Consider the following 72089-nt stretch of genomic DNA (forward strand, 5'->3'; position numbering starts at 1 on the left):
GTGATCAAAAATTATTTCTGTGAGGATAAAAATATTAATATTTGAATCAGTAGACTGAGTAAGGCAGATGGCCCTTCCCAAATGTGGGTGGGCCTCCATCCAATCAGCTGAAGGCCTGAGTAGAGCAGAAAGCTAACAAAAACAAAGAAACCCCCCCACTTTTTTAGCTGATAGCTTTACACTGGGCCATTGGTGTTTTTTCCTGACTTTGGATTTCCTGGGTCTCAATCCTGCTAACGTGCAGACTAGCGTTCACACCACTGGCTTCTGTGGGTCTTTAGGTCACATATGTTATCCTGTCTCCAGGTTTCCAGCTTACCAACTCATCCTGGAGACCTTGGGGCTTGCAGGTTCCCAAGAATTCCAAGAAGAACCAGAGATGCACTTGTTCCCATCAGGAGGCAAGAACAAGTCACGAGAAAACAGGTAGCACCTAAGGTAGGTAGAGATATGTGGAGGTCCTGGGGTGATAACAGAAGGCACAGAGCAAGACCCCTGTTCTTAGGGAGCTTACATTCTGCTCGGAAGACCCCTGGAAGCTGAGCTAATGATGTACATAGAGGCAACTTGTCAGTGGTTAGGCAATGCAGTAACTGGCCAAAGGCAGGTTCCCTGGGGCAGGCTCTGAGAAGCACCCAAGGGATTCTGGGCAGCTGGATTCCTTATGGGAGGGTCAGTGTTGTGAGCTGGAGGGGTGACTGAGTTTGCTCAGACCTCCCAGGACAGTGGCCTGTCCACAGGACTGTGGGAAACGCAGGCTGCTGATGTCCCTGGAGGGCCTGTCAACAGTAGGGAAGGGTTAGATTCCTCCAGGAGGATTCTGGGAGGCTTTTTGGGGACAGCCATGGCCGTGACCCAAATTGCACATTTTCATGGGCTTCTCATTTCTTGAACATACTTCCTGGTTCCAAGAAAACAAGGGGATGTTTCCAGAGGCTTTGATTCTGTTCTCCCATCTGGACCATGTGGTGTCTCTGTTTCCTGGTGGAGGACATCACTGCCATGTTTTAATTTTGTATGTCTTCAGCCAGCACATGTGTGAGATTTGCAGACTCCATCTCCCACCATGGCTCCTGCCACTACTCCTTAGGGTGACCACTATTCTTGCAAGCCTGCTGGGTACTGAAAGCTTCATTCACACTGTTACTAATCCTCGAGGGGCAAGAACACAGCATGTGTCTGCCAGGTGATTCCTAGTATTCATGCCTCCTATCCTCAGAAGTCTCTCCGTCCTGTGTAATCTGCTGGCTGTCACGGGGGTTTTCCTCCTAACAAGTGCCATCAAGGAGAGCAGAACTATGATGTGGAATGAGTGGGTCCCTTCAAGTATCTTTAGGAGTTGGGCAGGAAGTGTGCAAGGCAGATGGTGGGTCTGAGAGAAGTTATCGACCAACCTCCTGCACCAGGGCAAGGCACAGAGCACTGGAAGCTGAGGGTGCTGAGCGGAGCTGGTGGGATAGTGTGGAAAGCAGCCACCTCTGGGGATCAGTCCCATCCAAGGGCTGTTTCTGGGGCTGTGGCCCTCATGGTCAGCAGGAAGACTGGGTGCAGAGGGAGATCCAGCATTTGTGTTTGCTTGTTGCACAATGACACTCTGCTTTGCAAATCTCAGGCAGAATCCCTTTCAGCTAGCTGTACACATGGAAGGGGGTTCTGGAAAGATAATTCCAGCTCGCTCATACTGAATTCAGATCAATGACTTGAGACACTGTGCCATAGTTGGATCTTGGATTTCTTTGTATGCCTTATAGTATCTCCCCCCAGATAGACACAAATTAGACAGTTTTTGAGTGGTAAGGAGCAAATAGGCTAAGAGGGCCAACTAATGCTTTTGTAGACCCTTGTTTTCATTGTGGACCCAATTGTTGATTGCAGTAACTGGAAATGAATAACCTTCTCCAAGGTCATGAAGAGGAACAGTTAAGAACAGCCCACATCCATCCTGAAATCCTGTCATTTCAAGAATGGTAAAGAAATGCAATTGACAGTGTGCCAGTTTTGGGGATGACTTTATTTCACTCAGAAAAAAAATCCCTTGAGATTCATCCAAGTTGTTTTATGTAATTAGTTCATTCATTTTGATTGCTGAGTAGTGTTTCATGGGCTGGGCTGGACACAGTTTACTCCATAACGCAGCCACCAAAGGACTTGTGGGTTGTTTTTGACAATTGCAAACAAAGTCTCTATGAATACCCATGTGCAAGGTTTTGTATGAATACAGGATTTCAGCTCTGAGGAAAACATTCAGGAATATCAGTGTAGGATTATGTGTGGGGTCACACATATTGTTTTATGAAAAATAGCTAAATTGTTTTTCAGTATCATTTTACATTTCAGTATCTTTTACTTTTGCAATGAGATATTATTAAATTAATCAGGAGTGGGGTGTAGTATATGTGGTTATGAAAGGGCAAGGAGAGAGATCCTTGGGGTGACAGAAATGTCTGAATTTTTGTTGTGGGTATACACCAGTGTACACACATGAGAAAACAGATTGTATAGTACCAAATGTATACACCCAAATGAGCACAAAGTCAGTATCTTCACCGGGAAGTTGTATTCTACCAAGATGTTACCATTACTTACCATAGGTATAAGTAACTATACGTGAATCTATAATTATTTACAAATAAAAAATTAATTAGACATTAAATAAAATAGTTAGTATTTATTCAAAGCAAGATAAGGAAAAACTACTAAGATTTCAGCTCTTATGTTGCTGTTTCTTGCTTTTTTGACTTTGAGAAGCAACTCTGGCTAGTGAGATTTCTAGCCGTCTTCTGAAGGTCACCCTTTTGGCTACACACCTACTAGTGGAGGCGTTTTTGATGTACAGTAAACCCTACAGTGATTTAAACACAGCTGACAATGGTGGGATGACTGAGAGCATCTCATTATCAACTGAGCTCCAGCATGCCCATATGGAAATGTAAAGTTTTGTTTTAGAAATTTCTTTTGATTTTAGTTATTATTATTATTATTGAACACACTTGGTCAAAACTGAATGTAATAAATCCACAAATAAGTCAGGCTCATTGTAGACCCTTATTTGACTCTGCTTCTGCCCATGATGAGAAATACAAAAAGGAGTTGGGTGGAATTCTGTGCGACCGTACAGGGAGGAGTTAGCTCAGGGCACTGCCCAATCAGGACTCCAGATGGAATCCTTGGCTTTCCATTGTTTAAAACCCGAATGTAAAATAAGCACTCCAGTTCCTACTGGAAGTGACGTACATGTCGGGTGGAAGGATCAGGATAGCCACTGTCCTGTGTTGACTGGCAGAGGAAATTGACCTGGGATGGTGGTGAAGCTGAAGAAGAGAAAACAAAGGCCAAGGAAAAAATGGCCAAGGAAAACCGAGGCCAGCCTGGAGTTAATGGCTGAGCACTGGCAGGAGGCTAAGTTTCTTGGTCTGTTCCTCTTTGATGTCTGGGAAATTGAGCTCTTTTAAAGTGCTTATTAAGTGTCACCTGTGCTCAACTGGTTCCCGGGTGACATGTTTCCTCCAGACTATCTTATGACCAAGAGCTTTGCAGCATTAAAATGTGATCTGTCTCCTTAGGTTGAAGCCTGTAAATAACTCCAGAAATGAGATCCTGTGACAGCCTTTCATTATTATTATTTAAAACAAATATTCTTATTTATAGCCAGGTCATTGAGGTGGTCACTGGGTCCCAAACCCTATTATTTCCCTCAATCTGACTTGGGAAATGGGCCTTTCCAATAATCCAGAAGGCAGAGAGAGGTGCTGCCTAGTGCAACCCTTTCTTAGAGTGTGGCCTCCTGAGGATAGAAATTTTCCTCACAACATGTATACTGTAGTTATCTTGCTGGAAAGGCTCTTGAGCCTTCTCTTCCTTGATGTTTTCTGTATACAGTTCGTCCTCACTATCTGTGGGGCATCAGTTCCCCTGCAGATACCAAACTCTGCAGATGCTCAAGCTCCTTTTATAAAATGTCATAGTATTTTCAGAGAAGCTCTGCACATTCTCCCATAGTCTTTAAATCATCTCTAGGTCACTTATAACTTAGTTCATACAATGTAAGTGCCGTGTAAATAGTTGCTTTACTGCATTATTTAGGGAATAATGACAAGGACAAAAGTCTGCACATGTTCAGCATAAATACAACCATTGTAGATGGCATTTTTGATCTGTGATTGGCTGAATCTAGCACCCAGATTATATAGAGGGGTGATTACATAATGATGGTTACTCTTCCAGTAAGTCTGACTTCCTGAGAACTGAGAGTTTTGCCTTACTGAAAAGCTAAGATGTTAACCTGCAGCAGTTTCCAGGGTGCAGGTTAATTTGTAAGCTTGCAAGTAGGGTAAGACATACCTTCTTGGCAGAAGACATGAAACTCCTGGATCAGAGACAAAAGAAAGTTTGTTATGGGTCACAAACAATGCTGGTTCCCTGAGCACCAGTTTCCACAAGCAAGGGGAAGAGCGTCACATAGCACCTGTGCAGTAGGAAGCCCAAGCTCAGGACCCCACATTTCCTGTAAGCATGCTGGTCTTTTGTTCTGCGGCAGCATTACTTTTATGATCCTGTGCAGTAAGCATGCCTTTGCTCCTGTGGAAATCTTTCTGTCTTCCATGCATCCTTGTAAAGACATTTTGGAACAAAGGCTCAGACAGCTCTTGAGCCTTGATGCTTGCAGAGTTGCAAAACACCTGTGGATATCTGTTTCACAATGGACTAGAGACAGAATTCTTACTTAATTTAATTAAAATGAATGTTTTCTGAATTAATTTCCTCCCTCTCAAATTTGCAAGCAATTCCCTATTCCCACCTTGACCGCTAATAAGCCACTTGGCTCTGTGTGGCTGGCCATGGAAACCTGATGCTTGGCTCCTCCTTCAAGAAAAGCTGTGCCATTCAGCTATAAGGAACATGGTAGTTGACAGCTTCCAGCAGGGCCTTTGAGATCTTCTGCAACATCTAGGCTGAGGTAAGCCCTAACCAATGCTGAAGACCATTGAATCTGGCTATCTCTGCTCAGTGCAGACTTCTCTTTGTGTCAGGCTTCCTATTGGACAGTGAAGACTTTCTCCATGCTGCAACCCCTCTGATGCACTACCTATATCCTGGTGTAAAGGTCTTCTTTCTCTGGATATCCTGTCTCTTTTCCCCTTGTCTCAGGTGTTGCTGCCAATTAATTTCTTGCACTTCAAACTCTGTCTTGGCATCAACTTCCAGAAGACCCAAACTGACAATTTGATTGGACCCATTATTCAACTGTTTTTTGAAGAATTATCTGAAAAAATAGAAGGCTGAGCAAGGTTTCTTTCAATTCCTCCATGGTTATAATATTGAGCTTCTGTAGTGAGGCCCATCCTAGGGATATTTTAATATTGCTGACTCATAAACTAGGGACTTGTCCACAACCCAACTTCTTCCAGAAGCCAGGGACAGACTTTAAGTTTGTATCCTTGGTTGAACTTCCCAGGGTTTCTGTTTGCTTCTGCTTGTCCTTGAGGGCTCAGCTCAAGGTTACCCCCCCTGCACAACCCTTCCTTCCTCATTACTGAAGTTTGTGTCCCCCATTGGACAGTAACCTTTATGACAGTTGGATCCATATTGCCCCCAGGGACTAGAACATAGTAAATGCACATAGTAAATTTTAAAAAATTACTAAATGAATAACAAATATAGAGTATTGACTTGTTATAAATCATTAATTGCTCTATGTTGACCCTAATAAATGATTCTAATCAGTCCTTACATTCCTCAATTCCTTTTGTCCACTCTTTTCTCTCTCAAATATTCTTCAGGGAGCTGATGTACAAAACATTGTCATCCTTGTCTTGAAGATGGTCAGAATTACTTTGCCCTCACTGGGGGGGGGGGGGGTACGGCCACCGCTCCTCTTGCATTGGAAGAGAACATTAGTAACTTCCAGCTGGTGACATTTGGTGGCAGCCCATGATGGCATTTATAGGTTCAAAATAGGGTTTATCAGCATCTATGTGGGAGTCACTCCAGCCCAAACTGTGCTGAGACATGGACTTTGTCTGTGGTCACCTCTGGAAACTCCGTGGGAAGGAGAGAAGAACTTAGCCTTAGGGACTTCCCCAGACAAGAATCCATTGGAATGGTTGAAACTCTTTGCTAAAGCTCACACACGGTGTTTTGATCAGTCTGACAGTCACTTCTGAAAAAGCAGTAATCCGACTCACCTCCACCCCTCCAGCCTTTTCCTGGAACAGGCCCTGATAATTTAGAAACTGTCCTATTTTTCTATAAGCCAACACCCTCCCTGAGCACACGATGTTCCTGGTCAGCCAAGCTTTGGCACAGTTTTCAAACCTCTGGGGATGGCAAGTCCAAGTTGTCTGTGCAGTTTTATGACACATCTAATAATCCAACCTCAAGATTGATTTTAAGTTTAGCAAGCATGAGAACACTTTGTGATACTCATCTGTGGGTTTATCCTCTGTTCCTCTCTCTTAACTAGGACCAACCCGTCTGTAACCTGAGACTAGAGGTATTGTCTATGAAAACAAAGGAAAACAAAGGGATGAGTTGGCAGGGTGCCCGACGCTATGATTTCACCAGTCATGGGTATGCTTGCTCAATAAAATTCTTCCCATAAGCAGTCATGGCGAATTCCCACTGGCTGCTCTTGTGGTTTTGGAGAGTGGTCCTTACTTACCTTTTCCGTGTTATATGAAATAGTGTCTTTCAGCTCCTTATCAATGATCTCCTCACCAACTCCCACGTGGCCTCTTGACCACATCTCACTACTAACACTATCAGTTTGTCCCTTATTTTTCCCTCTGCACTTGTGCCAATTGCTTTAAACAAAAATGTGATTGCACTGGATGAATTGTTTAATATTCTTCCTTTCTTTCTCAATGTTTTACCTTGGGAATCTTCCCTTTGCTGCTAAAGAGCTTCAATATATCAATTCTTTTTGTTGTAAAATATTTATTGTAGTGTTATACTACAGGTCATAATTTACTTGGCCACCTCCTAGTTTTTGACATTTAGGGTAATGTTAAAATTATACTATTATGAGCAATGCTGTAATAATCTCACTTGCTACAAATCTTGACAACAGGATTGTGTAGGCTTCAGCTGATAAACATCCATCACTGGATATGTAAGAGAACAAACACGAAATAAGCCTGTGCTGTGTTAAGCCATTGAGATTTGAGGGTCACTTGTTATTCAGCTAATTACGAGCCAGAAGAAGCTCTAACATTGTAATCTACATGGGACTTCCCCATGGGAGAGCCTGGATCAGGAGACTCTGCACTTTCCATAAGGTTTCTACTCACAGTTCATTGGCCCAAGCCAGTTACATGGGCTCTATTTGTTTACCTACCCAAGTGGAGCACAGAAGAGAACAGAATGTGGGTAGGCATGTTCAGAACATACGTTCGGAACCTCTTCATTTGATAGTTACTTGTTCAGTATGGGAGTTGCTGAATTTTGCTATTTTTCCACAAGTTTCTAACATTTTAATAGTTCTACCAGTTTGTTTTCTGTCCACTGTAAAGCCTTAAATGTTACCGTTTATTCTCATGGTTGATCTAAGAGGCGAAAAATGGGATCGCCTTGATGTTTGTTTGAATTAAATTTTAATCTAATTTGAAATGTTGTGTTTCTTCCTTATTATTGAGAGTAAAAATTGTTCCCAAAGGTGTATTCTTCATTTGCATTTTTAAAGTGGTGCCCTATGGAACCCAGGGCCCCCCGCTGAGCCATATCTCCAGCCCAAGGATTTTGATGTTTTACCATACCATCACAATGGCCCCAGGAGCGCTCACCTTGTAAGACAGCCCTTGCTCTGAGGGCAGACCTGCTGCTGGGATCTTCCTGCATCTTAGAGTTCATGATGGGTGTCAGTTCTCTCTTTAGCAAGGTTTAGAAAAACAAATCTCTAACAGGAAACCCACTCCCTGCTGTTTGGGTCCAGTGAGAGGAGTGGAAAGTTTAGGGATGTCCAGAATGTTCTAGAGACACGCTGTCATGTATAGTAAGGGAGAGGAGGAATTTTGTTAGTACCCTAGGAGGGCTCAATGGAAAACTTAGTTTTAGAAGACAGTCTTACAGAAGCTTGATGTATGTGGAACTCAGCATTGTCTCATGCTTGTGGGATTCAGAGACATGCCCAAGAACTTCAGAGAATAGGGGACTCGGACAGAGGTTGATTGCTATTGAAAATCTCAATGGATAGGAAAAAACTACAGCACAGATAGACTGAGCTGAAGGCCAAGTAGAATAATGGATTGTAGTAAACCCTGTCATAGCAGAAAGCAAGTATTTATTACAAAGACTTATTAAAATCAGACGATTTTCTGGTCGTAATTAAGTTACAGATGACTTAGTACAGTGTATGCCTATTCATATACAGTTGGCTCTTTGTATTTGTGGATTCAACCAATTGAGAATGGGAAATATTTGGAAAAAAATTGCGTCAGGACTGAAAATGTAAAGAATTTTTTCTTGTCATTATTCTCTAAACAATACAGTATAGAATTACTGTTTATATAGCATTTACCTTATATTAGATATTCTAGTAAGTGATCTAAAAATGCTTTGAAGTATATAGGAGGATGTGGGGAGGGTCTACGCACATACCATAACATTTTATCTAAGGGACTTGAATAGCACAGATTTTGGTATCCTTAGGGAGGAGCTCTGGAAACAATTTCCTGAGGATATCAAGGGATGACAGTATTACATGTGTTTTAGAATGGAGTGACAAATCATAGACATAAAAACTTCTGGAGTGCGGCTAAACCAGTATTTGGACAAGAATAAATATTTGTACTGGTGAAGAGGAAATGTCCAAACTTAATGAACAAAGCAGCAAACTCAAGAAGAGATTTTAAAAACTGAGTAAAAACCAAGAATATAGAAGGAAGCAAGTAATAGAAATAAGAGAAAATGGTTGAAATAGAAAACAAATATAAAATAGAGAGGATCAAGAAATCTAGCAGGTTTTATGAAACAATAAGGAAAATAGAGAAAGTATATTGAAAGAAAAAAAAAAAGAAAAAAAGAACAGAGAAGGGCCACACTGAGAATGAAACAAGGCCTCCAACTATGGGTAGAGTAGACCTTAAAAGTGGGAGAACACTAAGTCAGTGTGATGGTGCATTGCTCTAATCTCAGCACTTGGGAGGCTGAAGCAGGAGGATTCAGAGTTCCCAGGCCAGTCCAGGCTACATAGTGAAACCCTGTCTCAAAAAAAAAAAAAAAAAAAGGGAAAAACATGAATAAACAAACAAACAAATCCCTTAAAAACAGACAGTGATTACCTCTGAAAACAGAAGTTGGCAAAACTCAAACAAATTGAATAGACTTCTAACCATTAAAGAAATGGAATCAGTAGTCTTAAAATCTTCTCTGCTTAATACTACACCAAATGCCAAGGACCAGATGGTTTTAGAAGAGAATTCTCCCAAACATTCAAGAAACAGTTCTCTGACAGAATGTTCCAGAGAATAGACAGAGAGCCTGCCTGCTCTGTGACTCACTTTCTGAGGAAACCTTGTTTAATACAAAGCAGAAAGGATAGCACAAGAAGGGGAAAGGTCAGCTTCCTTACAAGTGCAGACATGAAAATCCTAAGAGATGTCAGCGCAGCCCACGGTATGCAAAACAAATGAATTATGACAAATCTGGATTGTTTAAGGAATGTTAAGATTGGCTTTAGGTTGAAAACTATTTAAGTAATTCTCCACATTAACAGTTTAAAACTGTAAATTCTTTTGTAGTACACCTTCACAGGAAGTTGGGGACAGAAATAAGACCTCTTACCTCACGAAAGCATGTACAAAAGCCCCTATAAGCAGAGTACAAATGGCAAAATATTAGGTCTCCCTCTTTTGCTTTGTTTTAGGCTTTTTAAAATCATACATTAAAAACATAAAATTTATATGTATTTATGGTTACTATGTTTTCTTTCAAACATGTATGCATTGTGTAATGCTTAAACTTACAACATATCTATGTTCTCAAACATTTAATACTTCTTTATGGTAAGAACATTTAAACACTTTTCTTCCAGCTTTTTGAAATGTACAGCCCATTCTGCTCATCTGTAGCCATCCCGCACAATTGCACACCAGAGCTTCTTGCTCCTAGCTAACCCACTACCATTGGTCAACCTCCCATCCCTCCTTCCCTTATTTAAAGAGAATAAGTATCCTAAAGTTGAGAAAACCTGGCATTGTCTACTATCTACTACCACTCTTTTCTTCCAATATTTTTCTTGAGTTACTGTAAGATATTGAAAGTAAGAGGTGCAAGAATTTCCAAAGGGGAAGCAAAACTGAGGTTATTTGTAGATGATAAGACTGTTTACACAGAAAATTCAAGGGAATCTACACATGAATGCTCAGAATCCATGGGAGGGTTCAGCCACATGGCTGGATTACCCGATGTATATGAAACTCAACTGTTACCATTGCAACAAACAGGCAGTATAAAATGTATACATTTGAGAAATGCATTTCTACTACAACAAAAACATAAAGGAACTATAAACACATCTAACCAAAGCCCTCCGAAGGCCATGAGGAAATGGAGGAAATTGCAAATGTTATTGGGGTTTACAAAAGAAGTCTTACATAGATGGAGCAATGTGAGACGTTCATGGAAGAAAAGGCTAAACAGCATAAAGATGCTCATTTTCCCAAAATGGGCCAAGAATTCATTGAAATTTCAAATAATGGCCAACTATCACTTTGTAGAAATTTAACAAGCTGATAAAAATAACTCACACGGAAGAAGAAATGGCAAAGAATAACAGGGTTGACCTGGGTGGGGATGTTGATCATACCTATTGACTATTTGTCTGTCTCCTTGGAGTAATATCTACTCAATTCTTCAGCCTACTGAACTGTTTTTGCCACCGAGTTGAAGAAGTTCCTTGTACATTTGGGGTCCTAACCCTTTGTCAGATACTCAGCTTTCCTTTTCACTCTGCTCATTGTTTCCTCTGCTGTGCAGAAGATCTTTATTTTCATATGGTCCCATTTATCTATTTTTGGCTTTGTTGTCATATACAAAGTAAACATTGGCAAGGCCAATGTCATGAAGCTTTCCCCTATATTTTCTTCTAGCATTTTTAGTTTCATGTCTTATGCTTAATTCTTTAATTAATTATGACTTGATTTTTTTATATAATGTAAGGTAAAGATCATATATACATTACATATATATACACACACATATATACATATACATATATATATATATATATTTAATTTTCTCAACACCATTTATTGAAGAGACTCTCCTTTTCTCATTTTTCATTGTTGGTATCCTTGTCAAAGATAAGTTGACTGAATATGTGTGAATTTATTTGTAGGCTCTCTATCGTGTTTCATTGGCTTAAATGTCTTGTTTATGACAGTATCATATTGTTTTAGTCCAATAGCTTTGTAGCATATTTCGAAATCAGGAAGTATGATACCTGTGGCTTTATTATTCTTTCTCAAGATTACTTTGGCTGTCTGTGGTCTTTGTAGTGAATTTTAGGATTTTTAAAATTTGTGTAAAAAATTCCATTGGGATTTGATAGTGATTACAATATCTTAATAGATTCTTTTGGGTAGCATGGATGCCTTAGGAATAGTTCTTATCCATAGACAGGGACCCTTTCCATTTATTTGTGTCTTTTTTACTTTCATCACTGTTTTGTAGTTTTCATGATACAAGTTTTTCCCTTCCTTGACTAATTTTTTCCAAGTATTTTATTCTCTTTAATGATATCCTAAATTGAGTTTTTTCCCCTTAATTTAGGTAGTTCATTGTTATTATATGGAAATACAACTAGAAATTTTTATATCCTAAAAGTCTACTGAATTCATGTATTACTTTTAACTGTGTACATGTGTGTGTGTGTGTGTGTGTATGTGTGGTCTTTAGGGTTCTCGACATATGAGGCCAAGTCATCTGCAGAAGAGGAAATTTTACTTCTTCCTGCAATTTGGTGCCATTTCTTCTTCTTCCTCTTCTTCTTCTTCTTGTCATTATTATTTTGCCTACTTGCTCTGGCTAGGTCTTCCAATACTAGGTTGACCAGAAGTATGTTCAGTTTTTCACCATTGAGTATGATGCTAGCTATGTGCTTCCCATGTGTGTCCTTTACTTTGTTGGGCTAAATTCTGAACACGGTTGAGAGCTTTTATCGTGAAAGACTGTTTCCAAATCATGAAAATCTATTTCCAAATAGATTTTCTACATCTATTGAGATGATAATATGATTTTTATTCTTCATTCTGTTATTGTAGTATGGCATTTATTCACTGCACGTGTTGAACTATCCTTGAATACCAGGGGAAAATAATGTATGATGCTTCTAACATGCTGTTGAATTCAGTTTTCTAGTATTTAAAAAAATTAAAATTAACTTTTAATTGACACATAAGAATTGTACATATTTGTGGGGCATTATGTGATGTTTTGATACATGTGTACATTGTGTACTGTTCAAAACAAGATAGAAGATGCTAATATTTTGAAAGGATTTTAGTATCTATTTCATCAAGGATGAATGTTATACTTATTGACTTCATTATTGAATATTAAAAGGCGTATAGTCTTCTGTTCTCATGGTGTCTTTTTCTGGTTTTGGAATCAGGCAATACAGGCTTCATAAAATTAATTTGGAGTGCTCTCATCTTTTATTTTCTTGGGAAGAGTTTTAGAAGGATCAGTGCTGAGTTTTTAAAATAAACTGTTTGGTAAGATTTACCAGCAAAGCCATCTGGCCTAGTCTGGACTTTTCTTTGGAGATGTGTTTGATTACTGGTTCCATCTCTTCACACTGGGCTGTTCAAATTTTCTACTTACTAATGACTCATTGTTGGAGGTTAGGTTTCTAGGAATTCATCTATCTTTCTAAGTTACTCCATTTGTTGGCGTATAAGTATTCATCATAATCTCTCAAAATCCTTTTTATTTTTGTGGCATCAATTATAATGTTACCTTTTAGACTTCTGATTTTGATGTTTCTCCTTTTTTTCTAGTTAGACTAGAAATTTTGTTTCTCTTTTAAAAACCTCACTCAGAGTTTCATTAATTTTCCTATTGTTTTTCTGTTTTCTGTTTTGTTTATTTTAACTTTGGTTTCTGTTACTTCCTCTCTTCTTCTATTTTAAGGTAGTCTTTTCTTCTTTTTTAGTCCTTTGAGAGCTAAAGTTAAGTTGTTGATTTGAGATCCTTTTTCTTCAACATAGACATTTATTGCTATAATCTTCCCTGTTAGAACTGATGTTGTGTTTTCATTTTCATTTGTCTGGAGATACTTTCTAATCTGCCTTTAGATTTTTTCTTTGCTCCAGTGGTTATCCACAAGTATATTGTTTGATTTCTACATATGTTTGTGAGTTTTCCATCTCTGGACATTTAATTTCATTTCATTATGGTCTGAAAAGATGCTTGCTCTAAGTTCAGTCTTCTTAAGTTTGTTGAGGCTTGGCTTTTTCACCTAACATTCTATCTATCCTGGCAAATGCTCCATTTGAGTTTGAGAGGAATGGGTATTCTGCAGCTATTGGGTGGAATATTCTGAACATGCCTGCTTGGCCCATTTGGTCTATAGTGTTATTTAAGTTGGGTATTTCCTTATTGACTGTTTGCATGGATGTTCTATTTATTATTGAATGCTGTATTTGTGTATCTACAACAGGTATTTTCTTTGTGGCTACCATGAGGCTCACATAGAACATTTTATAGTTACAGCATCTAATTTAGTTGAAACACTTAACTTCAGTCACATATAAAATGCCTTCCTTTTCCCTCCTACTTTATGCTACTGTCAACACAATTTCTATCTTTCATATTGTGAACCCATCAGTAAGTTTTTGGAGTTATAGATATTCTCAGTATTTTTGCTTTTAACTTTTCTGCTAGAGCTAAAGTACTATAATACTGTAATACTGTGTTTGTCTACATATTTTATTTCCTTTTACCAATGAGTTCTATATTTTTATACCTCATATGCTTTCATGCTGGTTAGCATTTTTTTGTTTCGACCTAAAGAATTTTCTTCAGCATTGCTTGTAAGGCAGTTTGAGTCAGCTTCTGTTTCGTGGCTGACTATTTTGGTGGATTACTTAGGGTTTTCTTTATATAAGACCATGTTATCTGTGAATAAAGATAGCCTCACAGCTTCTTTTCCTCTTGTTTCTTTTTCTTGTCCAGTTGTGCCAAAGGAATATTTTTGTCTTTTTGAAGAAGCATACTGAAGGATAAAGTGAGGGCAGCCCAATGTCTCATGGAGTCAGAATTGAAGGGCATCTCAGAAACCATTGCCTCCTTCACCCCTTATCTGTTAGATATTTATCCAGTGTTCACCATGGGCTTGGTATCAGAGGAATAGCCAAGGGACAGCTCTGCTTTCTGGGAACTGACAGTCAGAGGGAGTAAAAAAATCCAATAGGTAAATAAATAAGACAATTCCAGATGTTCGTAAGAGCTTGTGAGGGAAAACATGATAACATGACAGAGTATCTTCAGATGAGGGAATTGTGTTATTTTAGGTAAAAAAGAAAATCATTAGCTCAACCCTTTATCTAATCTAAGCACTGTCTCTAACCTGCCCCCCCTAAACATTCCTGCTCATCTGGCTTTGCCCTTAATACTTCCTGAAAGAAGTAACCCATCACTTCTGGTTGAAATTATTTCAATTTTAGTCTACTCTGCTTTGTACACAGTTCCTTCTTAGTGTGGAACCCCAATCCTTCTCTTGATCCTGGCCCATTACTGGTCTTAGTTCTTCCCAGTGGATCTTATTTCTTTGCATCATTAAGCATGGCCAGACTCTTCTAACTAATGAACTGGCCATCCTGCCATCACTCAAGTGAGACCTCTGCTGAGAAATAATAGGCATAATGAATGTCTGCAACACTATGCAATGGGTGTAGTTTTTACTGACCCTAATGTAGAGATGGAGGATCCTGGACCTGGAATGTTCCCCAAAGCCCCATGCGTTAAAAGCTTGGTTCCCAGTGTGGCTCTAGTAGGAAATAGTGGAACCTGTAAGAGGTGGGCCTATTGGGAGGTCTTCAGGTCACTGGGAACATATCCTCCCAAGGGAATAGTGGGACCCTGGTCTTTTCCTCCATTTCTCTTTGCTCCCTGGCCATGAGGTAAATGGTTTTGTTCTGCCAAATGCTTTGGCTATCATGAGCTGCCTCATCACGGGCTCAAGGCAGTAGGGTCAATTGATCATGGACTGTAACCTCGGACACTGTAAGCTAACAATAAACCCTTTCTCTTTACAAATGAAATGTCTCAGTTATTTTGTTAAGATGACAGCTGACTAACACACTTGGGAAATCTGAGGCTTTAAGAGGTTGAATAAATTGTCTACAAATGCAGCTAGGATGGGGTGTCATGGCATCAATTTAGATTCACATGAACTTGAAGTCCATAACTGGAAGGATGAGAGGTGGAGAGCAGTTATCCATTGCTAACTGTAAACCTCAGAGACCAGAAGAAATTTTTGGAATTTGCATAAGAAACTCCTTTGGATAACCTTTCACACAGCAACAGACTGGAAATGCCAACAGGGTAAGTCAGGCTTGCTCCTACTGTTGATGTGGAAAAAAAAAAAAAAGACAACAAAGCAAAACTTGTGCTGTGAGGCAGACCTCAGGCACCTAGAGAAACCTGCCATCATTCTCTGTCTTTCTGATGACTTAAGTGCAGAAATGCACAGGAGTTTTGAACATGTGGGTTTGATTTGTGACAACTTGCTGACGTTCTTTGGCAACACTCTGCTCATTGCACTCAATTAGACAGTCAAAAATTACTGATAAAGCACGAGGGATTTTTGTGAAGTTTTAAAAGAGACTCAAAACTGAAATTTAAGTATGGCAGGAGGTAAAAGAAAATGAAAACTTGCAAATCATTTCCTTCCTTTGATGAATTAGATTTGAACTTTAAAATAAAGGAAACCAATCTGGTTTCTTTCTCTTGAAGCCTCTCTTATCCGTACATAATCTTCCTGGTGTAGAAGATAACAGCTGTGGTGTGAGGCAGAGCCCATGGTGTACCGGTTTCATGTGAGTCTGAGTTGTGCAGTGTGGGCTTGACTCTGCCATACTCCTGCCGAGTCACACTAGGCACTGTGTTAATCAGCGTTCCAGCACTGTGAAAAAAAAACAAAAACCTGAGATAAATCAATTTAAACAGAGAAAAAAAGAAAGGTTTTATTATGGACCACAGTTTTGGAGGTTTCAGTGGTGACTGATTAGCCGTGTTGTTTTAGACCTATGGCTAGGCCTTATGGATCACATGGAGGGGGAAGTCTGTTTATCGCATGGCCCAGTGGAAAAGAGGATTGTGGGGTCCCACAACCCCCTTCGTGGGCACATCCCCCATGACCTAAAGACCTCCCACTAGGCCCTACCTCTTAAAGGTTTCACTGCCTCCCAATATGTCATCAGGTGGGACCAAGCCTTTAGCACATGGACCTTTGAGGGACATTCAAGATCCAACTTACAGCAGGCTTGTTACATAAGTAACTTGTACCCTAGTGTCCTCATCTGTCCTGGAGGATTTGTAACAGTCAAATGAGTAAAAATATCTAAAGTGCCTGGAACAGGGTCTGCCATGGAGTAGCACTTTATAAATGGGAGTCATTATAACTACATCTCCAGCTAGAGCACACTGACTGATTAAAGCTCCACTTTTATTATTGCTCACACTGTGGGTGAGCGAGATGTTTTACAACACTATCTCTTAAAAGAGACAGCTTCAGAGAAACAGGATCCTGGGATACTTCCATACTTGTAGCCTTCAAACTCAAAAATTGTGTATACCCAGAGTAAGGTTATGCTTCCTCTATACCTTAATAGCATAAGAGGAAAAAATTCCTCAAGGAAGGAGAAGTTTTTACCTGGGTAGGGAGACCATTTAAAATAGCAATCTTGGAATCCTCTAATTTCTCAGAGCTATTCATTAAAGACAAAGTTATTTATCTACTTCTGGTGTGTTCTAGACTTTGTGCTACTTGAGTTTAGAACTCAAGATCCCGAGGTCTGAAAGCTGACTTCAAATACGCTTGTCACAGGAGACAATTACTTTGGGGTGAGTCAGAACTGGAAGCGCAGATGCTTATCCTTCCTCTTATCGATGACCTGCCATCTGGCCAGCTGTGAGTGATGCTAGGATGGATGCTGTCTCAGGCAGAAAGCTCAGATCCTCTCTACCAGGAATCTGAAACGAACAAACAAGCAAAAAAACCAGGGGGCACACAGGGCTTTGGATGGTGACAAGAGGTCAAGGCAAGTTAGGGAAGCAGAGAAGCTATTGGTTAGAGGGGGAAACTCAGAGAAGCAAACCCATAGGAAACAGCAGGAGTCTCTTTGAACTGGACTAGGACAATCCCAGGCCCTTGAAACTGACAGCTGAGTCCTTTCAGCAATGGTCCTCCAGAGCTGAGCAGCCCGAGAGCCTCCAGAATGCCCTTGTTCTCAGGGAAGAAGAAAATACATATCTATCTTGTTGTCTTGTCATTATTTGCTTTTATTTGTTATTCTTGTAGTTTTTGAGAAAAAGAATGTCAGATGTTCCATGAAATCTCCACATATAATTAACAAATCCACAAACGGTAGAATCTCCTTACGGATTGGCTAAAATTAGAAAAATACACAACTCACTTGCTATCCTTCCATAAAGACAGCTATCAGAATAGTCTACATGTTTATCTGCCCTGTTGGTGCTGGGTCCTGTGGGTGGCAGGTCTGGGCTCACTTTGATCTCTGTAGTCTCCTCAGGACCCCCACATACTGCTAGTCAGTCACTCTGCCAAAGCATTTGATCACCTGGTGAGTGCCCATCAGGAAGCAGAACTGTCCAGGGTGGCGAGGCTGAGGCTTCTGGGTGCTGCTCAGATGCTATGGGTGGGGCAAGGTCTCCCTGTTCAGCACCCCAGCCTCAAAGCAGTCTCCTGTGGGGGATGTGTTCTCTAGCTCTGTGCAAACGCTCAGATGCTCATGAATCCCCTGCTGGCCAGGAATCACCTGGGGTTCTTGCTTAAAGTGCTATTTCTGGTCCAGCAGGTCCGAGCTAGAACCTGAACAGCTGCATTCATAGAAGTCCCTGGGGAGCTGAACCCTGACCCAGGAGCCTCTGGGGGCAGGAGACTCTGGGGAGCCCCAGGCATGAGTAATGATGTTGCCATATGTTGCTTGATGTGGTCTACCTGAGGTGGCCGGTGCTCTTGGACAACTGTCTTCTGTCCTAGGAAGTAAATCTAACTAAGGAATGTTCTGTCAGGTACACAGCACTTAAAGTCATTCCCTGGCTAAAATAATGCAGAGGTATGTAGCGGAATGAGAAAACTTTGGGATCTGAGTGTTCAAATCTTAGCTCCCATTCCTCCAAACATAGGGACATTGACCTTGAGGGAGGAAGAGAGGGAATGAGGTGGTGGGGCAGAGAGAGACTAAGAGATAGAGAGAAAGAGATTAAGAGAAGAGACAGAGACAGACAGACACAGAGACAGAGAGAAAGCAATAGAGAAAGACAGGAGAAAGATGAGAGACAGAGAGAGAGAGACAAAGAGAAACAAAGGGGTGGGGATGGAAAATGCAGCCAAACCCTAGTCCCTCTGGGATCCTGGATCCTGGGAGGGGAACTCAGGGGTTCACAGCACTTTGTACCTTTGCTGTATGACATTTTTCAAAATCAGAAGCAGGAACAGAATGAGGTGCTGACAAGCTAGTGGGGATGCACATAGCTCAGCTACAGTAATGTCGCCAGATCTAGCAGATAAAACCATGGGAGGCCCAGCTACATCTGTGTTTCTCATGAACATTGAGTTTCTTTTTGATGTAAGCATGTCCCAACACTGTGCTGTTCCTTCACTGCCCTCAGGACAGGACCCACAGCTCCGGGAAGGGCCTGTCCTGCTGCTCAGGACTGCTCTGGGATCTGTGGAGGGGCCTATGACCTGCACTTTTATCTAGCTGTGTTGGCTGTGTCTTGGCTGTCCTCGTAGGAGCCTGGCATAGGGAGAAATGAAGGTTGCACGTGGAGGGTGGTGTTTGAGGCAGGTTAGGATCAGCACCGCTGGTTGTTGCTGATCCTTCTCAGCCTGGCCCAGAGACCTGCCTGGATGCCCGCTCAGTCTGACAACAGGGGACGCATATGGGAACATGCTGTGGAGAAGGACACAGCCCTGGAGCCAGAGTGGCAGTGTGGCTCTGGCTCACAGTGAGGGACTGTCACTGTATGTATGACACTGGAATGCACGGTGTGAGTACCTGTGCCTCAGTTTTCCCCTACGAGAGGTAACCACAGTCGGAGGATTGCCGGTGATGAGAGCTCAGCCAGCTCTTGTCGTGCACACTGGAGGGTTCATGGTGGCTAAGGTCTCCCCTCCTCATCTGCCTTGTCTCCCAGGGGAGGCTTGGGGTTTGTCACTCAGGTCTCTGCCTGTTATGGGGCTGATGCAGGTCATTGGAGCAATTGGAGAGGACTGGGGTTGAAGGAGATAAAAGTGACTTGCTGTAGAAGCGACAAGTGGCCACCCCTGCAAGGGGGGAAAGAAGCCAACTGTCCCAGAGGTGGTAGGAGGCCGGGGCTGCCAATGAGGAGGGTAGATAGGGCTCTGAGCAGCGCTGTCCTGCCCATGGGTGTGAGAGCCAGAATGTTGCCACAACATCAGAATTCTGCAGGTCGCTATCTCTGCGCAATTGGGGATGAGAGCCTAGGAAACCCCTGTGTGCCTTCTCCATGTGTTAGCAGATGGCTGTCCAGTCCCTTTCTCCAGGACTCCCCTTGGAAGCCTGCCTGGGATGGGCCACACACACCTTTTCCCTCTCTGGGCCCTTTTGACAAGCAAGTAGCTTCCAGATTTTAATTCCTCTTTTATAGTTCCCGTCATTGTGGAGCCTTGGAGGATAAGGATGCAAAACAGCATTCTTGCAGAAGCCCTGGAGAACAGTGTCTGCACAGCTCTAGTCTGAACCCTCTTTTTTCCACCTCCAGCCAGTGGGTCCTCTGCCTCCGGGGTGACCACCCAGCTTTCATTCTGAGGGTTCTAGGGCTCCAGCCAGCTGAAGGCTGGCTCACTGCACCCCAAAGAGATTGCCCTTTCACAGTGACGGGCTCCTTTGTATTTAGTATTTGTAGGCAGGGCTGGAGGCTTGTGTGAGCCATTGTTCCAAAGGGGACTGTCCACAACTTCTGTGTAGCTCCAAGTGGAGCTTCTGGTTTGCCTTGTGCACCTTGCTTTGACCCACACAGCCCTGGGATTAGGGTGATGCAAGGAAAGAACTCACCTGGGGAGCAAAATTGAACTGGGGGTGGCATATCAATCATTAAGATCAATGATGCAAAATTAAAAAAAAATCAAAACGAATGCAAAACAGTCCGTGATGGTTAAGGAAAAGAATCAGTGTGCCGAGAGCAAGAGGAAATATCAAACGATCCCGCCTCTGCCCCAAGATCTACTCTAACCAGGAAAAATATCAGATGACTAAACTGGTAGGCAGGCTGAAAAACTTCTGCCCAACTCTCTTCAAGTCAAGGCCTTGAAGACAAAGACCAACTTGGAAGCCCCACCTCCCCTTAGAGGACACCAAGGAGATGACGGTTACATGCCCCTGGGGTCCTGGGACAGAAAAGGACATTTGTGGGAAAGCCGTTGAAATTTGGAGAAGATCTGTGGCTGCCTGATAGATTTTGCCAAAGTCTGTTTCTTGATTTTAATAATTTTCCTATGGCTGTGGAAGATGCTGACAGTAGGGGAAGTTGGGTGAATGTTATAAGTGGTTCCCCTTAGACTCCAGCCTGAAACCTCAGAAAGTACTAAATCCTGCACTTACTTCATTTTTCCCTCAGTGTACATATCTAGAGTTTAACTTATAAATTAGGCACTGTAAGGGATTAACAATAATTAATAATAAAATAAAACAGTTATAACAATACCATTACCAGGCACTGGTGGCTCACACCTGTAATCCTAGCTACTCAGAAGGCTGAGATCAGGAGGATCACAGTTAGAGGCCAGCTCAGGCAAATAATTTGCAAGACCCCATCTCAACCAATAGTTGAAGACAGTGACTTCTCATCCCAAGCAACTAGAGGGAAGCTGAGTGAGACTGGAAGGATCGAGATTCCAGGCCAGCACAGGCAAAAAAATTTCCTAAGACCCCCATCTCAATGGAAAAAAGCTGGGCATTGTGGCAGAAGCCTGTTATCTCAGCTACAGCAGGAGGTGTAAAATAGGGGGATATTGGTTCAAGCCAGCCTGGGCAAAAAGTGTGACCCTGTCTCCAAAATAACCAGAGCAAAAAGGACCGGAGGAATGGCTCTAGTGGTAGAGCACCTGCCTAGCAAGCGCAAAGTCCTGAATTCAGACCTCAGTCTGGCCAAAAAGATGATAATATATTGTAATGAAAGTTATTTAAAACTTAGGAATTCGTTAGTTCTAGAGGTTTCTACTTAATATTTTCAGACCTTGGATGCCCTCAGTTAACTGAGAATGCAGAGAGCGAGTGAGAGTACAGATAAACAGGGACTACTAGATAGGAAATCTTTGTGTGAGTTTTGCAACTTTTTTGCTGTCTCAAAAAAAAAAAAATCAAACACTTAAATCAATTGCCTGACCTGTCATAAAGAGGCAAAGGAAAAATGAAAAAAAAAAGACAAAGGAAAGGACTTTTCTCTCTCTCACTTGCTTACTCCGGACAAGGATTGAAATCTCGAGTTGGATCTTAGCCACCATGGGCGTGAGGACATTGTGACATCTAAGAGGAGACCATGAGGAGGTGGTTGGAAGTTCAAGGTAAAGCATCTGCTTAGCTGTACACAGACAGAATTCCTGGGCAGCTCTCGTTTTAACCTGGGAGTGTGGCTGGTGGCACGGAGTCTGGTGTAGGCAGAGACTGAGGGCGACCCTCACACTGATCCTCAAGCCCTCAGAAATTGCCGCTGGATGGGGAAACCATGCACAATGAGACTGAGGTGAGTCCATGGGCTCAGCCTGAGAGGGGCTGTGGATGTGTGAGATACCGGAGCACGCAGGACGGTAAAGCAAGATGGGGCAGAAATGACCCTTTGTCTCCAATCGGCCTTACACACCCAGCATTTTGATTATAAAGATAAAACCCTTGCGTCTGAGAGATTACTAGGCTGGTGGTATAGTTCAGTACTAGAATATTTCCCTAAGAAGCTCAGACTCTTAGGTTTGATCCCCAGCACATACAAAAAAGTTAATTTTAAAGCAATTGTATATTGAATGAAGCGCAAATCCTGGCTGACCTGGCCTTTTGAGGGTGTGAGGAAAGTGTTTTAATTAGGACATAAACCATCCTGGCTTCAACCCACCTTGCAACAGCATCTTGCGTGGGGCCTTGGGGATGAGGTGGATTGTTCAGAATGCCTTCATGCTTCTGGCTGGAGATTCCTCTAATCCACTGGTCCACTGAGGAGCAATTGTGGCGTCACCAAGTGGGACCGTGTAGAGCACACACTGCCTGGGATGACCTTCTCAAGCTTGTTTGGTCCTGAGAGAAATCACAGAGCCGTGGTGTACATGGTATCCATGGAGATTGTGGTGACCATGACATGTCTCTGTGGTTGCAGAGAGAGTCTGGTGACTCTGGGCAGCCTTGTCCCTTCCTTTGGGCCTATGATCCGCCCCATGTGTGCTATGATGCTGTAAGTGAGAGGCAGCCTGCTGGGGTGGACTGTGGACCCAAACGGGTGGTCTGACCTTGAGGCTGCCCCTCTCTTTAAAGACAGTGAGAGAGGCACCTTATAAACTAGTAGACAGGAGCCTTGGGCTAGGGGTCAGTACCCACCGATCGCTAGGCTCACTAGGCACTGGATGGTGGGGAAGACCTTGGCTTTGGGGAAGAGGTGTCCCATTAAGAACTAGACTGTGTGTGCTGAGAAAGTTTGTGTGTGTGTGTGAATAGAGTATGTGGTTATGTGAGCATGGTGTGCGAGGGTTTAGGAGTATATAATTGTGTAAGGGCACATACATGCATGGTGTGCAAGGATGTATGTGTGTGCAAGGGTGTGTATGTGTGCTTGAGTGTGTGTGGGATAGAGACAGAGAAATGACATCTACTCTGGCAGGTCTGGTCTCATTAGAGGTGAGCCCTGGGATCTGAAGCAAGGCGGAGTGGCCATGAGCTCTGGGTCCAGGCAAAGGAAACTGACAGCACCTGGCAATCAGGTGAGACCTCTGGCTTCTGCAAAGGCAGCTCCTGTCCTGCAGCTGTCCAACCACCCCCCCCCACCCCCCATGCTTTAACTGTGCCTGAAAACCAGTGGAAATGAGTTTCTTCAGTGAAAGAGGACCTCCAGAGCCCCCAGGAGCGGGTCTGTCTGTTGCCCTCAGAGTATGTACACAAATACATGTGCACACTCACACAGCTCACATACCGCCCGTGTACACATACTCACAGGGACACTTGCACACTGCCACACTCACTTGCACACCATCATGCACACCCCCACCCCCACACATGTCACACACACTCACCACACACATATGCACTTTCATTTGGCCAGGGGTCTGACAGTGTTTCATCATAGGATGAAATTTCCACAGGACTTGAGTTGGCTCTCCACACAACAGGCTTTGCTGTCTAAGGGTGGGACCTGTGTGTGGCGTCACAGGGGCTGCAGAATGACTATAATAGGGTCACCCTATGTGTGGCCCCTGCCTTCAAGGACTCGGGCTCACTGCAGCAGTGGGGTCACAGCCTGGCATTTGGCCACAATGCCCCCCTGCAGCGTGTTCCAGGAGGGCCCTGCTGCCCTGCTCCAGCCAAGCTGATCTTGACAGCCTGTACTGACTGTCCACCACCCCCTTGTTTTCAGAAATTTCTGGCTGTGAGGCTGGCATTAGTGAGTCATCCTGGGCCATGTCACGTGGCTACCTTTGAACTTTTGTGTGAGCTAGTCCTCCTGTTTTTTATTTTTTTATTGTATCATTTTTATATTTACTCACATGTGTGTACATTGTTTGGGCCACTCAACCCCCACCCCTGCTTGCAGGAAGAACCTGTCTCACCCTCTTGTTCCCTCACTTTGTTGAAGAGAAAACATAGAGATAATAAAAAAGACAGCTTTTTTTTTTTTTTTGCTAGTTTGAGGTGCAGATATCTATACAGAGAGATTCCTTGCTTGCTTCCATGTACGTGTGTATTGCAACCCACATTGCTTCATCTCTACCAAACCTCTTCACTACTTCCTGGTCTCCTTCCCATAGTGGCCTCTGCCAGTTTAAGATTAGTATATTCACTCCTCAACAGTGAGCGCATCAACCACATTCAAGTTTTAGATTTCCTTCCCTTTCCCTATTCCTCCCGTGCATGTTCTCTCCTTAGTGTGTGATCTGTGTCCAATAATATTACTGCATTTGTTTTGGGTCTATAATCCGCATATGAGGGAGAACATGTGATTTTTGGTCTTCTGAGCCTGGTTAACTTCGCTTAAGATGATGTTCTCCAGTTCCATCCATTTACTTGCGAATGACAAGATTTCATTCTTCTTCATGGCTGCGTAAAATTCCATTGTGTATAAATACCACATTTTCATGATCCATTTGTCAGTAGTGGGGCATATTGGCTGTTTCCATAGCTTGGCTATTGTGAATAGTGCTGCAGTAAACATGGGTGTGCAGGTGCCTTTATAATAACCTGAGTCACATTCCTTCGGGTATATCCCCAGGAGTGGGATTGCTGGATCATATGGCAGATCTGTGTTTAGTTTCTAAAGAAGTCTCCATGCTCCTTTCTTTTAATCTGCTGTTTTGTAAGCAAATGTTCTCCGTTCCTGAATGTTTTGGTCCCTAGTTTCTCTCAGGTAAATGCCAAAGTGTGTTGTTTCCAGTTAGTTAAAGAGTTCTAGTGAGAACTGCAGGTGAGAGCCTCCAAGAAGCCCAGTGTCCACCAGGACATCCCAGTAAATACCCCTGCCCCTGCCTCCTCTGTAGAAAGGCCCCTTTTCCTAGTTTGCTTGATGAGCAATCATTTTGTTTCCCTGAAAGCAGGCGCCTTGCCCTTGCTGAGAGAAGGAGCATATGAGGGGAATGATAGGAAGAAAGAAGGAAATAGAGTTGTGTGTGTGTGTGTGTGTTTTCCCAAAGCCACCTAAAAGAAGCACCTAGCCTGGCCAGGGCTGCGATTGGTGTGTCCTGTCACTGGCCTTAGACGTTCTCTGCTCCTGCTTGGCTAGTGTGTAGCCTGCTGTGCTGGACGGCAGTTTCTGTCCAGAGCCAGGCCTTGCGCAAGCAACACAGCCTGATGGTCCGGATCCTGTTCTGGTTTTGCTCAGTGTCAATACCCGGTTCTCAGGTTCTCAGGGAGCTTCAGTTCGTGCAGTGTTGGATGACTGCCCCCTAGTGGTCTTGTGGGAATTGAGTGCAGGCTGAGGGGGGTGGGGGGGGGTGAGGGATGCTGCTTCTTGCCGAGGCCCAGGTAGGGGCCCTGTGGTTGGAGGGAAGGTGAGAGGGATGGAGAGAGCCTGTGTGGAGGAATGGGTGGCTGGCCTGTTGGAAGACAGCTTCTTCAGGAGCAAAATGCCCAGTAGCTTCTTCAGAAGCACTGCCAGGGGTCCAGTATCTGTGACTCCCTGTGTGGGATGTTTCATGCCAGATGTGTGCTCTTGGGGCTGCCTGGGTCCTCCAGAGGGGCTGTCACACACTGTCCTCGGAGCATCTTGGTGGATGGCTCTACCTTGTAGTCCCTGACTTGGCCACCTGCTGGCCCACAGCACACCTGTGTGGGAATTGTAGAAAGGCCCCTTCCCAGAGGACTTCCTTGTGGTGACATAGGCAGCTGGGCAGTGGTGCCCAAGAGAATTGAACCTGGACTGGCACCAGGACCTCTGGCCCCTCTGGTTGGCAGAGATAGAAGGAACAGCCTTCCAGGTAGCTCTGCCTATGCCTCTCCACAAATTCACATCCGCTCCTATTAGTGATGGATAGACTCCTCAGAAAACTCAGGTGTGAGCTGACTTTGACTCATTCTTACTCAGAGAATCAGGCTTTACTTCTGGGAATGGTGTGAATGAGGCACAGATGGGGCCTGTCCCTGTGCTTGGGGATCAAGCACAGATGGGCTGTATCCCAGGGTCCCAGGAAGGGTAGCAGAGCAGAAGGAGACTGGCTTGGGGTTTGCAGCTTGGTGGCCTTCATGAAAGGGAATGTTGCCTCATGGCTGAAAACGGATAGAAGGGAAATCGGGCCCATAAGCAGGAAGTGCAGGTATGGCCATTCCACGACACTATCAACAAGTCCAGATTTCATTTGCTCCCGAAGTACCTGAGATGCTAAGGGCTGTCCTTGAACTATGCTTGGCCTCAAGGCCCAAAGGGGAACCAGGAAGGCAGGGATGACAGAAAGCCCTACTTGGAAAGAGGTGGAAGATAAAGGAGGCAGAGAAGAGGCTGTCCTCTGGAACCTGTATCTCACTGTAAACAAATGTGTTTACACATTTATCTCCATGAGTCTTGTGGTAGGCAGCTGGATCCGGATCTGTCTTCTGTTGGACTGGGTGCTAGATTCCTGCCTCCAGGCCTAGGGCCAGATGTGCTGTGCTATGCTGTGAGAACTGAAGAGAGCCCAAAACTGACCATGAGCCAGGAGTGGCTTTGGGCCGGCTACAGTCCTACAGGCCAAGAGGACTGTTGGTCTGCATTTAACAGTAAATACAGTTTTTCTGGTGCATTCGTGAAGTTGGGTAAGTTATACAGCAGACAAGAGAAAGTTGTTTTTAAAGTTGGAGGAGGCAGGAAAACTATGTTTTGTTGGGCAAAATGACCTAAAGAGGCTCAAAACAAAACAACAACAAACAGTAAGACCAGAAGCTAACTTGCTTGGCTTCTAGACAGCAGGACCTCCTGTGTGAGCCCCACAGGAGGCATGGGGAACCGCAAGGGGCAGAGAGGCAGGTGTGGGGTGAGGAATGGCCCAGCACAGGTGTCTGGTGGCCATCTCTCCATGTGGCCTCCATATGCTCTGCAATAGTCTGGGACACAAGATTACACTCGTGGGATGAGGCTCAGAAGGTTCCCTTCTCGTGGGCTCTGTGCTACACCTGGGTCAACGATCTGAGGCGAGGACAGGACAGTCCTAAAGGTGAGAGTGAGGTCAGAGGGTGGGGAGAGAGCCAGTCTGTGGGGACTAAGGGGACACATAGTGAGTTTCCAGGTACTGCACTATGAGACTCTCTGGGGAAGGGGTCAACAGCTGCTTGTTTATCAATTTATTTATTTGTTACTATATTCTTGGGTTGCTGGGAATTTAACCCAGGGCCTCATTCATGCTAGGCAATTGCTGTCCCACTGAACCACGCCCCAGCTCTAGTGATTTCTTTCCTTTTCTCTCTCTCTTTCTTTCCCTACCTTCCTTTCCTCCCTCTCTCCCTTCTTTTCTTCCTTCAGTGCTGGGGATCAATAGTGGTTGTTATTTTCAAACTAAGAAATACAGTGTGAGAGGGCAGGTCACCCCACAGAGCCACACATGGGGAGGGCCTGATGCAGGATTAGGGGCAGGTTTGCTCACTTGCTTGTTCTGCTTCTCAGCGTCACGACAAGCCAAGTGATAGACAGAGGTCCTTAGTGAGTGAGGAGGAAGGAGGGAACACAGACAGATGATGGTCTCCTCTACTTTCATTATGGAGACTTCCCAAGTGAGTGCCACTCTTACACTAGGATCTCGATGAGTGCTGCCTAAGAACGTCATCGCCCCTGTCTTTGCACGCGCATCCGTTCATATTGCAAATAAACGCGTAATTGTGGGTGAGAAGGAATGAGGTTGGGGTCTGTTAGGACAAGCTGGGAAGGGATCATGTGAAGAATAATTAGAATCTGGCTCTTAAGGGTGTAAACTGTGGTCTCCCTCTCTTACAGCCTGCTGACGCTCAGTTGTGCACAACTTGTATGTGTGCCTTCCGCACACAGGCCCTAGGCTGGGTGTTTGGGATCTGCCATGCAGGGCTATTAGAGCCCCTGCTCCCCAGAAAGAAAAACAATCCTGAGCAAATGAGCCTGTGACCACAGCCACTATTTAGCAGACAGACTGATTGTCCTCCCCACTCTTCCTGAGAGAGATCAGGTGGGGTTTGCATGAATTATGTGACTCCAGGAATGCACAGACCTGGTGAAGCCACAGACCATAGTGACTCTCACTCTGGAAGCTAACACGGTCTGTCAGCTGGGCTTCCCTCCAGCAAAGAATGGCTTCCTGTAGTCCTGCCAGCCTGCTGACATCTTCTAAGTGCCCTTAACAATGTGCCTGAAGACTGGCTTCAGTTACCAGTGACAAGGGCTCCTAGACCCTGGCTTGAATTGCTACGTGCTTGTTGGCTCCAGGTGTTTCTGTGATGGGGAAGAAGCTGCCATCTCAGTTCAGGTCTCCTCTGTGCAGTTTCAGTCTGAGCCTGACAGCTTATGAGAGTCCTGCACGGCACTGGAGCATCGGGCATCTTGGCTGTGAGGAAAATAGGGAAGGAAAAGGAAGGAAGTGTTTCTGCTCTGAGACATGGAGAAATAAAACCACCCTCAAAGAGTAGGTAATGCATAAAGGGACTGTGTGTGGGGTCCTGGGTGGTGACAGTCCTGTGTGCACACAAAGACTGTCTTGGGGCAAATCCAGATCCCAGGAATTCTCAATACCAGGGAGAGCTAGGCTGGCATGGGCAGGCAGGTGTGGAGTCAGAGGCCAACAGCTGGCCAGGAACTCCAGTAAGTTAGGGCTTGAGAATACCCAGTGTTGGACTGGAAGGTAAGTGATACCAGGAAAGGGATGTAATACTTTGTGAAAATCTGTCACATTGGCACCTTTCTCATCTTGTGCATTGTCAATACTCAAAGTATGATGTAACAAAGAAAGAATCTGGGTGACATGATGTGTTCCTTTAATTCCAGACCAAAAAAAAAAAGTTAGTGAGAACCCACCTCAACAAATAAGGCAGCATGGTAATGCACTTCTGTAATCTCAGCTATGTGGAGGTAGCTCCTACTTAGGAGAATCACAGTTCGAGAACAGCCCCAGTTAGAATTTGAGACCTAATCTGAAAAACAAAAAATGGTTCAAATGGTAGAGTGCAAGGTCCTGAGTTCAAAATCCAAAATAACCACCCTTTTTACAACTGTTGTTCTTAACAGAAAGGGGCCATTAACACCGCCTGGGAGGCATGCTGCAGAGAGGCATGGTGGGCTGGTTTTTTGTGAGTGTGCAGATAGGAGCCCAGATGTCCTCTATGGAGCCATTCTTTCCCCCCAAAGATGAACATGCCAATAGCTAGCCAGGGACAAGTCTTGCTGTCATTACTTGGAAGGTGGTGTAGTGGAAGTGGTGTGTGGGGACTTCGAAGGGCCGGGCATGGTGGGGAGAGGGTCAGCGTCTGCTGGGAGGTGCGGTCTCCATGCCCTCCTAGAGCCTCCCCAGCCTGGGGCATCGCCTCCTGAGGCTTCCTGGGGCCTTGCAGAGCTTTTAGTCACTGTCACTCTCTACACTTCATGTCTGATGACGCCATTTACTTTGTCAGTGGCTACTTTTTCATTTGCATGTGTTTACCTTTTAACAGTTTTATTAATATATAATTGATATACAACAATATACATATTTAAAGGGTACATTTGACAAATTTTGGCCTAGATGCCCTCATAAAACCATCCCTACAATTAAGACAGTGAACATATCGATCATCCCAAGTTTACCTCGTGCACCTCCTCATCCCCCAGCAATCACTGATCAACTTTTTATTGTTATGAATAGTTTACACTTCCTAAAATAAACAGAATCATACAGTATATATGCTTTGATTTGGATTTTTGAAAAACCCATCTCAATCATTTCAAAAGCGATCCTTTGGATGAGAATGGAAATTAGTACAATGATCACGGAGAACAGAACGGAGGATTTACAAAGATTTAAAAGTACAATGACCTGTCATGCAGCAACGCTATGACTTGGTATAGAAGAAATAAAAGGAAGTACATTGAGGAGACATCTGCGCTTCTGTGTTGACTGAAGCAGTATTCACCATAACTGGAACCAACTAAGCGTCCATTAGTGGATGTGGATAAAGAAAATGTGATGCATATACATAATGGAATACTATTCAGCAATGAAAAGAGTGAAATATTGTAACTTGCAGCAACATGGATGAATCTGGAGGACATCATGTTAAGCTGGGCACAGAAAGACAAGTGCTTCATAACCTCACTCATTTTTGAGAGTTAGTAGAGGCTTAAATAGTGATGACCAGAGGCTGGGGAGGCTGGAGAAAGGGAAGTTTGGGAGAATTGTTCCACAGGTAAGACGTTACGATTAAACAGGAGAACTGAGTTCTGGTCCTCTTCTCAGGTACTGTGATGATAGGTAATGATAATGTATTGTATATTTTAAGATAGCCAGAAAGAAAGATCTTGAATGTTCTCACTGCAAAGAAATAATGCATGTTTGAAGTGACTTTGATATGCTAATTACCCTGATTTGATCATTACACCATGTATACATGTATTAAAACCCCACAGTGTAACCCCAAAACACGGGCAATTACTATGCATATAGACAAAACGTAAAAAAGTGATCCTTGTTACTGCAGTTTATAATTCATTCCTCTTCATTGCTGATTAATGTTCTATTGTATGGACCATTAGAATTTGTTATCTGTGGATGGACACTTGGGCTGTTTCCAATTTTCAGCAATTACAAATAAAACTACCACGGTTGTTTGTGTACAGGTCTTTGCATGTACATGTTTTCTTTTGTACTGACCAGATGCCTAGAAGTGGAATGGCTAAGTTATATGGTTTATGTGGGTTATACATTTAATTTTAAAACGCCATCGAAGTGACCTCCCAAGAGGTTGTGCCATTGTGCAGTTCCACCAGTGACAGAAGTGAGCCTAGTGTGCTATAGTCTCACCAATGCCCAAATGGTCTCTAATTTTTAGCTATTCCAGTGAGCACGAAGTGCTATCTAGTACTTCTGGTTCTTATTTCCAGCATAACTACTGATGTTGAGCTTTTCATGTGTTTATTGCCACCTGTATATCTTCTCTAGTGAAATATCTGCTCAAATCTTCTGTCTACTTTTTGGGGTAGTTGTTTGTTTTCCTATTATTAGTATCTCTGTGATTTTTTTTCTGTCTTGTAGATTCTAGTCTGCTTTATCTAAAATTAAAGAATATTTCAAGCATGGAGATAATTACAGATAAGAGGACATAACAATTCTATAAGGCTGTCACTTGTATTTAATGCAGGATAAGTTGTTCATGAATTTGCTGTGGATTTCATTTTTAAAACATAAATGTTATTCATAAGATACAGATAAAGCCACCTTCTTTGCCATCCTTGATTCCACTCTCTCTGTCCTGAAAAGTAAACAACAATCTGAACTTGGAATAGATCCAGTTTTCATGCTTTTACTGCACACAGAGTTGGCGATGTGTTAATTATTATTCCTAAGCTTTTATCTGATGAGGTTTTATAATAATGCAGCCGTACTAGTATATTCTCACAATTCTTTCATTCACGTTGATGCCTGCAGCCATGGATCGTCCATTTTCATTATTGTAACCTCCCATCCTATGAGGACATATGCTCTTGGCGGGAATTTTGGTTATTTTCATGATTCTTATTACTTTGGGCAGTGTCGCTATGTGCGTTCTCCCTTGCACGTTTGCAAGTTTTCCCCAGGAGTAGAAAAGCTAAGTCATGGGGAGAACTCATTGCCACGTCACTAAGTCACACAAACCTTTTCCTAACTGGTCAAGCAATTTGTAGTCCCATCCACAGTGAACAGAGTTTCTGTTGATCACCACTCTCTCATAATTGCTGTTTTCAGGCTATAATTTTTGCCAATTTGGGAGGCATGAAATGCTACCTCAACCCTTTTTTCTGTCAACAGCTCAAACTCATGGATTTTTTTTCATCGTTGCCTGGCCCCAGTGTTACTATTGAAAGTCAGTTTCTGTGCAGGTGGCTTTTCTTTTGTCAATGTTTATTTTCTATTTCTTGGGATACTTTTAAATTCTCCTCTTGTTGTTCGATGTGCTGTAATGTCACTATTGTGTTAGCTATGTGTGGGGAAGAATTTTTAAAATTCATACTGACTTGGGGTTCACTGAGCTTCTTGGACCTGAAGATTGGTGTCTTCCAGCAATTCTAGAAGGTTCTCAGCAGTTATCTCATGACATAGTGACTTCCTTTTCCTCTATCATTTCCTTTCCAAATTCTGATGTGACCTTCCACTTGAGCACTCACAGCTCTTTACTCTCTTGCTTTTTTATTTGCTTATCAGGACTTATGCTGGCTGACTTCATCATCTGTATTTTCCAGTCTCTTTACTGACTCTGAGGTCTAGGTGTCTCTTGTGATTGTTAAAATTTTAGTGTTTCTAGAAATTCTTTTGAATTCTTTTTCAAATCTTTGCAGACATTGCTCAGTGTTGGTTTCTTTATATTTTCAGGTTTCTTTTTAAAAGTTACCTAGTAGTATAACTATTTTGAATTTGGTTTCTGTTAGCTTCAGAACTTATGGAAAATAGTATGGAGGTTCCTAAAAAATTAAAAATAGAAGTGCTACATGACCCAGCAATCCCATTTCTGGGTATGTATTCAAAGGATGGAGGGATGGACCTGAAAGATATTATATTATGTGAAATAAGCCAGGCACAGAAAGATAAACACATCATGACCCCGTTTATATGTGGAATCTTAAAAAGTTGAGCTTGGAGAAGCAGAAAGCAGAATAATAGTTATCAGGACTGGGAGAGAGGAAAATGGGGAGATGTTAGGGGAAAGGATACAGTTGCCATTCTGACCTACCACTGATAATATTTTAGGTAAAACAAACAAACAAACAAAAAAAATGGATGAACGTTGAAATTTTCATATGTTCAATCAAACGCCTAGCATATATCTGAATGGTGCATCACAGTTTACAAATGTGTCACACAGGACACATTCTGTGCAGACTCTGTTCTCACTCCCATTTCACAGAGCAGGAAGTGGAAGCCATATTGAAAGGACCTTCCCCACCACCCCCAAAGGGTGCACAGCTCGGAAAAGACCCATCATCCCCCAGAGCTCGGAAGTCCAAATCCGCGGTTCTGTTCCTCTGTTTGTACTGGTGCCTGGCCAGTGGCTGCTGATTAGGAGTGGTTTCTTTCTCCAGATGGCCCTTGACTTACTATGACTGGACTTCACGACTTACCAGTTTCATGATGGTAAGACAATAGGCACCCGATGGGGACTGCCCTTGCAGTTTTGAATTCTGATCATTCCTTGGGCTAGCCATGTGTGGTGCCATCCTCTTGCCATGCTGGGCAGCGAGCCACAGCTCTGTGTCATGTGATCACAAAGGGAAAATACTTGATATTCCATAGCGTATTGTGTTGCCAGCTTCTTTTGAGATTGCTTTTTGTGTTTTTTGCCTTCCATGTCTACAAAATGCCCATCTGTGTGTACTGAGTACCTTTATTAGAAGGTAGTTTAGTGCGAAGTGATCTTACTGAACCACAGGCTAGCATTCTGAGCATGTATGAGGTCAGAGAGGCTAAGCTAGGATGGGCGGGAGGTTAGATGCATCAGACCCAACTTACAACAGGACACAACTCCTTGTCCTTGGAGGAGAACCTGTGGAGACATGCTGACTTCTCCACTTATGATGACAGGAAACCCAGCATGACCTAGGAAGAGGTGCCACCAGCTAGAGGCAGGTCTAAACCAGAGGCACACTGCAACACAGACACATTCCAGAACTATTGGTAGAGAACGAACTTCCTCCCTTATCTGCATTTCCAAGCATCCATGGCCCCTGCTTGTTCTGCATCTGATACATACTGCAGCCTGATTCAAAGCTGGTTCCTTCTTGGGCTGTGTCTCACAGTGCAGGTCTCCTGTCCCTGTGGTGCCTGAAGATGCCCCTTCCTGGGTGTTGTGATGGGAAACAGCTTCGCTGTAGGGTCGTGTGTGACAATCCTACGTATCATGTGATACACACATGTAGCCATCTGGGGTCTTCTTGGGGATGCATGCTCAACCACAGCTTCTGCTCCTGTCTTTTGCCCCTAGGGGAAGAGAAACCAAGGGGCCAGACTCTAGGGCAGTCCTGTGAGGCCAGGAGAGGGCGAGACAGGACCAAAGGTACAGAGGAGGGGCTTAGGCAACTGCTTTGTGTGCCCAGCACAGCCCAGAGTGGCCCATGTGGGCACAGGAGCCCTGTCTTTGTGGCTATTTGTGGTTCTTTGTGATACCAGAGATATAGATTGTGGATGGGGCATTTAAAGGAAAGAACATTGAATTGGAAATCTGCAGTTCTAGGCCCTCATCTGCGTTCCCTCTACAAAAAGCTTTGTGGCCTCCATGGCCTCAGGTAACTCCTGCCAGTCCCTGACACCCTCCCCAAATTTGTCTTCAGCCAGTCTCTCCTTGCATCCAAATTCTCCTGCCATGCTGGATCATGCCAGGTCCCTAGGCAAGCCATCTCCTATCTACCTCAAGGTTTGCACATGTTTCCTGTCTGTCATTTAAGTGCTCCTACCCCAGTCACGGTCAGGTGATCCCCTCGCCAGAGTTTCCTCTCTCCTGTCCCCTTTCTCATTAGATTTCCACACCTTGTGTTTCTTAGCAACTTTTTTTTACTGCTTCATAATTGTTTCATCCATGTGTGGCTGTGTAGCCAACCATGCCAAATCTAGAGGCTTAAGACAACAATTTGTCATGTCTCATGGTTCCTCAGAGGTGAGCCAGGTAACTTCTCTGTGTCAGGCAGTTTGGCTGAAGCTCTAGGATGACTGGAAAGCTCACAGTGACTGGGGTGGTTCTGACTGCTGTCTGGGAGCTCAGTTCAAGATGTTAGCTGTGTGTGTCAGTAAGCTACTCTCTGCCTGGTCATCGGTGTTTCCTAATAATATGGCAGCTGGGTTCTAAGGAGAAATATTACACAAAGTGAAGGCAGAGGCTGCCTGATTCACAATTTTCCAGCACTAAAACGAGTCCCAGGAGAGATGATAAACATTCAATATCTTGATGGGAAGGAGAGGAGTTCACATTACATAAGAAAATATCTTTGAAAACTTGGTCTGGTGCCATCCCTCGTACCACATGACAATCTGTTTTAATCTTTATGTTCTTCCCTTGAACAAGGGCCATTTTGCTTGCTCTCCGTGGTTTCTGGCATACTTGCTATGTTAGTTAGCTTTTCCATCATTGTGACCAAATACCTGAGATAATCAGCCTAAAGGAGGAAAGAGTCATTTAGGGTCATAGTTTCAGAGGTTTCTGTCCATGGATTCTGGGCCCTCACCTTGGCAAGGAGTGGGTGGTAGATCAAAGTTGCTGGGTTCAGAAGTAAAGATAAAAAGAGAGGCAGAGTCCAGGTCCCAAGCTCCCCTTCAAGGCTACCAAAGATCTCACCTCTTTCCACTAGGCCCCACTTCCTGATGGTTCCAAGACCTCCCAACCTTGCTGTCAGCGGGCAACCATGCTTTCAACATGCCTTTGGGAGACATTTCAGATGTAAACCAGATCACCTGCAGGGCTGGGCATGAAGGCAGGCACATGCCTGTGGTCCCTTCTATTTGGGAGGTGGAGACAGGAAGATCCTATTTCCAGTTTGAAGCCAGCCTGGGCAGAGTGAGTGCAGGACCTATCTAAAGAACAAACTAAAATCAAAAAGACTGGGAGTGTGGCTCACGCCTACCAAACTTGAAGCTCTGAGTTCAATCCCCAGTACTGCAAAATAAACAAATAAATAACTAAATATAAATCAATGAATTAACTGTGTCAGTTGTAGAATAAATGGAGGAAGGAATGAGGCCTTGTACAAATCTCTTCATCTTGAAAATCAGCTTAGAGTCTATAAAAAAAAAACCGTGCTAAATCACATGATTCTATGTGGGCCTTCCAGTTCTATTCATAAAATTATATGAATTTTTCTCAACTGGAATAGTGTAGCAATATGACTTGAGTGTCCTTTAATCACTGGTCTAAGACTGGACAACTTTCATCTAAATTTAGCCTGAGAGCTCTTTGGAAAACCTACTGTTTTTCTGGAACACTGTACCTATTGAATAATTCCATTTTATACCTGAGCCAAGAAAAATAATAATTTTTCATAGTTGAAGTCTTTGCAAACAACACCATAAATGGCTGTACTCTTTGGTCACTGCAGAAATAGGCCATTTTTAAGTTGGCAATCTGGACAATAATGGTGACCATACGAAGAATGCAACTTCCTCTGGGACAGCCTGAATCATTCCCACTGAAATCTTTTATCTTCACTGGACCATTGCAACGTAGGAAAGAGATGAGTAATTGTTTGAGGCAGATAGCCATTTCCTTAGGTTCAGTGAAGTATTCTTGTGCATTTCAGCCGTGCAATTTTAGTTTTGCCTGGCTCTTGTTGTGATGAGTTATGTGGACCCTTTGAGAATATATTTTCCATTGCCTCAAAAGTGCATTTTTATTTGTTTCAACAGAGCCACTTAGAAATACTTTTTTCCTCAAGAATACTATTGATTTGAAAATATAATTTTGGCATGAAATATTATTTGATTTTTAGAATTGGAATGCTTCCGAAATTTATGTTTGCTGCAAATAAAATTTGCATAAAATTTGTGGCCTATGGCATTTCTTACAGAGGAAGCTTCTTCAAAGAAGCTACTTATTCAGGCAAGAAAACAGCTTTGTGCTTCAACATACACAGAAAAGCGTATCATGACAGGAGGCGATGCCCTGGAGGACACACACGACATTAGTTAAATGCAGTTTCCATGTTATCTAAAGCTTGTAGATAATAGAAAAAGAAGAAAATTTCTCGTGTATTTTATCTTTCACTCATTTTCATTTTAATACCAAATCTACCTTTAAGAGGAGCAGAGTAGGAGGAAAAACAATGGACCAATTCCATTTGTAAAAATAAATGCAAAAGCAAATAAAACCCTATAAAAATTAGTGACTTAGAAAAGGAACCCTGTTTAACCAAATAAGATTTATTCCAGAAATGCAAAAAACGATTCAACTTGTTTAGCAAACTCAATATACAGATATCTTAAAGATGTATATATCAACATATTTAAAAATAACATTTAATTTTAGCTATTTGTTACAAAAACTAAAAATAGGACAGTAAAGAAGCTGCTGAAAAATAATGAAGGCAGTTTATCAAGTCTATATATTTTGAAATATTAAGCGACTAAAATATGAAACATGGCTGCAATTCCTCTATCACTATTATTATTTATAACATTATTATTATTAATTATAATAGCATTATTTTGGAGGTGCTAACAAATGGGACAAAATAAAAAGTCAGTAAGTCATACAAAGGTTAGATTAGGACAATTAAAATTATCTTTGTTCACAGGTGATAGGATTGTAGGCTTGGAAAATCCACCAGCCCAAATTTAAAAAAAAATCAATTTATTCAGTTAAGATAATTTGTATGCAAAATAAATAGGATGGAAATCAATACTTTTAAAAGGATTGTCAATGAATAGAAAGATAATGGCAAATTGAAAATATGTAACAATAAAAGCTATTAATAGATGGAAATAAATTTAACAAGACATATTTGGACTCTTTTTGTGATACTGGGATTTGAACTCCGGGTCTCATACTTGCTAGGCAGATGATCTCCCACTTGAGCCACTCCACCAGCACAAGACAGATTTAGAAAGCTATATAATGGATGGAAATGAATTTAACAAGACATGGTTAGAACCTAAAGGAAGACTGCCAGGCAATTTTATGAGAGGAAGGAATGGTAGTGATGTGCAGCTGTGTCTGGAGGCTCTTTTGGGTGTCGACCCCTCCTCCACAGGTGGTCAGAAGCTATAGCAGCCTGAGCCTCACATTAGGGGTTCCTGGTGAAGAAGGAGAAACTTCTGATGTTCACTCAGAAGAGCACAGAGGAACTTTCCCCAGAGTCCCTAGCACAATTGTCCTCACATCCTCTCAACCAGAATTGGGACACATGCCCACTTTTGAAACACTCTTTGGGAAGAGTTATGGTCTTAGATATGTTTACATAATCCTCGATGCTAGAATGGAGTCAACTTCCTCTGGAGAACATGTCAGAAAGGTTTGTGTCCTGAGAAAATTTGGAGTTATATTAGTAAGGAAGAAGTGGAAATGGATTATGGCTGGGAAAATAACCATTCACTTGGAAGAAAACAAAGACAGACCTATATCTCATGCCATACAAACAAATTCCAGAAGGTTTAAACAGCAAATGTAAAACAAAGTTATAAAACTATTTGAAGGAAATGTAGAATATTACGCAGCCTTGGAGTAAGGTCGGCCTTCTCAAGCAAAAAACAAATCTCGAAATCCATAAGGACAAGTAGTGATAGATTTCCCTACAGAAATTAAATATTTCTATGTGCTGAAAGATATTGGAAAAGTCAAATAACAAATGATGATAAGACATTTACATCACATGTGAACAAAGGTTTAATATTGGTCATATAATAAAAGAAAAGGAAAGTAAACCAAAGACCCAATTGTGAAAGTATCATAGGATATTAATAAACAAGAGAAAAGTTGGGGGCCCATCAAAACTCTGTCTTGCTAGTGTCAAGGTTATTAAAATTAAAACAATAAAATACAGCATTTACTAACAAAATTTTAAAGTTAGGAATAAATGATGGGACCATGATTGGGAAGAAGTTAGAGAAACTGGTACTCTCTGATTTTGTGGATGAGGGTGTAATTAGGGGTAGAAATCTGACAGAATCTGTAACTCTGATGTAGAAATCCTATTGTTAGCGGTGTGTTTTACAAAAATACAGAAAACAATACATAGAAATACATGTCTATGTCCGCCAGCTTTCTGCTACTGTAACAAAATACCTGAGATATTAAAATAGGAAAAGGTTTGTTCTGGCTCATAATTTTGGAGAGTCTAGTTTGTGATCCAATGGTCCCATTTTGGGACCTACTGTAGTATGGTAGCGCACCTGGCAGGGATGAGTGTTGGTGTAAAACTGCTTATCTCATGAACCAGGTAGCAAAAGAGATAGAAGAAGTGACCAGAATCCCACCTTCTTTTTCAGGAGCATTCCCCCAATGACCTAAAGATCTCCCATTAAGCCCCACCTCTTAAAGTTTCCAACACCTTCCGATAACGCAACCCTGGGGTGCAAGCCTTCAACACAATGGACCTTTGGAGGATATTTAACATCAGAACTGCAGCAGCATCTACAACAGGTGATATGGTGTCTCCTAAACCCTAAAACACCAGCAGGCGTGGTTGGATCACCGATAGCAACATGGTTTATGTGAAAAGTTTAACCCTTTGAGGAATTGCGAGTGACAAGGAGGTACTCTGAGGGCAAGCTAGCTAAAGATGCCAGGTTCTCACAGGCAGGCTTCAGTCACCCTGAGAGGGAGGTTTGCAGGTACCAATCCACAGGTGAGTGCAAGAAGCTGGGACCTGAGGTCGTGTGGCCTTTGGGGTCTCGGTTTTCAGCCACTAAAGCCTGCCTTGTAAACAAGTCTCCAGAACGGGTGAACTCTGGCACTGGACCCCAGAAATTCTCCCATCTCTCTCAAGCATCACTAGTACCTGCAAACCTCCCTCTCAGGGTGACTGAAGCCTGCCTGTGAGAACCTGGCATCTTTAGCTAGCTTGCCCTCAGAGTACCTCCTTGTCACTCGCAATTCCCCAAAGGGTTACCCTTATCACAAGTTGTGGGGCAGGGGGTTGACTGCTTTGTGTTCTCTGGAGGACTCTGTGCAAGACTGGTACTAGGTTTGCATTGGTGTGGTCATTTGAGTCTGGAGTTTTCTTTAAGGAAAGGCTTTAAATTGTGGTGTTGGTTTCTTTAATACTAATAGGGCTATATGTGTTTACTATTTCTTCTGGAGGCAGCTTGGTAAATTGGATTTTCCTAGGAATTTGCTTACTTTTCCCTCAAAATTCAAATTTATTCTTCTGTAATTGTATTGTAAAATTGTCATCTTACCATGATGTTTATATCTCCAGTGCTCATGGTCACCATGGTCACATGCCCCTCCCCTTTCCAGCCATGATTCTTTTCATTTGGGTCTTCTCTTTTTTGCAGTACTGGGGTTTGAGCTCAGGGCTTCTCGCTTTCTAGACCTGTGCTCTACCACTTCAGCCACTCTTCAAGTCCTTTTTGTGTTTGGTGTTTTTGAGATGGGGTCTTGCCTGTTTTTGCCTGGGCTGGCCTCAAATTTTGAGGTCTTGAACTCTGTCTTCCAAGTAGTTAGGATTGCAGGTGTAAGCCACCAGCACCCAGCAAGAGTTGATTCTTCAAAGAATGAACTTTTAGCTTTATTGAGCCTTTGTATCAAATTTTTCTATTATATTAATTTCTGTTCTTGTCTTTCTATTTCCTTCCTCCAACTTCATCTTTTTTTTTTTTAAACTTATTTTGATGCTTTTATTCTAAGTTCTCCAGATGGGCACTTAAACTATGAATATTTAATTATTTGTGTTCTCTAATATATTTAAGTTTTAAGATCACCCTGAAGCACTTTTTTAGCAATATCTAAAAAGTGTTTTATTGTTCAAAATAAATTCATTGATCCTCTCATATGTGGAATATAGACCTAATACAAATACAGCAATATTAAGAAAAACAGTTTATGCCAAGGGGAGGTCACATATGAGAGGAGGGTAAAAGAAGGAAGTTAAGAAGGTGAACATGGTAGATGTACTCGCTACACAATATTGAATGTGGAATTTTTAAACTTGTTTAAATCACCATAAGAAAGGGACTAAGGTAGAAAGGAGAAAAATAGAGGGGATGAACCAGTTTGGGTTATAATAAATATATACCTGGAAGTACCACAAGGAGATTCCCTGTGTAACTATCTTAAACAAGCAAAAATGTCATTTTGTTTTTTACAAAATTGGAGAACAGGAGGGTGGGACAGGTCCTGTCTGGGGGGTTGGTACCAGTGGGAGGGGGAAGGAGGTAGGGAAAATGTGTATAAGGTTGAATATAGTGCAATACTGTGTACACATGTATGTAAGTGGAAAAATGAGACCGGTTGAAGCTATTCTAGGAATGGGAGGAGGGATAAAGGAGAATGATGGAGGGGGTGAATTCAAGTATGATATATTGTAAAAACTTTTGTAAATGTCACAACATACCCCCACTCAGCACAATAAAAAAAATTCATTGATCCTTGAGTTATATAGAAGTTTGTTTCTTAACTTCCAAACAGATGGTCACTTTCTGGTTATCAATTCATTATTAGGTTTTAGATTAAGCAGTGATCAAACAACTTCACTCAATGAGGAGTCGTAGTAAGACCCAGACAGTCACTGGCTCTTGGAAGTGACCTGATGGCATCTCCAGGTCAGGTGAGGCTGAGTGACTGATTTATAAATTGTGTGCAATAAAATATGTTCCATCGGTTAGAGGGTACTCATCATCCAGTGTCTCTTAATATTGCCTCTGCTCCAGTCTATCTGCTACTCTGGGCAGGAGACTATATTCTCTTGTCTTTTCCTCCTTCCTCTGTGGTTCCCTTCTATGTGTCTTTGTGTCTTGTTTGCAATCTCTTCTTCAAATCTGTATTCTTGCTCACATATTTTCTCCTTAGTTGTATTTAATCTGCTGTTTAGCTTATTCATTGAGCGTTAGTAGCTATAGTTATATTTTTTGATTTTTGAATGTCTGCTTTTTCATTAAAAATTTCCAGTTTTCTGCAAAAAAAAAAAAATCAATATTCTCCTTAACCTGCTTACACCTTCCAAAAATAGTGGATTTAAAGTCTGTGACTCAATTTTAAGTTCTGCTGAGAAATTATTAACTTTGTTGGGTGCGATAATGGCAAAGTGGCTATGTCTTAGAATTATACACTGAAGTCTTTAGAGGTGAAATGGGGTGGAATGACATTATGTCTAAGATTTGTTTTAAAATGCTCCAAAAAAGTGTGTGTGTGTGTGTGTGTGTGTGTGTGTGTGTGTGTGTAATCATTGCAGAAACATAATTTGTATATGGCAGCTCATTATACTATGCTTTGTGTGATATTTGCTTAAATTTTTCCAAAACAAATTTTAACAATCTCCTTCTTTCTTTTTGACAGAACTGGGGTTTGAACTCAGGGCCTCCCATTTACTAGGCAGGCTCTTTACCATTTGAGCCACTCCACAAGCCCAATAATCTGTTTCTGACAATTCTATTTTAGCAGTGGCTCCATGGGGTTGGCCCTATTTTCTTTCTTTTTAAAATTTGTATATGTTTCAGGGGTACAACTGGATGATTTGACATTGGTTCTATTTGCCATCGCCATTCTTGGTTTATGTCTCTGTGCTTTTGGTTCATGTTTTTTCTCTTTTTTTAATTGTTAATGTCTTATTAGTATATAATAAGTATTCCTGTACAGGAAGTGTTGTTGTGACATTTCCATATTTGTGTACAATGTACTGTAGTTTGCTTCATCCCCTCCGTTATTCTCCCTCTTCTCCCAAGGGTTATTTCTTATTGAGAGCCAAGCACTGTACATGAAAAGCAGTAGAAGTAATTAGAGGCGTTAGCCTGAGGTTCCTTCCTCCAGGAAGGACTTATGTTTTCTCCTGGCCAGCAGCTGGGACCTGAGCAATACGAGTTCCCCATGCTTCCATTTCATAGGAAATTAGATGCTGGAAATCAGTCTTCGTGAGACATGTCACCCTCACTTAGAGGATGTAGTCTTCATGGTCCCTACCTACTGTGGGGATAGCTTTTGAGACTCTCCTGCCCTCTGGTGGGGTCTAGACTCCAGATTTCTTCTGCTAAACACAGAAAGCTCTTTCGATTTCTCTTGGTGCCACTCAACTGCTTCTTTTGGACGCATCCAATATCTCTGGGAGGACTGGCCACAGTGGCTGGGTTCACCTCTCTGTCCTTCTTTTGCTCTCTAGATCTTGTTCTGAAATTATTTATTGGCTTGTTTGCTTTCTGGTGCCTTTAAGCAGATAGCTTAAAAAAATCTTTGCCATCTTTTCTAGTCCTCACAAAGAGTGGTGGGTTAACACCACCCATCTGCCATTGCTGTACGCCATCTCTCTTATCTCTGTTTCTTTGTTTTGTGGGCCCCTCCCTTCATTTGTACCACCTCTCCTGCCTGGTAGGAGGCTTCCGCTTCCATTGATGAACAGAAATGTACTGTAACAATCATTCACAGTACAAATGACTGTTACAGCCAAAAGTTCTTGGCCCATTGTGTGATGTGACCCTGATAAGTGTGGACCACTGAGTGGACTGAGCCTGAAGACAGAGTATGTGGTTGCCCATGCTGGGGTCATCTGAGCTCAGAGGAAATGTCCATGGTAAGACTGAGAACCTAAAAGGCATCCCAAGAAAACTGATGGGTAACAGCTCACCATGGGTCACTCTATCTGGCACAAATGGCATTGCCACCAATTGCAGCTCTTTGGGCATTTTGGGGAGATCTACCTTGAATTAGAGTGTTTCAAATGTAATTTAAGATAATGTGGAACGTTGCTGGGATTTGGTTCAGTCCAACAATCATTAAGAGTAAAAGGGAGGGAGGGAGAAAGCAGAGAGGGAGGACAGGGACAAGAAGTCCCTGGGTAGAGTCATTCCCCAACAGAAATCCAGGACTGAGAGACATCTGGAAATCCCCTGAAGAGCAGCTGCAGCTCCATCTATTAGGGGAGGAGTACCTGGGAAGGAGGGAGACTAGAAATATTCCTGCTGTGCTTTTTGCCTGTGAGACAAGTCTGGTCTTGAACTAAATATGCCCTCCCTTAAAAAAGACTAATGCTCTTTGTTGGGAGAGAAGCTCAATTGAAAAACCAGAAAGCTTTGGACAGTTAGCATAATCCCTCCCCAACACCCCATGAGCAGAGATGAAGCTGGGAAGGGACGTGCTCTACCATTCTGTCTTTATTTTCTGGATTCTGATTCCTGCCACTGTCCCTCCAGACTGGTGATGTATCTATTATATCAAACTTATAATGTGACAGCCACTGCTTACAATGCTTTCCCTGAATTAACTTATTTAATTCCCAAAGCAATCAGGATTCTTTGCTATGGTTTGAATCTGTCCCCCAAATCTCAAATTTCATGGGGTCTGACCTTAATCTACAAAGTCCTACCTAAATGCTATTTGGGAGGTGGGCCTTTGGGATGCGAAATTGATTAATCCATTCATGGGTTAATGGGTTATCAAGGGAGTAGCACTGTTAGAAAAGTGAGCTCTCTCTGGCATCCTTGCCCTGACTTACCATATGATGTTCTGTGCTGCACTGGGAAACTATCAAGAAGGCTCTCAGCGGGTGCGGTAACCCAATCTTGACCTTCGCTGACTTCAGAACTGTAAGGAATACTTTTATTTATAAATGACCCAGTTTGTGGTATTCAGTTACGGCAACAGAAAATGAGTTAAGACACTCTCTTCTCCTCATTTCATAGATGAGGAAACTCAGACACAATTTGTATAACTTGCCTGGGAAATAGTGGAGGTGGGACATTTGGTTCCAGAGTCTCTGCTGTTTGCTTAACTTTTGCAGGCCCGAGCATGAAGCCTTGAGGGAAGGAACTCTACCCTACCACTGAGAAACTGAACCATGAGCATGGCTGGGTTAACACCCTGGACTTGGGGCTCTCCATGGCCTCACTCTGTCCCTGAGCTAGACTCCTGGAATCTTGCTATCACTGATAATCACCTCAAGTCACAGAGATGTGCAGAGATTCAGAGTTTGAAATCATGATGGTTGTGGTATGTTGTGCCATGACGTTTAGCAGCTAGGTTTGTGATTTTTCACAGGTATTCTGTCCCTCAACTGCTGGAGTTCTGGTCATTTACAGGAAATGTCTCTGTGAGGCCTATTCACACCTGGCTTGTTATCAGTTCCAGCAAGGATGTAAAACCCAAATGATGGCAACTCAAATGAATTTCAAATTTTGAGTTTGTTATGAACACTTAGACACAGCAAAAATGCAGTTTTTAGTAGATACCAGTTGCATCTGTAGGAAAGAAATCAAGCAAGAAGTCTGCGTTCAGATATCGAGTCTACTCCTTCACATAGGTCTTTTACTCACCAGGCCTGTGGGTGGGATTGTGGTGTCCATGGAGCTTTGCAACTGACAAGTGCTGAGTCATCACCCTGAGTCTGAATGAGTGGCCAGTATGGAAAGTTCTGGAGTGAAGAAGCAGTGTGTTCACCTTGAGCTTAGACCTTGAGAAATTGCTATAAAAATATGCTATAAACATTCCTCCTACTTTCCTAAAAGTGACAAAGTCATTAATCAGAACTACTGTCTATGAGGGAAAGGGGAAATGCAAATCATAGGATTCAGATACAGGCTCTGAGCTGATATGAATCCACCCTATGCCAGGGACCTTGAGAGGGCCTGGAATCAATGGAATTTTGGTTCCAGTCTATTGCACAGTAGGTCCGGTGGTTTTAAAACCTTCTGGGTGGTTATTTTCCTAGTTCTTGAATGCACAGTAGCTAGAAATGCTCAACACTGGTGAACCCCAAGGTCAGTTCCCTTACCGTTGGGGTGGGGCTCCCCCTGTAAAAGTAGTCCCGTGGAAACCCCTGAAACTGCTGCTCTTGCAGCACTGAAATCAATGTAGCAGAGCTGGGTGAGTTGCAATGATGAGAACCACTGTCAAAGACCTGCAGGATACAGGTGTGTGACGACTCCATTTCCTCTCCCACACGGAGGATGGGTGGTTGTTGGGGAATGGCAGTAAATGATCATAAATGCAATCATACATGATACAGCTGCAGCTGTTCTTCATGAGGTGGTCTCTTAACTGGAGCAAATGAGCATACCCCCTGTCATCTGCTATGTACCTTTCCTTCTGGTTAAAGCTTTTTCTGCATTTATGAGAATAGGAAGCTGGAGAAGCAACCTGCTTTCACAGACAAGAACACAGTACTTCTTCACAGTCTCAGGAACATTTAACTGAAAGACTAAAAACTGCATTGTCCAGATAGTATGTGCTAAATAAAAATCACAGGACATCATGTCCAGACTCCTTTGCAGCTAAAGTGGTAAATGAAGTTAGATTCTTTTAGATTCACCAGAGTAAGGACCAAATCTGGTTGTCCATATGTTTTTGTAAAGAGAAGCGCAAAATACCCACTCATTTAGAACCATCAGGGACAAAATTACAATAATTCAGTTTAACAATCTTAAATGGCTTTATTGGCTGTTCCAGAACTGGGCGATACTAATAGAGTACATGTACCAATAGCTAAGCAAAGGAGTTTGGCTTTGTAGCCAGAAAAGGGCCAAACAAAGAAACAGAGTATGAGGTAGACTGTTTGTTTCAAGTAACTTTCCTTATAAGACAGGGATGGGGAGACAGAACAATAGAAAAATGCTGATTGGTTAGCAGTATTTTTAACATCTGATCAGTTACTTTTTATAAGGATTAAAGAAGAGGACCTTCATTATTATGTCATTTGAAACTGGCTTGCTTGTAGAATTTTGTTATTATCACTCCTGGTTTTCCAGAAGGTCAGATAAGCAACTTACTTTGGGATTAGTGACATGGAACTTGAGTGTGAGTGACTCCATTTTGACTTTGAGTCCTATCTGCTGGGGCCAGTGCAGGAGCCTAGACCAGAACAGTGGCTTCCTGTAATTTTTATTTAGCACGTATTACCTGTGGTTGCTTTGATGCTGTAATGGCAGAGCTGAGTAGTTGTGACAGAGACTCTGTGTTCCATAAAGCCAAAATCATTGATTCTCTGGCTGTCATAGGACAAGTTTGTTGATCATCTGTGTGGAACAGGATTGATGGAGATTGAAGCTGGGCACTACTTCCTTCAGCTTCTCCCTCATTACTGGTTCCAAAGAGTCGTGGGCTCCTTGGAGGGCTTTCCCAGGGAACCTCCTCTGATTTCCTGAGTACCAAGGAGAGTCACGTCTTGAGATGTTGGGACATTAGCTGGACCTAGCCTGGCCAGGCCCCAATGGTGACTTCAGAGGCAATAATTCTCATTGTTCTGAGAGTCGTTCTAATAATCACAGCCTAAATCCTGTTCCTTCAATAATATTTTTAAACACTCTACGTATTAAACCTCTTCCAGTCAAGTAACTAGAATTATTTTGGGTTTCTGAATTAAATTCTGACTACCACATGCCTGAAACCTATGCATAGACTGCTGACATCATTTAAACAACACAGTGTTTGTTGTCTGCATCAACCATTTGTGCTATACAATACAAACTTATATGTTAAATGTGTTAATCCAAGATGGGGACTGTGTAAGGATATCACAGCATCACTTAATTTAACAGAAGGCCAAGACTATCTCACAATCATAATAGGCCACAAAGAAAATCCCTTTCAGCAGTGCTTGTTTAGAAAGTCATTAGGCCCCAGCTTCTCTGAACTCTGAAGCTTGGACCATTGCACTTGGCTATGCCTTGGTCAGGATTTCTGATTTCACAGGTGCAAAAGAAGAGAGATGTGCCTAATATTTTTGGTGTGAGCTGTTTTCTATGACCTGTTACACAAGAGTGGAGGTGGATGGGTAGCAGTGATGTTTGGTTATGCAACTCAGCTTCCTCATTAGGTCACCTTGATGGGGATGCTTAATTAGGATATTTCAGGTCTAAAAGGAACATTGACTCTAACTGGAAAAGAGCTGAGGGTGACACATTGGAAATCCATTATAGCCAGAGAGCATTATGGCTCCAATCTACTTTATAAAGACTTTGTTTTCTGAGTCTACCCTGGAGCAGGACTAGGGTTGGGCTGCATATCAGAATGGGCTTTGCCATTATGCAAATTCTAACAAAATCCATGGGCACTAGCACCTCCTAACCTCTGAATCAAAGGACAGGCTCCCCCTACCCCCCGAATCGCCCATATTTCTGAGCTTATTGGGAAATGGACCAGAGCCTCCTAAAACTTTGGGACCAACTCAAAGTTATTTTGCAAAAAAAAAAAAAAAAAAAGTATGCAAGTTAAAGTTCAAGAGTCTGAATTTCTTCCCTTTTTGCCCTCTTGTTTTTATCTGAATTCTAACTTCTCTTCACAGTATTTAGTGGGGAAATGGGCAAATTCCTCAAAAATCATTACTAGAGTAAGAAAAAACACTGATCCCTGGAAATAGAAATGGCAAGTTGACCTCTACCCAGTAAGCTTAGAATCTATATTTAAACATGATAATGAGAACTTACACTTTGGAAAACTGGTAGAAATATACCATATGTTGATCAAGGAATGAAATATGTACTTAGCATATTCCAGAAGAGAAATTTCCATTTATGTCCAAAATGGAAAATGTTTGGGTCACTGTCTAGACGTGGTTTTCTAGAAACCATGAGGCTCCTAGTGGCTTTTCTGGTTGTCAGGTCATTTCCACCATGATGAAAATCTTGTGTCTTGGGAGCAAGATGGTGTTCACCCCTGCTGGAATTTTCTCCAAATTGCAAACAATTAGAACTGCAAAGGGAGATCCTTTCCTAAGGAGCAGAGGGGGAACCCTGAGAACCTTAAAAACCCAAGTGGAAGAGGATTAAGATGAGAAGTAAAAAAAAAAAAAAAACAACCAAAACAAACCTGCATCTGGTCTCTATGACTCTTTCTGGCTGTGTTTTCCTAAGACACTTTCAGACAGTAGTGCAGAGAGACAATGAGAGCAGAATGAAAATTAGTTATGTTGACATCGTAGAGTGCCCTGGAGGTAAAATGTCATATCTTGTTCCTGGCCTCTGAAGATCCAATTCCACAGCTCATTTTCCGGCTGCTGTCGCAATGTATATGGCTTCCAGGTAACACATCATGCAAATTCATCCAGGTAAACAGGAACCCAGCTGTTTTGGTATGAAGTTTTTGTTTAGTTCAAAGCGTTTGAAGGCTTCTCCATCCCACTCTGGTGCTGATGGTAATCACTCAGTGGAGAAAATGCTGAACTGTTCAGAGAGTCACATGCCAAGACTTGCTGGCAGGCACAGGCTCAGCCTGCTGGAGCATTTCCAGGCCTGTGTGCTGCCACTCAGGGAAGGCACAGAGAAAGGAGATACGTGAGCATCTCCATTTTCCCAGTGACACTTGTGTGCTGAATGCTTACTGTGTGCAGAGAAAATGTCAAAGGATGGCTTGTCCTATTGGGTTTTGGTCAGATGAAGTGTGTTACTGTCCTTCTCCATGGTGACCTGCCTCGGCCACCTCGTTCCATCCAGAGGCCCCAGAGGAACAAGCCATGGCATTTCTGTAGTTAGAAAACTTACATTTTTTTCATGAAACTCTTGGCACCGAGCTTGACTCCCAAGGGGATGTTAGGTCCACCATAGTGGCATGAGTAGAGGTGGTCAAGGCTATTATATTCACTTCACTAACGAAGAAGTAATGAGATGGGAGACATTTGGTTAGCCATCCAATATTCATATTACACGCAAGCAACTGGGCAGTTGTACACCTTTCTTCCTGTTTTATTTCTCTCTCTCTGCCTCTCTCTCTCACACACACAAGCCTTAGAGCCCAGAGAGTTAGTGACTTAACCAACAGGCTTTTCCTCACCCTGTCCCTAAAAGATAGGAAGGGAAATGGGATTATTTCCAAAATACACCAGAATTAAGTTGCCAAATGAAAGTAAAGTTCAGTTTGACACAAAATCCACTTGAGAGAAAACATAAATGCTGCCCCCTTAAGGAGTTCTGGAGACTCTTCCTTCCAGATAAATACTGATGTTTGTCCCAGATTCTGAGAGATTTCAAGTCACTATGATAGTCTAGGGATATTCAGCTATGCTCTTGATTTATTTCTATATATCCCTTTGTAGAGCTTCTCCTTCCTTCCTTCTTTCCTCCCTCCCTCCTGCCCTCCCTCCCTCGCTCCCTCCCTTCCTTCGTTCCTTCCTTCCTTCCCTCCCTTCCTCCCTTCCCTCCTTCCCTTCCTTTCTCCCTTCTCTCCTTCCCTCTCTCCCTCCCTTCCTCCCCCATTCCCTCTTTCCCTCCATCCCTCCTTCCCTTCCTTCCTTCCTTCCTTCCTTCCTTCCTTCATAGGATTGTATTTTACAAACATGACCTCTCACATGATCGCCTCTTTCATCCCAAGTTCTTTTGACAGTGCAGTGATGTCCTCCACTAAGAAGTCAGCATACCCATCCCTCTTACCCAGGTGAACCCTTGTAACCACTTTGTCCAATAAAATGCAAGGGACATGATGGTGTGGAACTTGCAAGATGGACCATAAAAGGCAATGTAGCTTCTGCCTGGCTTTCTTGGACACTCGCCTAGGATCACAGCTGCTTTGTTATAAGGAAGCCCTGACCACAAGGAGAGGACACATGTGGGTGTTTCAGCCAAAAGCCAGCAGCCAGCATGGACCACCAGACCTACAAGAGAATGACCTTCAGATGGTTTTGATATCTACTTTGAGTCCCCCAGTGAAGACCCCAGGCAGCAGGGACAAGCCACCTGCTGTTTCCTGTCCAAACTCTTGACCCACAGGAACTGTGAGAAGTGAAAAAAGATGATTGCTTTCAGCTACTAAATTTGGGGGTATTTATTAGGTAACAATAGATAACAAGTATAGCTGACCCCCACCCCGCCCAGGGACTCAGTGGCCAGTGTGTGGAAAGCTTCAGAAATCACTCAGCCCTGTTTCCAATTTCTTCTAACACCATTTGACCATCCTTTGATGAAATTTAAAGATAACACCACAGATCTAGATATATGATATACACATGCTATATGCATGTTCATACATATGATGTGCTATTTATGAATATGACCATAATATGGAGAAGTGAAAGGACAGTGACTATTACTAATAGAGCAACATAAAATTCAATATATGGTTGTCTCCTACATTGCAGAATAGGGTTCCTAAAAATCAGTATGTTATGAGACTTTTGTGTAAAAAAACCATGGCTTATGGAGAAATAAAATTAGTGAAAGAATAGTCAACACCTATGTAATTTTGTACTTAATTTATTACAAAATAAATAACAAACCTTATAAAATTCTGCCACGCATGAAAAACTTGAAATTCTTAGTAATAAGGAAATCACATATATACCCCATGTACTCTGACAGGCACATGACGTTTGGGGAGTGGGCTTGGTTTTGCAGCAAGGATGGGTGGAGGGCCTGTCACTTAGAGGATGCAATGTCTCGGGGAGATGCACAGGCCTGCTTGAGCCTTCTCTCTGTGGGAAGTGGAAATACAGTTGCACTCAGCATTGCAGTTGTCATTTTCAATCCACGCAAGAGATTTTATTTGCACTTTAGGCAGCTGATTTCTGTAATTTTTACTGTGTTTTATTTTACCTTTGTTTTCCAAGCAACTTCTTAGATGTTGTGCAATGCAGATTCCTACTGGTGTGGTCCTCTCGTGGTGTTACATGATCGCTAAGTCTTTTTATTATTTCAAGCTTCTCCGCTATGTTCATGGCCTTCCTTTGGCATTCAAACTTGGATTCCTATAACCAAAATTCTTGCTGTGTTTGATACTCTGTAGTAGGTACATCAATCATGGACTTCCCACTCTCAAGAAAGTGACACCACGTATTTGAAAGCTCACATGTGGATGAGCATGGCAGGAGGTATATATCTAGGGTATTGTACTTACGTAAACACATTTGAATTTGAAATTGAAAGAAAGATATCAGCATTCAAATGAAATTTTTGTCTGTATATTTAATATTTTGAAATAACAAATGAACACACACACAAACATACACACACAGAATCACTTTGAAGCCCCAGCCACAAATGCAGACCAGGTGCTCTTTTTGTTATTCAAGTGCCACAATTAGTTTTGTCATCAGGAATGTAATTTTTTTTTTTTTTTGAAATGATGAACTCCTACTCTTGGTAAAGTTCCAAGCAAAATAGAGGAAAATTTCCTCTTATCTTACACTATAGCTGTATTCTTGGAAATTTCAATGTTTTAAACCCAAGTAAGACTATCCTTGCATGTACATGTACAGAATTAGATTTATGGGCTCCACTTAGAACATTTCTCCATGTACATGAAATCAAGGTAGGCCTTGAAAAGTCATGAGAGAGTATGTCTACCATCTCTATTTTATTTTTACCAAATTCAGAAGTACTTCCCAATTATTGTAATAGTCAACTGAACCCAGGGACTTATTCTGTAATGGATGAATAACAATGCAAATTGAATTCCTGATATAGAAATCTCTCTCCTCTCTCCCCTTCCCCCTCGCTCTCCCTGCTCTCCCTCTCGCCTTCCCTCTCCCTCCATCCCTCCATCATCATCTCTCTCTCTCTCTCTCTCTCTCTCTCTTCATGCTGGGAGTTGAACTTAGGGCCTTGCACATGCTAGGCAAGTGCTCTACTACTGAACCACACCCCCAGCCACAATCTCTTTTATTGAAGTTAGAGCACTGATTGGGAGGGATTTGGAACCTGAAAATCAGAATAGGGATATATGAATAGATGCAAAGAAGCTGCGTACCTTGAACCCCTAAATACTGCCACATCTCCAGTGATAGCTGTGTATAAGAGAGGTAGCAAGGCTTGGACTGCTGTCTTTAGAAAGGCCTGCTTATAAGATTGGCTTCTGCAGGGGCTCCCAGCCCCTAAATGAGAAATGTGACTCACACTGCCTAACCTGTTTGTATAATTTGATTTATGTCAAGACCCATTTTTCCTCTTGAGTTTCAATATGTGTATTGAAAGAGTGTATTTATGTGACCAGCCCTCGCTGCAAATCCTGGTCTCAAAGACTTCACTCCCCTGGAAGATGACATTCCAAGCTGTCACAACTCAGTGCTGGAGAAAGTAGGTGTGGGATTCCAGAAATCTTGTGCTGGCTTGCTCCAGGCTTTGCCCTTGTGCCTTTTTCCTTTGCTGATTTTGCTTTGCATCCTTTTGAGGCACTAAATCACAGCAGTGAGTGTAACTATATATATACTGAGCCACGTTTGTTCTCCGGGCTAATTGTGGAAGTCAGGAATCATCTCGGAGGCTCCTCAGCACCTCCTCATCCCCTTGCCTGCAGAGAGCCTCCTTTGTCTAAGGATTCCTAGTGGCCTCTCCAGAAACTGTCCACATGGGCACTTGTTTGTTCTTTTTAGGACCTTATAGACTCTAACTAGACTCAAGTTTCAGCAGCAGCCCCTAGAGGTGCGATATAATGTATGACCCACCAAAAGGTATAATATATACCAGAAGAGCTATGTGATGCTTCCAGTCTGTGCTGACAGGAACCTGGGAAATACGTGTAGGGAGGTCTCTTAGGGTAGGGTATCAACATGAAAGGAACATGAAGTTAAGTCAGGCTGAGTTTATTGACATAGATGCACTCAGAGAGTCTGGACTAGAAGTTTCACTTGGCGGGTTAGAAGGGAATGTAGCTGTTGGTTAGTTGATGGAGTTATGAATCACGCAGCAAAATCTCAGAAGTGGGAAGCATTGGAGAGAGAGCTGAAGCACCTTGAGCACATTGTTAGAGGTCTAGATGTTAAGAATGCAACTGCAGGGCAAAGAAGAAAGTCAGAAGCATGCTCTTGGGAACTTGAGAAGGGAGGTCACATCCATAGTTGCAGAGTTTACTAAAAGTGTGTCCCACGGCAATGTGGGAAGTAGAACTCAGAAGCAATAAACCTGGATAGATAGCAAAGGAAATTTCCAAGTAAAGTGTTCAAGGTTTTGCCTGGTTTCCTCTTGATCTTCATAGTAAAATGTGATCAAAGAGAGACAAATTGAAGGAAGAACCATTGAAAGTCTAAGAATCTGGCAAGTTTGAAAGTTCTCTTCTCAACAAAACCCCAGCAGCACAGCAACTAAGAGACAGCATAGATAAATGGGACCTCATAAAACTAAAAAGCTTCTGCTCATCAAAAGAAATGGTCTCTAAACTGAAGAGAACACCCACAGAGTGGGAGAAAATATTTGCCAATTATACATCAGACAAAGGACTGATAACCAGAATATACAGGGAACTTAAAAAACTAAATTCTCCCCAAATTAATGAACCAATAAAGAAATGGGCAAGTGAACTAAACAGAACTTTCTCAAAAGAAGAAATTCAAATGGCCAAAAAACACATGAGAGAACGCTCACCATCTCTAGCAATAAAGGAAATGCAAATTAAAACCACACTAAGATTCCACCTCACCCCTGTTAGAATAGCCATCATCAGCAACACCACCAACAACAGGTGTTGGCGAGGATGCGGGGAAAAAGGAACCCTCTTACACTGTTGGTGGGAAAGTAAACTAGTACAACCACTCTGGAAAAAAATTTGGAGGCTACTTAAAAAGCTAGACATTGATCTACCATTTGATCCAGCAATACCACTCTTGGGGATATACCCAAAAGACTGTGACACAGGTGACTCCAGAGGCACCTGCACACCCATGTTTATTGCGGCACTATTCACAATAGCCAAGTTGGAAACAGCCAAGATGCCCCACTACTGAGGAATGGATCAAGAAAATGTGGTATCTATACACAATGGAATTTTATGCAGCCATGAAGAAGAACGAAATGTTATCATTTGCAGGTAAATGGATGGAATTGGAGAACATCATTCTGAGTGAGGTTAGCCTGGCCCAAAAGACCAAAAACCATGTTCTCCCTCATATGCAGACATTAGATCAAGGGCAAACACAACAAGGGGATTGGACTTTGATCACATGATAAAGCAAGAGTGCACAATGAAGGTATGAGGATAGGTAAGACACCTCAAAAACTAGATAGCATTTGTTCCCTCAACGCAGAGAAACTAAAGCAGATACTTTAAAGCAACTGAGGCCAATAGGAGAAGGGGACCAGGAACTAGAGAAAAGGTTAGTTTGAGAAGAGTTAACTTAGAAGGTAACACACATGTACAGGAAATCAATGAGAGTCAACTCCCTGTATAGCTATCCTTATCTCAACTGGCAAAAACCCTTGTTCCTTCCTATTATTGCTTATACTCTCTACAACAAAATTAGAGGTAAGGGCAAAATAGTTTCTGCAGGGTAGCAAGGGGTTGGGGGGGTAAGGGAGGGAACGGGAAGGGGAGTAAGAGAGAGGCGGGGGGAAGGGGGGACAAATGACCCAAACATTGTATGCACATATGAATAAAATAAAAATTACAAAAAAAGTTTGAAAGTTCTCAGCTTCTCCAGATGGCAGAAGATCCTAAAAGTTAGAAACGGACGGCAAATGTATGATGTGGAAGAAAGGCAAAGGTCATCACTATACAACTCTTTGCTGAAATCCTGGAAAGCTCAAAAGTGAGGCTGATCAGCCACATAAATGACTCTTCCTCCAGGAGATTAAGAGTGCTACTCATAGATCCCAATCAAGGTAAAGGACCTCCAGGAAGCTTCAGGAGATGTCCTCCGGTCTTCTCAACAGAAGCAAAAGATACAGGAGGGATTATTGGGGAATATTTGTAGTACAAGCTTTTGGCCAACAGAATGAAAATATATGTTAGGCCCTTTAAACTTTTTTAAAGGTTTATATTAGCAGAAATACTGCCATACTGGACTACTGGAATATGCACACTAATCCTTTATTTGTGGTTTTGTTGCCTGTGGTTTGTTACTGAGGTCAATTATGGAAAATTCCAGAAGCAAGCAACTCAATTTTAAATCACGTGCCATTCTGAGCAGTGTGAAGAAGTCTTTTGATGTTCCACTCTGTCCCATTTGGGGTTGGAATTGTTCCCTTGTCCAGTGTGTCTGTGCTGTATATGTTACCTGCCATTTCATCACTTGGTAACCATTCAGTTACCAGGTAACTGAATTCTGATGTGTTATCACTGTGTCTGTGTTCAAATAAGATGTATGTAATGTCAGACCCTCAAACAGAAAGGGTAGTGGTGCCACAGAGGACCATTAATGGCTTTGAAAATAGGTTTACAAGACAAGTAATGCCAATGGTATATAGAAACTAAGAGTGGTTCCTGGCTGATAGCCACCAAAGAAACATGGATGCCAGTTATGCAATAGCAAGGAACTGAATTCTGCCATCAACATGAATGAGCTTAGAAGCAGCGTCTTCTTCAGCGCCTCCAGAGAGGAGCCCAGTCTAGCCAACACCTTGAGTTCAGCCTAGTAAGGTTCCCAGTTGAATCGCCTTGGACTTCTGACCTACACAATTGTGAGATAATAAATGAATATTGTTGAAGATAATAAGTTTATGACAATTTATTATACATCAGTAAAAAACAAATATATCCCAGTAAGCATCTCTGACCACCATAAACAATGATTTGTTGAACACTTATAGCACTGTGAAAAGAAAGTGAGATGATATCAATAAAAATAAAATTAGCTAATATTTTGGGAGCACTTCTATAATATGTGAAGAACTCTGATTACTTCATGTGAATTATCTCATTTGATCTCTCCCATCGATGAGGGAGTAGAATTTTTATTACTAGTGTAAAAATTAGAAAACTGAGGCTTAAAGAGAATACATAAATTGCCAAAGGTTTATTCACAAAACAAGAAAGATATTAAGTGTAACCCCACATTCTCCATATTTTCTTGGGCTCTGACAATTTCAAATATTCAACTCCCTTGTTTCCTAATTGCATTTATAATTTCCAAAGTTATGGCATCAGGTTATAGCAGAAGCTTCAGGGATATTTCCATATTAAACATCATTATCTTTGGTAGAGTATATGCCTAGCAAGTGAGAGGCCCTCAATTCAATCCTCAGTATCCCCAGTATCACAAAAAAGTGACTACCTTCTATATTAATTATCATATATTATTAAAATGTATTATTTGCTTATATTATGATGTATTATGCTGTATTCAAAAAATTCCTATTTGAAATTATTTGCAAATGTACACTAACTCAGAAGTTACATGAAGTCATGATTTCTTATGCTCTTTGTATTAGCAAGAAGTTTTGGAGTCCATTTTTTGGACCTCTTTGGTGCATAAGTAGATCATGAGACTCGTGTTGAATTTGAGGGCTTATGGAAGGACCAGGATTAGACTGAGAAACCATCTTCTACTGAAATAGGAAGACAGAGAACTTGTAAGAATATCCTAAACTTCATAGACAGACCTGTTCCAATACTGCCAAATACCAAACACCCCACACTTAGTACTTAAAACATCAGCCACCACGAATCTGCTTCCTGGAGCACACAACTTGTGACCATCATCACCCAGAACAATGTGGCATCTTCATGCTTTTCATAACCAATTAAAGGTATCCTCAAGTGTTCAGGAAACACATAGATGTCTGCTAAAAAGTACTAAAGTGCTTTGTGGAGAGCACTGAGTATCATATGCCTTGGATTTCCACATGTACAGTCAGCATAAAATAGTTCAATTTTCCTCATCAGTGTATCTACATTTGCTTTTTATTATCATATAATAATTGTACAAGAAGATCTCTTTGTGGTGTTTCCATAATTTACTTTAATCAAATTCACCCCCTCTATTACTCTTTCTCACCCCCTTTCCCCCTCTTCTTTTAAATGTTTTTGATGATTTTCATGTGCTATGTTCAATCATGTTCAATCATATTCACTCCCCCTCACTCTCTTTCCCCTCCTGTGTTTGTAAGGCTGTGGCCTGTGCTCTGGAATCTGCTCTAAAGATCACCACAATTGTGTTTGGTTTTTGGATGAAATTTGTGGAGATTTCTGCTCCCACTAAAGAGTACCAGGAGGGTTATCGGAGATGTGTGTGTGTGTGTGTGTGTGTGTGTGTGTGTGTGTATGTACATGTGTATGTACACTCTGAAATTATTCTAATTTGGTAAGTCAATTCATTCATGCAATAACAAGTCAGATAAAATTGTATAGGTTGGGGATAAAAATGACTGATATCAAGAAGAATGTCAAGGAATAGGAAACCTGAAAAGAAAGATGAATGCAGAGAAAAATATTTTTCAAATACAAGCAAATGGATGAATCAGGAAATAGATTAGAGTACAGAAGAGGGTAAGAAGTAAGAAAGAGGGTTAAGAGAGTAGAAGTAACAGGATATGTTTGTGGTCGAGCCCAAAATGTAGGCAACACTCCTTCTCTTCCTAGCTTTTACTTCTCTGTCACCGGTATGGCTTTCTAAATGTTAACCTCTCTTCACCAAGTCAATCAAAAACTGAATTGCTGATCTCCATTGTCTTCCTCCCTAAGGCAGTGTGGAATGCATTGTACTGTAAGTCAAGTTGTGACTGAGGAAGAACCACAGTTCTTTGGAACCTGTAAGAGCAAGTCCTGCAGCAGGGGAACAAGTAGATGGGATGAGGTCAATGTTTTCTACACATTCAGACAGAAACCATGTGTCTGTTCATCCACCATGGAGAAATCAGGAAAGAAAAGACATGTGCTCAATTCAAGTGTGTGATGCCTTTCAGACCAAGTGTGTCCTGTCCCAGCATCACAAAAGCATGTCACTACTGTCTGATGGTGGGACCAAGCAGATGCCTGAACAGATCTTTAAAGAAGCCATGCAAGGACAGACAGTGACCTTACTGTTAAGGAGGGTGCTAATCACAGCCAGCCTGGCACGTGCACATCAAGGCCACTATGGTATGAATGCTGAGTACCCCCAAATTCATACGTTGGAATTTAATGCCCAAAGATAGGGCTTTTGGAAGGTGATTGGGTCACGAGGGCTTCCTCTCAAAAATGGAATTAATGCCTTATACGAAGCTTGAGGGAGGCTGATTATCCTTCTGCCTTTTCTGCCACGTGAGGATGCTGCAAGAAGACTTCATCTGTGGAACAGGCCCTCCTCCGACACTGAATCTGCTGGAGTTAGGACCTTCCCAGCCTCTAGAATTGTAAGAAATAAATTTCTATTGTCTATAGATTTCCCAGTCTGTGGTGTCTTGGTACAGTAGGGGTACAAATAGAATACAACAGAGACTAAATAAATCTGGGCAATGAGTTGGACACCAAGTACATCTTGGCATAAGAAGCTCTTGGACTATTTTTCCAGCACAGATTTAGAAAAAGGTTCAAGTCTATAGGGCGAAGGAAGAAGAAAGTGTCCTTTATTGGCATCCAGAGCTCTAACTGCAAGTTCCCAAGCTGGTTTCATAGGTCTCAAACTTGCATGCATCTGTAAGCCCTACATTGTCATTCCTTATTCTTCTGCATTCTTACAACTCCCACATCAGCAGCTGAGAACAATGGCCTATGCTTTTCCCAGAAGGAGTTGTACCGACAATGTCTTCTCCATTGCTTTATTTTGGGTGATACCTGGAATTCCTTACTGAGGGTGTGAAAATCATCCGAAATAAAAATGGAGTCACTTTTGTCAAATTGCAACCAAAAAAAGGGGAGTGTGGGAGGAAGGGAGGAGAAGGTGGGGAAGAGTGGACCTTCTGCACACGAGTTTGATACCAAGAACTGTCACAAAAGTCTCTCGGAACCACAGCCTTGCACAAAGGACACCTCAACCTTACACAGAAAATACTTTTGCAAGGAAATATGCCCACTAACCATCCATTTAATTTTGGATTGACACCACTTTTGTTATTGATCCTTGAAGCCAAGACTTAGTGCTTACAAAAACAAGCATTTCTATTTTAAAACCGTCCTCTTGCCCCAAACTCCTCGTACAAACCCAGTTTATTATGGCACACATTCCCATTGCAGTGCTGTTATTCCCAAATTAACTTAGTGTTTAGGGAATCTTTCTTTTCATGTTCATTAGGTTGATGGTTGGAACCCATAGACGTTCTCTGAGAGCTACCAATCAACATGACACAGACCCAGAGATGAATTTATGCATCCAGTTTGGCTGTATCCCCTGCTGAATACATAGGACAGCTGTGCATAACTAGATTCTAGAGTCCTTATGGAAATGGAATGGCTGAGGAAGATTACTAGCAGCCAGAGGTGGGTAGTGAAGAAGTGTATGTTTCTGAATTGAGTGCACAAGACACAGAAGCCATGCATGGCAGGATTTTGATGACATTTTGCTTTGTGCACTTTTCTTCTTGCAGCAGTAGGGATTGAACCTAAAGCCTCAAGCATGCTAGGCAAGCATTCTACTCCTATGCTATATCCCTAGTCCTCTTGAGATAGGGTATTTCTGCTTTGCCTGGGCTGGCCTTAAATTTATCATTCTCTTGCCTCCTGACTAGCTGGGATTCCAGATGTGTACCATCATACCTGGCTTCACTTTCATCTTAACTATATAACACTAAAGCAGCAATTACAGATATCAAAGGAGAGAATGGCTGGCATGAGAGGAACAAAAGCCTCATTTGCCCACAAATATTTCCTTCCGGGTTTCATTGGTACCTCTTGATTTGGTTGTTGAAGGTTTGAAGTGCATTACAAGTTTGAACTACTACCCTTGGAGTAGTTCTCTGCCATCAGGGTGTTCATGGCAAGGTCATTTTTCCTGAGAGGGTTGTAGTAGGCTGACTCAGGAAAAGGCAGAAAGAGTGAGGACTGGGAGGTGGGAAGGACACGCAGGCCACTTTGAGAACTTGTAGACAGACTGAATGCTGTGACTGGTCATAGACAGACAGTTTGTTCTGTGGATGCTGGATGGAAAATGAGGCAGGGGTGAAATCAATGGTGATGTAAGAAACAGGAGGGCAGAGGTGGTGAGGAAGCCTGTCCAGAGCATGCTGTTTACTTTTTAAATCCCCCCAGGAAGGTGCCTTGGAGAGCACCCTGCACCAAGGATGGGATGGGAGGGCTGGGGAACAGCCCATCTGCTTCATCCTAAGGGCTATGCATTCCTGCATCACTTGCCTGCAGACTGAGTATCAAGTATCATCGTGTGCTGTGTGTGAAATGCTTGGAAAATATAAGGATCAGAGAAGCTGAGATTCTAGTAATAAAATATTTATCTATGTATGCTTGTAACCATGTAAATGAATGCACATATGTGCATATATGTGTGTATACATGTGTGAAGATGGTGGTTATCCAAATAACAGCCCGTGGCCAACTTGACTTTAGAACATCCAAGTGAGGCCCAGTCAGCTGAAAGTCCCTATGAGTTTCAGCTCCAGTGTCAAGAAGATGACACTTCAGCACAGAGTCAAGAAGATGTGAGGGAATCCCTAGTGGTCCACAGGGAGACCAGGGCCTGTGAAGGGGCCTCTCATGCGGTCCCTTGAAAGTCACAGAGGGGTGGTGGAAACCTAGATATAGTCTTTAGAACCAGATGGCCTTGGCTCCAAACCCTGCTCTGCAGCCAGGGGTCTTTGGGCAGTTGTATGACACTCTTGAGGCAAGATTTCTTATCCATTAAGTGGAGATAACAAGAGCCTCTGAGCAGAGATGTGGTGGGCATCACAAATATCATATTCAATATGTCTACCTCCAAGGGGTGGCTCCAAGACTGGGAGCAGTGTAACAATGGAGGTGAGGATCAAGAATTCAAAAGTGTGACAAATATAATTATTAAGATTCAGGAGTCATAGGAAAGATCAGTCATTGGCCTTCCTCAATCTTCCAAGAGTCATATTCTATCACATGAGTAAAATAGTCTCATAAAATATCCAAGCAACAGAAAAGGTGAAGGACAAAAATCTACTTTTGAGGAGTACAAAGGAGTTTTCATCTGCACTGATAAACCTGTACCTGTGCAAGTGTAAGGATCATACTATTTTACTGCATAGTATTTTATGATCATTTTTTGAAAATAAGGCTTGGATATTGTTTTCAAACTAGTGTGCAACCTCTAATTCTTTTAAGGAGCTGAATAATATTCTGTAGTATGGGTGTAATATGTTTTACTTAACCGTTTTCCCCTTGATGACCATTCTAGTGGTTTCAAGTTTTGTGTCTCGGAACTTTTTGTGGATATGTGAGGCTATATGCCAGGAGAACTGGTAGGTCAAAGGTCACACCCATTTACAATGCTTGGTTTGTCTATTTACACTCCTTGAAACTCTCCACAACATTCATTTTCAATTTTAAAAACACTGTCAGTTGATAGTCCTTAATTAATTAAGGTAATTCATTAATGATGAGTGAGGTTGAACACTGATGAAAACACACCAGACATTTGTATTTCTTCTTTCCCACGACACTTGTTTATTTCATTGGCTTAGTTTTCTAGAAGTTGTCTCGTTCTTATTGCTTTGTAGGCATTTAAAAAAAAATCCATAAACATTCTTTCTAATCTATTGCTTATGTTTTTAAAGAAGGTGTAAAACTTTATATGGTTAAGTGAGTCAGTTTTTTCTTTTATGGCTTCTGAGTCTTACACTTTCCTAGGGAAATCCTCCATAGATGTTCTCTATGTTTTCTTTTTTTGTTCATGTTTCCAAATTCATATCCAATCCATGGTGAGGACTAGTAAAACGCCCACTTTTATTTAAACTTATTTCTGTATATACTCAATCAATTTCTGGACTTTAAAATTCTATTTGTTTGATTGCCTTTTTATACCACAATCCACTTTTTAATGATCCACTTTTTAATTTTTGTCTAGTATGCTTTTATATGTTTATCTATGAAATCCATATGCACATACATGTGCATATATACATATATATTTATATATATATTAGAATTAACTTGCCAAATTCCATTCAAAAACAGGCTGAGAAATAGTCTGGCTATTCGTCACTAGTTGGATGGATACTCAAACTGTGGCTGATTTATGCAGTAAAATGTTGGTGGGATTGGGTGTGTTCTCTAAACACTTGTGTGCTAGAAGCTTAGCCCCCAGTGTGACAGTATTGAGATGGTCAGTAAGGGGTGTTAGATAGTCCTAACAGTTAGTTCCTGAGAGAGACAGTTGTCCTAAAGGAGTGAGCTGGCCCCTCCCAATCTGTTGCTTCCTCTCTCACCACACAATCTGTCCTGGCTATGTGATGTAGGCAGTCATGTGGTGACAAAGCTATATGACCCTCACCAGAGGCCCCCATCTTAGACTTATGGCCTCCCAAACCGTGAGCTAAAAAGGCCTCTTTTCTTTTTTAAAGTAGTCTTCCTGGTGTATGGGTAAGACAGCTGTAAGAGAATTTTTAAAAAGGGTTGAAGTATGGGCACATGCAACCATTTGATGGAACCTTAAAACAATTATGGTAAGTGGAAAAAGTCAGACACAAAAAAACACATACTGTGAGATTCATTTACACAAACTTCTAGAACAGGCAAAACTGACTCAGGGTGGAAACAACTCGGAAAATTTAAGTCAAGATTTGTGCATTTAATTACATGCAAATTTTCCTTGAAAAATAACTGTACACAAATATTGACTCTAGCTCGTTCTGTCTCAAAGTGTTTATCTCTTTATCCACTGATTGACTCGTCATTTTTAAAGCACTTGGAAGCTGCAGGCATGAGCAGGCTGCTTCACCTACCCACAGTTCATTTAAATGAGACAAATATGGTAAAATGTTAATATCAGAGTCTTTATGTCTGAATTTTTTATAATACAATAGTAAGAAGTCATGTTGAGATTTTTATTGGTCTTCTGTTGAACTTTCAGACTTAGCTGGAGAAATGACATCTTTTAAATACTGATTCTTTATTAAGATATGTCCGTGCATGTCCACATAGTAATCTTTTAAGGAAAGATTTTTTTCTTGTAGGTTCCGCACAATCTTTTGTGGTGTTACATGACTTTGTTCCTACTGTGAATGAAATCTTTCCATGTTATGTTTTCTAACTGGCTATTGCTCTGTAGAGAAGAGACTGCTGTTGTTTGGGGATCTTTTATCTGGTAAACAGACTGAATTCTCATTACGTGTGGTGTTTGTAGGGGTTATCCTGGATTTTATAGATAGTAATATTTTTTTTGTCATTGTTTTTGGTGGCATTAGGGTTTGAACTCAGGGTCCTCACCTGAGTTCTCTACCACTTGAGCCACTCCACCAGTCCTTTCTTCTGTTAGGGATTTTTACGATAGGGTCTCATGAACTATTTGCCCGGGCTGGCTCCAGAGTAAGCTAGGATTACAGGCGTGAGCCACTAGTGTCTGGCAGGTAGTAATCATTTTGTTTTCAAATCATGATTGTATTTTTCTATTTTTTCCCTATTGATTGCTCATTCTTCTTTTGTCACAAAGTACAGAAAATTTGTCACAAAAATTTGTCACAAAGTACAGAATTGTGGGTTGCTCCTGACATTCATGGCTTTGAGCATGTAAATGTTAAACTATTTTTTAAATCAATTTTGTGAGTTTAAGCACATTTTTCCAGCCCAGGCTCTCTCTCTCTCTTGATCGCTCGCTCTCGCTCTTTCTCTTGTCTGTTGGGGGGGGGGTGTAAAACAATATTGACTACCTTGGATGCTGTGATGCTTAAACAGAACGGTCTGTATAAGACAGTAACACAGGGCTAGGTGGCCCAGGGGCATGGTAAGTTTGCATGTATAACCCCTCTGAAAGAATAAACAAACTCGAAATAAAGATTTTCTTTTTAAGCTAGAACAAAACAAACATGATGGAGCCAACACACAGTAAATAAACACTGACCCATATTTGGGTCTCCTTTCTCCCTCCTGGTGGGTGTCTACCAACAAACCCAAGGTGTGAGGCTGCATGAAGTGAAGAGAAGCCTGTCCTCATGTTGCAGGGCTCTGGTGTGGGCAAGGGCTCACCATCACGTAGGCCTAGGGACAAGGGGACAAACAAGCTCAGATGAGGGAGCACAGGGAGGGTGGGACTGAGTGACACCATGCTCGAGAGAGGTGTCCAGGTGATGTTTGGACAGAGTCTTACTGGAGCTGACTTTCTAGTCAGAGCCTGAGGGCCAGGCTCCAAGGGAGCCAGCTTATCTGTGGTGGCAGGAAGACTGGTGGCTCAGCAGAGTGAGTGGCGGGTCACTGGTAGAGCTGCACGGTGCGAGCCATGCAGCCCTGTGAGGTCTTCAGCCTGCAGGTGACAGGTGGCCCTGGAGAGTGTGTGACAGGGAGCACCATGACCCAGCCACCCGCTAGTCCCTCTGTGCCTTTGGTGTGAGGTTGGAGTTGCTGTGATGAAACAACAACTATGAAGCCTGGAAGTCCAGCACCCTGTTTGTCAGTATTCCCCTCAAAGACACCAGGGAAAGTGACTTTTGCCTGCTCTGAGGACTTAGGAAAGGAATTGTCCTTTCAGAGCCTGCAGGGCTCATCTAAGAGTGAAGGCAGACCTGCTGAAATCTGAAAGAGCTTGGGAGAGAAAGGTGAAAATCGGTTCACAGGTGGGCAAGAAGGCTCGTTGGAGTGCAGGAAAGTCCAGGTTTCTGTCTTGTGGCTGTGGGCAAGCTGGTGGCGAGGATGACAGTTAGTTGCCTGTGCACAGATACAGGCATGTCTTGGCTCCCACCGGACACATTCGGCTGCGGTCCTATAATTAGGAATTGCAGATGCTGTGGTCCTACCTCGCCCACCGCAGGCATAGTTTCTACTTGCCTCCCTGGGAGGATATTTTAGACCGGGGGTTTTGATTTCATTGTTGTGTAAGATTCACCTTGGATGGGAACACCGGGGCTGATTGACGGCCCCGGCACACTGCCTTTTTTACCCCTTGGCCTAGATGCAGACCAGGCTGTGGCTTTAGTCAACGGCAGCAGCTGGCCAGCTGAGATGGCTGGGGACCCCACAGACAGGGCCTGATTTCCGGCAGATGTCCCAGATACCAGGCAGGAGAGCCACCACAGAAATGGTTGCGTAAAAGAATGTCTGCTCAGTGTGACCTGCCAGCCACAGGATGGCCGGGCCCAGCTCTTTCCAAGTGGAAAGATCCAGACAGATCTGAGGCCATCCCTTAGAGGGTCCCTTTGTCCAGTGTGCCAGCTCTGGCCTGTCCAGTGAGGCTTTTTCCCAGAGTCTTGTCACTTGGGGCTTCTGCAGGAACTGATCACTGAAATGATAGGACCAAGTTGCAGATTAAAGGCCCCTCCTTTGTCTGGTGCCATTTTTGGTGTCAAGGGCAGGAATTTGGAGACAACATAGGAGTCTATAGCCACCAAATACACCAACAACTGCCTACCATGTGTCCTGTACTCCACATCCACAAATACTTCCTCAAACACATACTGCCAAGGAGGCATACGGGTCAAGCAGTCCCAGGTAACCAGTACCCAGCAAGGTTCACAGCCCAGAAACCTTTGCTTTTGGGGGCTCATGATTGGGGCCAGAGCTCAGCACCTGCTCCCTGATCAAGGTCTGTGGTCACATAGCACATCTAAGTGTGTCCAGTGCTCCAGAGCAAGTGTGTACAGGAGAGAGAAGAGAGGAGGGGCCGTTGGCCAGGGCAGTGCCGAGGTGGCAAGTTCAGCATGCTGTTCGGAGCAAGCTGGCAAGGTGGCATTTGTGCAGCCTGTGGGGAAGGCAGTCAGGCAGGTCTTGGGGCCTTCATGCTCCTTCATACAGCCCTCATCACATGAAGGACTGAAGCCTTGTAGATGGGGAAACTGAGGCAGAAGGGCTCAGGTTCCACAACTTGGATGAAGACTGGAATTTGGTTCTGTAGCTAGCTGCAGGAAGACAGTTGCTTTGAAAACAGGGGCAACCAGGCTTCTAAATGTGCAGATGGATGGGTTTTATGATTACAGTGCAAAATTTGCCCCAGAGATACAGCAAAGTGGGGAACAAGTGTGTCAAGACCTCTACCCCATCTCTCCTCTGGCCCTCCTCTTGCTCAGGCAGGGTCCATTCTCAAGGCCCCAGTCCAGCTGTGCTCTGCCGCTGCTATGCTCTTTCTGCCTCCCCTGTGCTCCTCTTCCCTCCCCCTAAGGCCTTGTCTCTGTCCCTGTTGCCCTGCTTTGCTCTCTGTTCTTCCTGCTGTTCAGCCTCACTTCTTCTCTCTTTTAGCCAAACTGCTTCATGAGTGGCTGGATCCCTGCCTTGGCACCAACTCACTAGCACACTTGCATTTATAGTTGGATTCCTTAGGCAGCTGCATCTGTGAAATGGGCTGTTGTGATTCTCCCCAGAAAACCACTGGAGCTACAATATGTAGGACCCACATGGAGAACATCAGGTTGGAAGACTGAACAAATGATGGAACCATCAACCCAAATTCTGGAGGAAATATAGAAACCAGCTTCCCAGTGAGGAATTAGACAACAGACAGAAAGACAGAGGAAATGGCTCCTCTTACCTCCACCAAATCTGAGTGAAGGAGACAAATCCTCCATTCACTGCTCTCCGGTTATGTGACCTTGGTTACATCACCAAACCTCTCTGTGCTTCAGGTGTCTAAGGGAAATAAAAACCGTACTGCATGTATCTTGCTTCCTGGAAGGTTTTCGATGAGGGTAGAAATGAGATATACTTTGAAAAGTAAATTACATCCTGTCAGTTTCATCATAACTGGTGCATTCTTGAGTTTCATGGGATGAGATCATATCGGATGACTGAGCTGTGTCTCCATCCCATGGTAGCTGGATTAATGTTTACTTTTTAGAAGCACTTTGACTGCATAAAGCCTTTGGACATCTCAGAAAACTGGTTTTCAATGTACATAAAATAAGTAGGGTGTCAAAGGAAACCCAGCATATAGGGGTTTGTCTTCAGCTACCTCAGTGTGTCATGAGATCACTGGGGTGATGAAGCCAAGTGCCATGGATCCTGCTGTGGTTTGTTGCTTGAATTCATGATGAAGTCCATACCAAGCTGCAGCTAGAGATTAATTAAAAGGAAGGGTTACTTTTCTCCACCTATGTTTACATGCCCCCCAAGTTCTATCTATAGACTATTGGGGATCTATAGACCCCATGTTAGGAATTTTGGAAATAGCATCATCTCTCTGTAGGTATTGACAAGGAAAAGACAATGTGGGTTGTTTTATTTGACCATTTAGATTAACTAATTCAAATACTAAGGAGTAAATGATATTAAATCCTGCATTTTTATACACATACACACAATTATCTGCAGAAAAATTTCTTCCAATTAAATGAAATAAGAATTTAGGCTGTTACTTTGGTATTATGACTAGATTTTTTTCTATGTCCATCTAAAGTTGCAAGATGGTCTCTCCACAGAAGTGGACAGGGGCTTCTGGGTGTACAAAGGGCCTAAAGGTCAGATCTGGGAAGGGCTTGCTGGGTGCAGCAAGTCCATGTGCTTGCTGGTTGGCTGCTGGGGTGAATGTGCCTCCCAAAGTTCACATGCTGGAAATTAAATTCCCAATGCAGCAGTGTTGGGAGGTGGGACTTTTAAGATGTGATTGGGTCATGAGGGTTCTGTCCTTGGGAATAAATTAACGCTATTCTTCTGAGTGGGCTGATTATGGTGGGAGTGGGTTCCTGATGAAGGTTCTCTCACCCTCCACTTTCCATCACGCTATGATATACACTAAGGCCCGCATCAGATGCTGGTGTTTTGCTCTTGGACTTCTCAGCCTCCAGAACCATGGGGTAAACAGATTTTTATAAATTGTTTATAAATTTATAAATTATTTATAAATTGCCCAACTTAGGTTATTCAGTTATAACAGCAGAAAAAGACTAAGACAGTGGCAAATTCCAGATTCTGTAGAGGGAAGGACCCAGTGCACAGAGCTGAGTGAACTCCTGTGTTGATGAGAATTGAAAAGGTGATGGTTAATGAATGGTGATGTCTTTGAAAAGTGAGTTTGATTCCTGTCATACTATAGCAATAAAAACATACAGGGATTAGATGAGGGTGAGTTATTATTGATTTGACTTTTCTGAAATGAATTTAGAAACCTGTATTATTTCACTACTTCGTGGCTTCACACAACATTCTCAAACAAAATATGCCATGTCTATTCCCTTCTTCTTACAGTAATGAAATAACTGTCCCAGAGACAGTAACACACCCCACATCTTTTCTCCTGAAGGCCTCTTTCATGCAGGATGGCTGCCACACTGGTTTTCTGGAGAGTAACAAGGAGTGTTGAGCAGTGCTGGAGAAAAGGGTGGGAAGAATTTAAAGAGGTGCAGTCACCTGAGTCCACTGGAGCTGTGTCACACATAGGACCTGGCAGAGGGCATCTGTGTCCTGCAAGTCTCCAGGACACAGACGCTCTTCCTAAATAATAAAACCTGGCACCTCCATTCTGAAAAGACTGGCATTCTGTCTTTGGAGACCCAGGCTCTAAGTTCAAAGTAAGACTGCTCAGCAGTAGGGGGTGGGAGGTGGGAAGCTGGAGGCGGTAAGGACTTACTTCCATGTATTGTGAGGAGGTGGAGGTGACAGGGTGGGGTTGGGAAAGTAGGGCTAAGGAAGAGACTCTGAAATAGGCCTTAAGTTCAAACAATCAGAAATATTGGTGTACTCTCATTTTCCCTCCAAATTCTATGAAAGTCAAGTGAACCAGTTTAAGAGTCCTACTGTATTCTGTCCACCCAAGGATGGGTTTCTATCTTGGGAGGCAGTGGTATAGGTTTCCCACATGTAGACTTCAGGAACAGTTCAGGCACAGTTGTGACCCAGCCCAGAAATGTGGATTGTACTCTTCTTCGGTGGTTAGAGCCATTAGTACAGACACTCTCAGGGACTTAGTACTGTGTGTGCACGTGTGCGTGCATGTGTGTGTGTGTGTGTGGTGCGCATGTGTGTGTACTTGGGTGTTTAGGGTGCCCTGCACCCTGCAGTGTTTTGCTCTTGACTCTTTCAGCCCAGCTCAGTCCCACCAGCATGTGGCCTCTGAGATCCCCAACACAGCTGACTGGGGAGCTCCAAGGGCTGAAGGATGGCCCCAAACCTCAGGCAGCAGCCTGTGCTCCCAAATTTGTACCTTTCCTGAAAAAACTTGGAAATGGAGATGAGAAAAGACAATGACACCCAGCTCGGTTATAGTGCCTGCAATGGTCAATTTCATTCCAGTGAATAGTGTTGTTCCTTCTTCTCTGTCAGAATTTCATATTCATGCATTTCATACCCTGCCTCTTTCCCTTACTGTCTAACAAACTTGTTTTCCAGTATTGCCTTGTCTTCATAACTGACTTCTAGTGGCTTTGTGTCATTCCACTGACTCTGCCCTACTGTCAAAAGCCTCCGTGGGGCTTCCATTGCTCCCTGCTCTGAGGAAGATGGAGCACTTTTGGGAAAAGAGTTTTCCTAACTCTGGTTATTTCCTAGGTGTGCACAGACCAATGCCAGGGATGCCACCCAGGAGCCCTGTGGTGAGCCCCTCCAAAGCCAGAAGCTGCAACATTATTCAGCCCCCTCCCCCAAAAAAACAACACTGATGCCTCATCCCATAAACCAGTGCCCACATGTCCTTCCTGGTTCCCACATGGTCATGCTCACTCTGGAGGGCACAGCACACTGCACTGACCTCTCAGGGTTGCCCCTCTCCCAGGGCTTAGACCATCTTGGTCTAAGGGTTGTGGTTCTTGGCACTCAGCGAGGGTTGGTGACATGAGCCCCAGTGCACTTCATAGTGTGTAGCTCATCCCTACAGCTCCAGAGGCAGAATGCATTTCTTTCCCCTGTGGCTGGCCTTGGAATTGTGAGGAGGAGGGACCAGGTGGAAACCAGAGCAAGAGAGATGCCTTGGGTAGAGGTTCTGTGCCTCTTCATATCCTTCTGTTGATTTATTTTTAGTTTTCACTTTAAGAAAGGGCAATGCTTGGTCCTTACATTGTGAGGACTCATGGGTTGGTATGTCCTTGAGGAAGTGCAAAATACTACAAGTACTACCAAGTTCTACTAAGTTACTGCCAAGAACTGCTAAGTATTTACTAAGTAAGTACTTGTTAAGTACTTACAAGTATTACCAGTCTGCTGCAAAGTGGGTCCTGGGGTTGGTTCAGCAGATGTCTTTCTTGGCATTTCTCTTAGTCACATTGAATAGTGTTCTTGTCCCTTGTGTTTACAGGACTTTGGGAATTCCAGCTCTCCTATCCCTTGGTCAGGCAGGTTGCTGACATGTGAGTGGCAAAGGGAGCTCCTCAGTGACCCAGAGGGGAGACCTGAGGTCTCCTTGGCTCCCTTCCTGCTACTGGCTCCATTGCTTTTGTTCTTTAGGTCACAAGCTTTCTCCTGAGCATTCAAACAGACAAGGAGAGATTGTCATTTTCTATGGTGAGATAGTTTCACAGTTGTCCTGGGGGACAAACAAGCATTATTGGTGATGCCACTTCTGCTTTTAAAAAAACAAAACAAAACAAAAAAATCTACAAAAAAGCTTGATGTCTAGTTATTGGTAGAAGTGCCTTTCTGCCCCCACTTGAGTGACAGGTTTGCCAAGACTCACGGCCGTGCTTCTATAGGATGCTTCTTTGATGACTTTTGGTGCTAGCCTGTTCTTCCTGCCCCACGGAGATTGAGGTTACTATACCTGGTGCTGCTTGTCTGGGATCTGATGACTGACTGTGCCTGGGTGGAAGGAATCTCACAGCCCCTCAGGGACCACAGGGGCCCTGTTTGTGAGCCAAACACAAACAGCATTCTCCCATGTGGTGTGGTGTAGCATTTCTCCCATGATACCTCGAGGAAGGGGCTCTGTTCCCCTGGCCTTACATCCTCAGAATTTAATGTCACATGCTTCAAATCCTGAGTCTGTCTGCACATATCTGGGGACAGGAGAAAACCACATACTTTACTTTGAAGATCAATAGTTAGTCATCAGTTAGGGAACGAGCACATGCATTTGTGCCCAAACTGCAGGGCAGTCATTGTGAAATTGCTCTTTTGGCCTATCTTCTCCGGCCAGCTGTTCACCTTCCAGATGAGGAAACTGATAAGAGACCCTACACTGCCACCCAGGCTCCCAGGAGGCCTTCCGGATGGTCATTTGGCCTTTGTAATAGGCTCCGCTGTAGTTTTTCTACCTCTTCTGTGTCTGCCCAGCAGAAAGAAAGGATTAGAGAAAGGGCCAGTTACAAGTTCTTGTGAACTCTTATTTTTTTCATGCAAATATCAGAGTTGCTACGTGGCTCAGTGACACAGTGCTTGCCTAGCATTGGTGAGGACCTGGGTTTGATCCCTTGCACCATGAAAATCATTAAGTGCACCTCATGTATATGTCCAAAGATTATGTGTCAATTTAAGAAATAAAATTTAAAAAAAACATAGCACTCTTGTGTTTGTCGTTAAGGCTCTGCTGAATTTGCCAATTATATTTTTAAGTTTGATTACATTTTGATTGACATGATAATTGTACATTTTAAGTACAGTGTATTTTAACAAAACATAAAGATCATTTGTTTTGAGGCAGACTCTCAAATCAGAAGAAAGAAAGGGAGGAGAGAGAGATAGATGAGAGAGAGAGAGAAGAGAGAAAGAAAGAAAGAGAGAAAGGGAGAAAAGGAGAAAGAAGAGAGGGAAAGAAGAAGGAAAGAAGGAGGAGGGAGAGGGAGGAGGGAGGCTACAGGGAAGAAGGAGGGAAGTTAGGTCTGT

The sequence above is a fragment of the Castor canadensis genome, chromosome 13 (assembly GCF_047511655.1).
Source record: "Castor canadensis chromosome 13, mCasCan1.hap1v2, whole genome shotgun sequence".
In the NCBI taxonomy this organism is placed as follows: domain Eukaryota; kingdom Metazoa; phylum Chordata; class Mammalia; order Rodentia; family Castoridae; genus Castor; species Castor canadensis.